This window comes from Eschscholzia californica, unplaced genomic scaffold (genome assembly GCF_041429995.1).
Source record: "Eschscholzia californica isolate CP2 unplaced genomic scaffold, dmEscCali1.0.p SCAF_1, whole genome shotgun sequence".
Lineage (NCBI taxonomy): Eukaryota > Viridiplantae > Streptophyta > Magnoliopsida > Ranunculales > Papaveraceae > Eschscholzia > Eschscholzia californica.
Genome location: NW_028238198.1, coordinates 73144771 through 73215710, shown reverse-complemented (window position 1 = coordinate 73215710; position 70940 = coordinate 73144771). Strand labels below are relative to the sequence as shown.

Below are 70940 nucleotides of genomic sequence, written 5' to 3'. Positions count from 1 at the left end.
TCCAACTGTTGTGTTTGCGGTTTGGTAGAGTGGCGGGCGGCCGTCTCCATCATCTTGTACATCTCCACCATCATCTTCATCATCTACTTGATAATAATAGTTCCATTAACAATGAGAGATGCTACAATTATTTAGAGGATTACTTCGAGGATGACACGGAGCTCACTAAAAGACAAAATATTTTCAAAGTTTGACTACGATGGGGACCGCTTTTGTTTTCAAATGAGGAAACATGTCATCTTCTAATGTAATCAGATGTCTTTTTTGACAAGTGCAAGACCCTCTGTGGAAAAGTATTTAATCATTGTGTTAGCGGTTTGTTAAGGGTGCCGTGGCGGACTGTACTGCCGTCTCCATCATTTTCATCATATCCAACATAAGTCACAATAATAAAGTACCAATGAAAAACTTCATATCGCATTCCGGTTTGATTTTCTGTTATATATTTCGAGTATTATATATATGACTATTCTGACCTACAATAATTTACTGTAATTATTTCCAATTATCTTTCTTCCCATGTTCTATTTGTCTAAGTACAATGGGGTTTTTTGAGGAGAGAGAGTGTCTGGGGTTGACGTCAGCAGTTCTTGCGTTTTTTCCTCTTCCTCTCCTTTCTACCTTTACCAAAACCAAACCCTAATCCCCAAATCGTTTCAGATTCAAACCAAAATCGTGATTAACTCTAAATCTACAAATCCTTTCCATCAAAAGAACTTACCAAAGCATCTCTCTCATTAAATTAATCCCTATCAGTTATTGAAGCAGTAACCCTAGATTCCCTTGGAATAACATACCATCTCAACTCGGAAGCTCGAAAAATCACACCCATTAACAGAAGGAAAAAGTTTCAGAAGCACATGAAAGACCGATGCCTCCTTAGTCATTTCAGGGAAGTAACCTTTCAACACTAATCTTCATTATTGGCCTTTTATTTCTTTCTCTGCTTGTTCTCTCTTGCTAGTATAAATTACTTTTCTCTTCTCTTTTTTCTCCCTTTTGCATGTGGAACAGAGATGACTACAATAGTCTAACTGGGAATCCCTCTTTACTGTTTAATTTACTCTTTAGGTTTTATTTAGATCCTAGTTCGTATATTCTTCTAGATTTCTTTGGCATGAGTATTTTCCTTGGCAACCAGTACCAGCTAGGGGTGGCCTTTTTGTGGTTTTTTGTTTCTGCTATGTGATGTTGATACTATGGTCCCCTGTCTCTGTTAATGTTATGATTATCTTATATTATGTTGTGGTTTATGTAGTATTGTAGTTTCTTCCTCCTTGTTTTTCCTTTTGTTTTGTTTCGTTTCTTGTAGTTTTTTTCTTTGTTTCCTCTTCCCTCTCCTGTTCTTTCGAGTTCGGACCTTTTCTCCCTGTCTCTGCTCCTGTGCTTGGTCTTTGTGGGGGTGCCTCTAGATAGTTTGCTAGTCCTTCCTTGACCAGACCTTGTAGGGGCGCCTTTAGATAGTTTAGATGAACCAACCTAAACCAGACCTTTCCATCTTAGCTTGGAACATTCGTGGTTGTGGGCAATACTTAAATAGAAAACACCTTTACCGGCTTATTAGGAACCACAAACCTGACTTTATCTTTCTCTCCGAGACCAAGGCCACGACCAACCACCTCAATCAAATTCTCAAACTCCACGCTAATTATAATCTGGTGGTAGTTGAACAAAAAAATAAAGCTGGAGGGCTGGCCCTATTTTGGACTAAGGAATACGAGGTTAATACTATTCATGTTAATGACAATATGATTCACACTAGATGTACTCACAATGATCATGGAAATAGTTTTGTCTTGACTGGCTTCTATGGTAGCCCCTATCGGAAAAACCGTATGTCCCCTTGGATCTCCCTTAATAATCAGAAGATTGAATCCTCAACCCCTTGGGTTGTCATAGGTGACCTCAACACCATCTTACACCCTTCGGAAAAAGAAGGTGGTCGTAGTGAAATCACTAGCCAAGTCACTAAAATCAACCAGATGATTAATGACCTTGGTCTTAGGGATGCGGGTTATAAGGGCACCACTTTTACTTGGACCAACAGACAATTTAAAGGCACTCTCATTAAAGAAAGATTAGACAGAGCCCTCACGAATCACTCCTGGCTTATGGACTTTCCTTCTTCCCTTGTTACTCATCTGCCAGGAGTAGGTTCTGATCATATTCCTATCCTTTTGACTACCTCTGCTAATGCTAATCTTGGTAAGCGCCCTTTTAAATTCATTAAAACTTGGATGTCCCATCCGGATTGTGGTGAATTCATCAAAGGTCACTGGTCTCCCACCCTCCAATCTATCCAACCGAAGCTTAACCACTTAGCGATTAATCTTGCTAGGTGGAATAAGCTGGTGTTTGGCCACCTTGATACCAGAATTCGCCACCTTACTGAGACCATTCAGCAGGCGGCTAATGGTCAAGATCTTCACGATTTAAATCAGCAACTGGAGGAAGCCTATAATCAGCTTGAGAGTCTTTGGAAAGAGAAGTCTAGAAACGACAATATCAAGCTTGGTGATCAGAATACCAAGTTTTTCCATGCCAAAGCGATTAATCGGAATCGGAAGAATCGTATCACCGCTATTAAGGACACTAATGGTACTTGGGTTCAGGAGGACCTGGATATTGCTAACATCTTTTCTACTAATGTTCGTAGTATCTCCACCACTTCTGATCCGATTATTTCTGAAGAATTACTTGATCTTTTCTCTAGTCAAATTCAAGACTCTTCTAATCTTGCTCTTATTAGTGTTCCTTCGGAACAGGAGATCTATGCTTCCGTGAAGTCTCTTAAAGCAGATTCGGCTCCTGGGCCGGATGGTTTCCCTTCTCTGTTCTATCAGGCTAACTGGGACACGGTGAAAATGGATATCATCAAACTTGTCTCGGATTTCTTTTCTCATACTATTCTCCCTGAGCAGGTCAACCACACGCATATCTGTCTCATCCCCAAAACCAAAACCCCTCAGACCACATTGGACTATCGTCCCATCAGCCTGATGAATACCACCTACAAAATCATAACCAAAATCATGGCTAATCGTCTCAAACTTGTGCTTCCTGATATCATTTCTCCCTTTCAAGCGGCTTATGTCCCCGGTCGACAGATTACGGATAACATCATCATCAGCCAAGAGATCGTTCATTCCTTTAAAATTACTAAAGGTTCGAAGAGCTACTTTGCGCTCAAGCTTGATATGTCGAAAGCTTTTGATAAGATTGAGTGGAGCTTTTTAGAGAACCTCATGCAACGAATGGGCTTTCACTCCAAGTGGATTAGCCTCATCCATACTTGCATATCTACTTCGACTATGGCTGTTCTGATCAACGGTCGTCCCGGTCCTACCTTTAATGTTAGCAGGGGTATTAGGCAAGGTGACCCTCTTTCTCCTTTCCTGTTTGCTCTTGCGATGGAAGGCCTCAGTCGCCTTCTGGAGACCAATAGGGCTTCCGTGCCTTTTCAAGGCTTCCCCATCCCCAAAACCAACATCAATATCAAACATCTTCTTTTTGCAAATGACTGCATCATTTTTGGTCTGAACTCCCTTGTTAATATTAATTCTCTTCAGCATATCCTGGACACTTTCTGTTCTGCTTCAGGGCAGATGATCAACTTCTCAAAGTCTACTATCTTCTTTTCGAAGAACACTCATCCTAAATTCAAACGTATGATCATTCGTAACTTTAAAGTTCACCAGTCTTCTAATATGGACAAATACCTCGGCACTCACCTTTTTATAGGTGCAAATAAAAGGAAACTGTTCTCTTCCCTCACCACTCAGATCCAGAATAAACTTTCTAAATGGCAGGCTTCTCTCCTCTCTCCAGCTGGCCGCTCTATTGTCATCAATACAATAGCTGCGGCTGTTCCCCGATACCAAATGCAATGCTTTGCCCTCCCTAAGAGTATAAGCAACCGCATTGAAGTTCTTCAGAGAACTTTCTGGTGGGGAAAATCTAAATCTATTCATACCATTAACTAGTCGGCTATCTGTCTTCCCAAGAAATTAGGAGGTCTTGGTTTTCATTTTCCGATTCTCGACAACCACGCGTTTCTGAGCAAGTTAGTTTGGCGTCTTCTCAAAGATCCTGACTCTCCTTGGGCTAATATTCTTAAAGCGAAATACTTCAACAAGGATCACAAACCTAAAAAGGCAAAGAATCATCACTCGTGGTTCTAGAAATCCATCTCCAAGCATGTGGACAAAGTTACCAAATTAACGTTCTGGGATGTGAATAAATGTACTAATATTAACATATGGTATGATTATTGGATCCCTAATCATCCTCCTCCTATAAGTAACACTACTAATAGTACCCTCACTAAGGTTTCTCAACTTATTATCGATAATCATTGGAATACGAATATAATAACCCAATGCTTTAATAATGATATATGTAATTCTATTTTGAGTATAAACTTACAGGAACAACTAGACGATACTGCTAGATGGACGCTTACCAAATCAGGTAAATTTACCATTAAATCTATGTATTATTATTTACGTACCGAACATTATGACTATGAGACTAAGGAATGGAACTTCATTTGGAATCTTCCTATCCAACCAAAAATCAAACTATTCCTTTGGAAATGTTGTAGCCCTAGTCGGCTCACTTCATATTTTAAACAAAATAGTAGTCTTGAACACCATAGCTGAAGTGGTAAGATTGCTTATCTCTATGTCGTATAGAATCACTTAAAATTGAATAAACATTAATTTTGAAAAATGTTCTCGTGATTCTTGACATAATATGAAGTTTTTCTTATTGGTTTTAAATTTCATTCCTTTTCATCCATCTATTTTTGGCATCACCCAACTTCAAGTAAAATGTGATATGCAACTAGTGTGTTGAGGTGGTTGTTATTTCATTTTTCAAGTATTATTTTGATCAATTAGTGGAAAATACAAAATCCCAAATGTTTAATCCAAGATTTATCACCATATGATTGATACAAACTATCTCAACTAGAGTATTAAATAAGTTGGACATGAGATTAAAACTTAAGGTAAGACTTGGATCTGTTCATTTTGATCAGCAAAATCAATCAACAAACAAATCTGTCCATTTTGATCAGTAAACAAATATGGTCAGCAAACAATCAATCAACAAACAAATCGAACAAAAAAAAAAACTGAAAATCGATCAACGAAGAAAATCCAGAAGAAACCTAGTTACAATCCAAGTTAGTGCCCTTCGTTCATGTGTTGTATAATTTGGATAATCACTGAATGTATGAAGATTTTAAACTCTATTTTCAATCAGGGTCGGTCCTGACTTTTCTGAGGCCCGAAGCGGATCAAATAAATGTGGCCTCGTATTTTTCGATATATAGGTATAATTCGCCAAAACTCTTGTAGCTAACTTTTTTCCGAAAAAGAATCTATCAGTTTCTGGGTTCATCTTGGTATGTATGGCATCCAGTGGCTTGCACATTTATCTTTAATTAAGCCGAACAAGAAAGTTTTTTTTTTGTATTAAGAGGAATAAGAAATTTCGTTTATTCATATTATATAGATACATATAAAATATAAGATTGTAAATATAGACAATTTTAATTAAACTTGCGTCAGAATTCTTATAGTATCCCTTCGCAGCGAAAAAGTCTTTCAAATTAAATCACTTACATCTCAATTCTCTTGATATATAAAATCATATTTCTAAGGTTCGTGTTCTTTATAATGAGATTTTTATTTCGATTGTCATACATAGATTGGTGCAAAATAATTATATTATTCTCACCCAAAATATCAATATCATTTTGTATCAAATCTTTTTGAAAACATGATCTTCCGTATTGACTCAAACTTTGAAACCCTTGTCAAGGATTTCTTTTTTAAGATGTGTCCACGAGGGTTTCTACCTGAGTTTCTCATAATGGAGTGTGTGAGTATAAATAGAGGGGGGATGAAGGACAAAGGTGGCACTTAAGATTTTAGAGCATCTCCAATGCAAGACTCAATCTTAAAATCTTAAGTGCCACCTAGGATTTTAGAGTTTTTTTTAAGAAAGAACCTCTCCAATGCAAAATTCAATTGAGATCTTAAGATGATGTGGAAACATTAAGTTTTAAGATGTCTCAACTAGATACTCTATTTTTAAGATCTCTTTTGAGAGTCTTAAGTAGCTTAGTCATCAAATTTAATTTTTGGATCAATAGAAAACTTTTCTTTCTCAATCACTTTTTCCTATTAAATGTATGCGTGACATGTGTATCTATTAGAGTTTTTTAGAGTGTTGCATTGGAGAAGGACTTGAATTAGAGACACTCAAGTTAGCCACATAGGAAAGAGAATCTCAATTGAGACTCAACACATAAGCTAATTAGAGTTTTTTTGAGTTTTGCATTGGAGATGCATTTAAGATTGAGTCTTGCATTGGAGATGCTCTTAGTCTTAGTCCCCTTATGTGGGTTGGATTAGGTTCAGTTACTATAGGCACTATCTAAAAGAAACTTTACAACCAAAACGTGGCCCCCAAAATTGTGAGGCCCAAAGCATTTGCCTGCTTTGGGCCCAAGGCCGGCCTTGTTTTCAATCGTGAAAGGTTATCCATCCATTGGAAACTCAAGGCCCATAAGTCAACAATTGGTAATGCATCAATCATCATCGAGGATGTTCAACAAGGAATTTAGATCCTGCCCTTCTCATCAATATCGCGAATATCTAATTCATAAATTGGGGCAATTTATTGGAGAAAGCCCTAATCGATTGAAGGAAGCACTTGATCCAAAGCAGAGAAGGCAGACAAAAACAGGGACTGAACTTGGAATAAGAGTCAAAAACAGGGACTGAACGTGGAATAACAGACAAAAACAGAGACTAAACTTGAATAAGCTACAAAATCTAATTAATCATCTCAGAAAAATCTAACAAATTAAATCCGATATTAATGAGATACTCCGTATCTATTCATCATCATATTTTACCGGTAATATATTAGCTGCTGAAGGAAACCCTAGCTAGCAGCTACTACTTCCAACATAAACCCTAGCTAGGAGTATTATATCTCTTGTTCCATTAACTCTTTCTCCTTGTTGGATCAGATAGCAGAAGATCAAGATATGAATACCTTCACTTGTGAAATTTGTGTAGAAGAAGACCTCAAAGAAAGCAAGAAATTCATCAACAAGAACAGAGATTGTTCCAAAGATCATAACCCATTTTGCAAAGATTGCATTGCCAAGTACATTGAGGTTCAGTTGAATGAAAATAACACATCTCAAATCAAATGCCCTCACGTCAACTGTGACCTAATTCTTGATCCTCTTTCTTGCCGTTCCATACTCTCACCTAAAGTTTTTGAGACATGGTGTTTTTCTCTTTTCGAAACCCTAGTACTACTTCAACCATCATCTTCTTCTTCTTCTTCAAGAGGTAATAATGGAGGTGATCAAGGTGGGTTTGCTTACAGTAGAGCTTATTGCCCTTTCAGGGACTGTTCAGAGCTGATTTTGAACGAGTGTGAAATTATTAGATCAGGGATAAAAAAATCAACATGCCCTAATTGCAAGAGATTGTTGTGTTTTTCTTGCATGGTTCCATGGGTGGATACTCACAAATGCCACACCTATAGAAGTGGTGGTGGTGGTGGCCATGCTTGTCATGTCGTCGACATCAACGACGTTAGGTTCATGAAGATGGTTAGAAACAAGAAATGGACTAGATGCCCAACCTGCTATCATTATGTTGAACGGTCAAGTGGTTGTCATGTCATTCATTGCAGGTATTACTTTCACTACTTCTAATGATTACAAAATACAAAAAAAAAAAAAAAATTCAAAACCCTAACCCTAAGCTAAGTACTAACTTGATTGTCACCCCTACCATGTTATTATATGAACCTTGAATGAAGCAATTGTAATGTGAATACATTAGGATCCTCAATACATTATTTACAATACTCAAAATGTAATGAGATGTCCTTTGTGACAGGTGCAAGACCGTATTTTGCTTCGATTGTGGAAATGTATTGAATCGTTGTGTTTGCGGTTTGTTTGCGAGGTGGGGGCATACGATAGTCGCCATCATCTTCTTCATCCTCATCATCTTCATCATCTACTTCACAATAATAATTCTATTCGCAACTTATAAAAATGTTATGAGATGTCTTTTTTGACAAGTGCATTGCAAGACCCTATTTTGCTTCTCTTGTGGAAAAGTATTTAATCATTGTGTTAGCCGTTTGTTAAGGGTGCGGTGGCGTTCTGTACTGCCGTCTCCATCATCTTCTTCATATCCACCTTAGTCACAATATAAAGTACCATTGAAGATCTTCATTAGGCATTCTGGTTTGATTTTTTATTATTTCGAGTATGATGTATAAAAGACTATTCTGACCTACAATAATTTACTATAATTATTTCCAAATATCTTTCTTCTCGTGTTCTCTTTGTCTAAGAACATCTCCAATGCAACACTCAATCTTAGAAACTTCGAGTGCCACTTAGGATTTTTAGAGTTTTTTCTTAAAAACCATCTCCAATGCAACACTCTATTTGGATCTCTAAGATGACGTGTCTAGGGTGGAATAGAGATATCTCAAGAGGACACTCTATTTCTAGAGTGTCCTCTTGAGATATCTCTAATTGTCCACCTCATCAATATTTAATTTTCAACCAATAGAAATCGAGTCTTCTATATTTTCTAAAATAACTAATTATTTATTTACAAAAATAACTATGACACATAAGTAAATAAGATAAGTTTCGAGTTTTGCATTGGAGACACAAAAAATTTGAGGATCTCTATTGACGCCACCTAGGAGTGAGAATCTCAATTGGAACTTGACACGTAGGATGAATAGAGATTTTTTTGAGTTTTGCATTGGAGATGCTCTAAGTAAATCTTCCTAATACAACAAATTATTATTTTTCACGGGAAACCCTTCTTCCCCATATAACCAAATCTTTCTTCCCATCTCTCCACCCACCTCTTCTGATCACGAGAGATAGGCAAACCACCTCCGATTGTAGCCCTAGTCGGCTCACTTCATATTAAATAAAAATAGTGGTTTTGAACACCATAGGACGTGTAGCTGAAGAGGTAAGATTGCTTATCTCTATACGGTACAGAATCGCTTAAAATTGAATAAACATTAAATGGAATATTGAAAAAAAATTTCGTGATTCTTGACATAATATGAAGTGATGCTAGAGTGCCCAGCTCGGTGGTCAGCTGACGTGGAATTCTCTAAAAGACAAGGTTTTTTCAAAGTTTGACTACGGTGGGGATCGCTTTTGTAAATAAGGAAATTTCGGCATTTTACCCAGCATTCTAGCTGGGCACTCTATCATTTCCCTTTTTTTATTGGTTTTAAGTTTCATTTCGTCCATCCATCTATTTGGCATCACCCCACTTAAAGTAAAATGTGATATGCAACTAGTGTGTTTGACCGTATAAGTGGTTGTTCTCTCATTTTTCAGGTATTATTTTGATAAATTTTTCTCTTCGTGATCTAAAAATTGAGTCAAAATAGTACTTCAAATCCATTTGTAACCCAACAAAGAACCCAAAGGCAAAAGAAAATTTTAATCCAGATTAGGTTAAAAAAACGACGCAACAAAGAAAATTTCTAGGAAGCCATGAATTTACTTCCATACATATATCCACCAACTCTTTCGTAACCTATATGTTTCTCCAACTAGAGATTAGAGATATTTTCGAAATCAAAAAACCTAAACTCCAACATTAGGATGCCTCATCATCTCCGTCGTTCACTCATCGAATAGATCTTAATAGACAAAGATCTTCTTTCAATCGAAGATATAGTTCCTCAAACAACTCTATAAATGCAAACAAGTTTTCTTACTTGGGTTGTCACCATCATCTTAGATTGACATTTGCCTCATTTGGAGGCCGGTTCACTTGTTCCCTCACTAGCCCTCTTCCTAGGGCTAGATCTTGGAACAACCGCTTCTGTTGCGGCTTTTGACGAAGCAGTTTGCTTGGGTGCTGCTGATTTCACCATTTCTTTTAAATCGTCTGCAGAGAATGAAATGTTTAGATCTGTAATGAAATGCATTCAGCAAACCCCAAAATGTCTTAAACGAAACTGTAAATGTTTAAAAAACCACCTAATGTTTTAAGAGAAACAAACCCTAATGTTTGAAACAGGACCCTAAATGTTTAAATCAAAACCCTAGATTTAGAGACAAACTCCAAAATGTTTAAACCAACAAATCCCTAAATTTTTCCAACAAATCCCCAAATGTTAGAAACAAAACCCAAAATCTTGAAATCAAAAGCTAGATTTATAAACGTTTTTCAACATTTAATAACAAAAGACTAGATTTAGAAACATTTCAGAAAATTTTAACTTACAAAAACCCCCACATAATACTCTTGCTTCTGTAAAAAAATTTCAAGAACCCTAATGATTCTTTTATATCTAATGAATGGATGATTCAGAAAGACACAACCCTAAACTCTTCGGTTGTTTGTTTAGAAAACCACCTAAAGATTCTTAAAAGAAACGATTCACTGCTTCAAACGTCAACCGTTTTCGTTTTAGGAGAGATACAAGCTGTAAATGCTTGGAGCAGACGATCGAATGTAGAGAGAGAAGAAGAAGAAATGGTGGAGCGAGAAAGAGTGTAATGTTTCGTTTTGGCTTTCCCAGGAATGAAGAGAGAGAAAAAATGCAAAAGGTTTTTCAAAACGTCACTTCTCATCAGAGAGGCACGTGCTTTTGGGTCTCGGTTTTCGCGAATGGAAGGCTGAAAAAGGTTTGAGCGGGAAAAAGGTTAAGATGGTATTTTCAACTTTTGGGATTTTTTTGAAATAATATTCCGGATTGGGTTTGGTTTGGTATTTTAGGCCGAATTTTGGGCCTAAGAATTTTGCTCCTTTCCCTTCAATCCATACATAAGGAGTACATTTTCATGATGTATAGCTACATAGTGAATGCAGCTCTAAGTAGGGTCTAGATGACCACGTGAACCTCATTTGCATCACTAATTTCGGGCTCCCAATCCTCTTATTTTCACCCATAACAACCTTGCTTAGTTGCTTAGTATCATATGCATATCATTGAACATATATTGGTCGCTTTATATTAATAACTTTGACATGGGAAGGTGATTTTTATGGATCTTGGAAACTTTACATATTCTTTTCTTTTGTGAAATTGAGCTAAATCTAGAAAAGAAGCTATTTTTTATGGATCTTCAAAACTTTACATATCATTTGCATATCGTTGAAGATAAATTGAGCTATATATATTGTCTTACAAGATATTTAGGCACACAATTGCTAATAGTTCAATTAGTTGTGTATCCTTCATTAAGTTCGTATCTTTTCTGTAATCAAATTATTTTTGATTAATTTCGGTCTTACATTCTCCATTTTGTGGTTGATATCAGATTTTGGTTTAAAAACACTAGTTCCGATGAGGTTCTAATGTTCCTTCAATCTCAATAAATTCTCCTTAACATACTTCAATGATTAAATTCTTCTAGACTAAACTAGTTCCTAATAATTCTGAACTAATTTGACTTGGTGGAACATTAACAAATGCCTAAATAACAAGACCATTAACTCAATCCAACCAGTGAGGCCTTTTAAAACCGTGAGACTCAAAGGTCCAAAGAAACAGTATCACTAGCAGTCTAGAAGGCTGATCCGCACCATCCTATAACATGTCATTCAACACGATTCACTCTACTATGATGTGATATTGGAACGGTGTGTCGTAAACAATCTCACATTGGTGGTGAAAAAGAGTGTGGTGTTCCTGTTTAGAAGTTGATGCAAGTGACAAAATAACATTAAAATTTTATGCTAAGTGGGGGCGTGACAAGTCAGAGATTTGATGATCTAGAGGAAGATTTTCTATTTTTAGTAGTTTCCGAAATCTATATTTTCTTAGTTTTTGTAGTTTTATAATATTAGTTGCTTTAGAGAAGATTTCCTAATATTTAGCAGTTTCTCAATTTTGGTTATTTTCTTAGTTTTTAGCAGTTTCCAGATTCTAGATATTTTAAAGTTTTAGTAATTTCAGACTTCTATTATTTTAAGGTTTCAAGCCTTATAAGCCTTTTATGTTCATTGTTAAAGTTAAGTGTTCTAGAAGGGAGCTTAGTCAATTGAATAAAATTTTGTTTGATTTAATCAAACATAGAGGAGTGATTTCTATACTTTTTATCTCTTGCTTACTGCGCTGTATCAGAAGTTAAGTGTCATTCTCACCGTCTGTATCACAAGCCGTCAGAAGACTGGTCCCCACCATCCAATATTACTTAACAACTCCACCGACCCAATCATCAGTGATCTCTGGTTTTATATCTCATCTGTTTAAAATTGACGGTATAGATTCAAAAGGGCATCCCAAGTAAAACCCCCCAAAATCCAGTTCTCAGAGTAAAGTAAAACACCTCTCCCTCTCTAAGTTCTCTTCCTCCTCCTCGTCAGACAACAATTCCGGTGGGTTGTTTCAGAAAAGGTAATGAATGATTATTTTATCTATTATTAATGGTTTTATTTAATTCCTCCATTAGTTTTAATATTATATTGATTGGTTCAATTAGGTTATGGTGGGGGCGATTTCTAGAAGTAGGAGGATGAAAGCTGGTGCTGGTGGTAGTGGTGGTGTTTCTAATCCTCCCCCACCCACCATCTTCAAAAGAAAGAAATCTAAATATGGGGTGATCCCAAACAAGAAGAAGAAGGTTAGTAGTAATGTCAACACTTCACCCAATCCTTCTAGTACTACTAGTAGTAGTAGATATAATTATGATGAAGATTGGTTAGTATTTGAGATACTTACCAGACTTCCGGTCAAGTCCCTTTTCCGTTTCAAATCCGTTTGCAAGAATTGGTATTCCTTGATTCACAAAGATCAGCACTTGATTGATTTACACCTTACCCATTCTCGAAAACACCTTCCTCCTCGTATATTTATTGTCGTTCCTCTACCACGCACAAAGAAACAACAAGAAGAAAGGCGAACGCGAGGAGGCACATCTTTCGACCCTTGGCCATATAAGGAATATCACATTACAGCTGACCTCTTGTTTGAAGAAGAAGAAGAAGAAGTATACAACAACAACAATGGTGGTGGCCGCCTCACTGGCTGTGGCACAAAACTGAAACTAGTGGTTGACACAGTACCGAAGATAGACTCGTCTTCATACGCTACCATTTCGAAACCTCTCAACGACTTAATCTGTCTCATTAAGTCATATAGAGAACCTGCTGCTTGTATACCCAATATTTGTACTGGAGAAGTATCACCTTGGTTTCAATCATCATTGAGAGTAGAAAAAGAATATGTGTGTGAAGTGACCCGCTACGGATTTGGTTTTGATCCTACCACTAATGAACACAAATTAGTATGTGTCTGGGACATAAACTCACCTACACGTAGTTACATAAACTCACCTACACGTAGTTATGATATTTGTGAAGTATTGACCATTGGGCGCCAAGGTAATAATATTAACAATAATAATAGATGGAGAAGAGTCGAAGATGACCCTCCGGATACATTATGGGTTGATTCTGTTTATGTGAATGGTGTTATTTACTGGACCACTTTTTCCCTTTTCTGTTGGGAGTTTATGCCAAAACGTCGTCCTGTATGCTTAGTGGCATTTGATGTAGGAAGTGAGAAGTTTAGAACAATCACAATCCCTGATTTCATTCTTGACCAGCCTCACGTTTTTAACCGATATGAGAGGCTTGTTAAGTTATTCGAAGTGGATGGGAATTTAGGTATGGTAGTTAGACCGAACAATTCTACATTTAGGATGTATATATACGAAGATGATGATTACAAGGACAAAGAGGAGATCAAAGGAACACCTGTCATTTCTTCTCCGCGTAAGAAGAATGGAAGATGGAGTGAAGTAAGTAAAATCACATTGCCTTTCCAAATGGGAAACGATCATCGTGTTAAATTTCATACTTTCGAAGGATCAGATGACAAGATTTTCATAACATCATCTATTTTGGGTATGAAGAGGAAGAAATGTGTGTCTATTTATTGTTACAATTGGAAGAACGGTAATTGGGCAGAGGTTGATGTAAATGAAATCCCGTCCTCAGTTCCACGACTATGCCATCATAGCTTTTCTACTACTTTCTGCGAAAGTCTTTTGTCCCTTAACAATAACAATGCCCCCTGAACTACCACGGTAGCAGAAGAATCAACTTCACTTTATGTAAAAACTTTATTTGTATTTTTTAATTTATTTTGGCATTCCTTTTCATGTAACTTTATTAGTCTCATTATATGTCTTTTTCTTCTTACAACATCGTATTATAGGCTCTGTGTCTCTTTAGATTTGCTTTAGCAAGTAGCAAGTAAGTTTTCATTGTTAATTGACTGACTAAACAGAGAGGAAGAAGACGATTAGAAACAAGGAAAATAAAGTTTCGGCTGATTTTAGAGGGCAAAAAATTGGTTGTTTTTATAGAGAGAAAAAGGGTTTTTGTTTTAACCTAAACTTTTTGTCTATAGCTCCGATACAATTAGAAGTTGGGTGGAACTTTGATGAGAGTAGTTGTATCTCTAACCCTGCTTATTGTGGTTTGCTTAGGCATTTGTTTAATAACTTATGGTTCATTATTCGTGAGAGAATATATATAAGTTTTAACAAATAGCTGCAAGTTCTGTAACCTTTCGCAGTCTAGAACTTGGTTGTATGTGCCTTATTTATAACAATTGCTTTTCGACGAAAGGGTTCATAATACCCAACGTGTCGAATATCTGAGCATTTAGTGTGCGTAGAACAATGTAGGATAGTCTTGTTGAAAGTATCACCATCAAACTCTCCTTCATCTTCTAGAAGGTTCTTTCTAGAGAATTCTTTCTCTAGAATTATCCTTAACTATAAAAATATCTAGTATCTAGATTATTATTTTATTAATGTATTCTAGAAAACTACTTCTAGAATAATGGTTCTACAACTTTCTAGAGAAGCTTCTAGAAAGTATCTTACATACTCTAGAAATATCCTAGGACTAGTATAAATACCTATGTAACCCTTCTCATTTGATCATCACAAGATCAAGCAACTTGAGAGGTTGTGTATAAGTGAGAGTATATAAAGAGTGAGTGTGGGTGTAGTTAAAAAGAGTGTTTGAGTTGTGAGTCATAAGTCTATAAAGCAAAGTGTTTGTAATTATCTTTGAGAAATAAAAGTATATATTTCAAAGATAAAGTTCTCATCCTAAAGACATTATTTTTCAACAATCTGGTATCAGAGCTAGACAATCAAGGATCGTTCTTTATCCGTTAAGGCTCGCTAAGTGTTATTCAACATTTGGAGAACAGTCTGGGACTGTGAAGAAAATTGGTCTGGGACCAAGTTTGGTAACTTTGCATCATCAAAGCAATGGCGGATCTTGCTAGCTCAACTGGTGGACTCACTAAACTCAACAACAGTAACTACAGATATTGGCAGACACGTATCAAGTCTTACTTGGAAGGACAAGACTTGTGGGTGGTGGTTGGTGGTATCGAAACTACTCCACCAAAAGATAATATTAATGAACTTAGAAAATGGAGAATCAAAGCTGGAAAAGCATTATATGTGCTGAAGACTACAATCGAGGATGAACTACTTGAGCATATTGAAGACGCGGATACACCTAAGGCAGCATGGGACAGGTTTGCATCCCTTTTCTCTAAAACTAACTTAGCTCGTCTCCAACTCTTAGAAAATGAGTTGATGAGTACCACGCAAGGCAAAATGTCGATCAATCAATATTTTCTTAAAATAAAAAATATTTGTCGAGAGATTAATGAGTTAGATCCAAAGGCAAAAATCGACGAAGATCGGATGAAAAGATTGATTGTTCGGGGTTTGAAACCTGAATACAAGCAAACAATCACAGCAGTTCGTGGCTGGGCCACTCAACCATCTCTACTAGAGTTAGAGAACCTATTAGCTGAAGAGGAGACATTGTCCAAACAAGATTTTGGTGTCTCAATAAGGAATGAAGAGGAGGCACTCTTCAACAACAAGAGTAAAGGAAAATATGAAAGGAAAAACTTTACAAAATATGAAAGAAAGACAGAGAAGTCACATGATACGAGTTTAAGATCAAAGGGAACTCAAATTCCCAAGGAAAAATATCAGTCTACTAAGGGAGATCAAAGACGCAATAATGAATGTTTCAATTGCGGAAAAAAGGGTCATTTTGCCAGAGATTGTTGGTACAAAAAGAAACCATTCGAAGGCAATGTAGTAACTTCGAGTGGTCAAAAAGATAGTAGTGAAGATGAATGGGACTTCCATGCTACTGTGGCAGTAACTGGGTCCGCCCAAGAATCGAGTGCTGGAGAGAAGATAAATCCAAGTACAAATGAAGAAGAGCTAGCAGTAGTTGCAGCATCTGACCCTAAAAGAGTAAATTATGATGAAGATTGGATCGTTGATTCTGGGTGCTCCAATCATATGACCGGTGACAAGAAGAAGCTGTCAAATATGTGTGAGTACACTGGAGGCAGAGTGGTACTTACAGCCAGTAACTCAAGATTGCCAATTGCACATGTAGGAAAGTCAATAGTAAGTTCTCGTCTCAGTCCTCAACAAGTGCAGTTACAAAACGTCTTCCATGTTCCAGGAATGAAGAAGAACTTAGTATCAGTGTCACAAATGACATCATCAGGTAACTATGTATTGTTTGGTCCTGAATATGTAAAGGTATATCACGACCTTAAAATTTCAGGGACACCAATAATGAAGGGGCAACGACTAGAATCTATTTACGTATTCTCAGCAGAATCAGCATACGTAGATAAGACACGAAAGAATGAGACTGCAGACTTATGGCATGCACGATTAGGACATGTGAGCTATCAAAAGCTGAAGATAATGATGGAAAGATCAATGTTGAAAGGTCTCCCACAATTAGATATTCGAGGAGATACCATCTGTGCGGGGTGCCAATATGGTAAAGCACATCAACTACCATACAAAGAATCAAAGTTCAGGGCTAAGGAGCCTCTGGAGCTAGTTCATTCAGATGTGTTTGGAAAAGTGAAGCAAGCATCTATTAGTGGGAAACAATACATGGTGACCTTCATCGACGATTACTCAAGGTATGTATGGGTATATTTCTTAAAAAATAAGTCTGATGTCTTCGGCATATTTAAAGAGTTTCGAGAAAAGATTGAAAACGAAGTAGGAAAGAAAATCAAGTGTTTACGCACAGATAATGGGGGAGAGTATACCTCCGAAGAGTTCTCAAACTACCTTAAAGAATGTCACATTCGAAGACAACTAACTTGCTCAAATACCCCACAACAAAATGGTGTGGCTGAGAGAAAAAATAGGCATCTTGCAGAAATATGTCGAAGCATGTTACATGCCAAAAATGTTCCTAGTCGTTTTTGGGCAGAGTGCATGAAAACAACTGCAGATATAATAAATAGACTTCCACAAGCAAAGTTAGGGTTTGTATCACCTTATCAGAAGTTGTGGAAAGCTAAGCCAGTAGTAAGTCACTTTAGAGTTTTTAGATGTGTGTGCTACGTGTTTGTACCTGATCATCTACGTAGCAAGTTCGATAAGAAAGCAATACGATGTATCTTCGTAGGATATGATAATGAAAGAAAAGGATGGAAATGTTGCGATCCTACGACCGGTCGTTGTCATACATCAAGAAATGTAGTATTTGATGAAGCTGCAAGTTGGTGGACGACACAACAGGTGGTGCTTCCAGACTCCGAGAGCTTAGAAGAAAAGCTCCAAGAAAAGTTAGGAGAAGATAAACAAAAAGAAGTACAACTTGAGGAAGAGGAGGAACTAAGTCCTCTAGAAGGAATCAGAGACGCTGAACTTAGTCCAGAAAGATTACATAGTCCACGGAAAACTGGGGTACACTCAGAGACTTCAGAAGAAAGACAAACAAATCAACAAAATAAAGAAGCAGAGACAACACTTAGAAGGTCAACCAGGCAAAGAAAACCTAACCCTAAGTATCATAATGCAAATTTAGCCGAGGACATAGAACCGACGTGTTATGAAGAAGCTTCACAAAGGGTCGAGTGGCAGAAAGCAATGGAAGAAGAAATTTCTGCACTGAAGCAAAATCAAACCTGGGAGCTAGTTCCTAAGCCAAAGGATGTGAACCCAATATCTTGCAAATGGGTTTATAAGGTAAAAACTCGTCCTGATGGATCTATTGATAGATATAAGGCTAGACTGGTAGCTCGGGGATTCTCACAACAATATGGACTAGACTATGATGAGACATTTAGTCCAGTGTCTAAGATGACAACCATAAGAGTCTTAATAGCACTAGCAGCAAGTAAGTCCTGGAAAATGTGGCAGATGGACGTCAAAAATGCGTTCCTTCACGAAGAATTAGACAAAGAGATATACATGGAGCAACCAAGGGGATTTGAGAGCAAAGCCCAACCAGCCTATGTTTGGAAACTGAAGAAGGCATTATATGGATTGAAACAAGCCCCGAGAGCTTGGTATGACAAAATAGCAGAGTTCTTAGTTCAAAGTGGATATTCGGTTACACATGCTGATTCAAGCTTGTTCATAAAAGTACGAGAAGGAAGACTAACAATTATACTAGTCTATGTAGATCATTTAATCATCACAGGAGACGACAAAGAAGAAATCCATCAAACAAGAGAAAACTTATCAGTAAGATTTCAGATGAAGGAGCTTGGAGAATTGAAACACTTTCTTGGGCTTGAGGTAGATCGAACTAACCATGGCATATTTGTCTGTCAACACAAGTACGCCAAAGATTTACTACAAAAGTATGGAATGCAAGATTGCAAGCCCATCTCAACACCGATGGAGCCTAATACTAAGTTGTGTGCAAAAGAAGGCAAGGACCTCACTGACACAACAATGTACCGACAATTGGTAGGAAGTTTAATCTACCTGACACTGACACGACCTGATATAGCATTTTCCGTCGGAGTCGCAAGTCGGTTTATGCAGGACCCAAAGAAGCCTCGCTTGGAAGCAGTGAAAAGAATTTTGAGATACGTGAAGGGTACTATTGACTACGGTATTTTATACAAGAAAGGTGAAGCTTGTAAAGTAGTTGGCTATTGCGATGTAGATTATGCAGGAGATCATGACACACGAAGGTCAACTACAGGATATACATTTAGCCTTGGTTCAGGAGCCATATCTTGGTGCAGCAAAAGGCAACCAACTGTATCTCTGTCAACCACAGAGGCAGAATATAGAGCAGCAACTATGGCAGCTTAAGAAAGCACATGGCTGATGCAGCTAATGAGAGATTTACATCAGATTACAGATTCTGCAGTGACATTATACTGTGATAATCAGTCAGCGGTACGCCTAGCTGAAAATCCAGTATTCCATGCAAGAACTAAACATGTGGGGTACACTATCACTTTATTAGAGAAAAGGTACTTCAAGGTGAGATAGAGATGAGAGCAATCAATACAGAGAACCAGGTAGCAGATATATTCACGAAAGGACTAGGCGTTGCAAAGCTTGGCGATTTTCGAAAGAAGCTTGGTATGACTTCAAGAGCTGAGCAAAGCCAGGAGAGTTGATGTTGAGGGGGAGTGTTGAAAGTATCACCATCAAACTCTCCTTCATCTTCTAGAAGGTTCTTTCTAGAGAATTCTTTCTCTAGAATTATCCTTAACTATAAAAATATCTAGTATCTAGATTATTATTTTATTAATGTATTCTAGAAAACTACTTCTAGAATAATGGTTCTACAACTTTCTAGAGAAGCTTCTAGAAAGTATCTTACATACTCTAGAAATATCCTAGGACTAGTATAAATACCTATGTAACCCTTCTCATTTGATCATCACAAGATCAAGCAACTTGAGAGGTTGTGTATAAGTGAGAGTATATAAAGAGTGAGTGTGGGTGTAGTTAAAAAGAGTGTTTGAGTTGTGAGTCATAAGTCTATAAAGCAAAGTGTTTGTAATTATCTTTGAGAAATAAAAGTATATATTTCAAAGATAAAGTTCTCATCCTAAAGACATTATTTTTCAACAAGTCTGTTTGAATTGCTTTATAGCACTCGTGTCCTTGAGCGAAGACTAAAGCAAAGAAAAATCTAACAAAGAAAACATACTCTGTACAAGAAACAAAAGCAGAATCTTGTTCGTTAGAAATCTTGTTAGATAGTTGATCAGAGGAGAAGGGTTAATGAGTTTTTTATTACAATATTTCTTTTAATAGGAACCTGCGCAGAAAATGTTGTCGGAACTATGTATTGATGACCACATAGCAAGCTATCTGCTCAACAGAGGTTCAAATTTTGTGCGACCAACGTATGTTAGAACGGAGGCTCAAATTAGTTGGCTTTACAAGGAGTCGAACCCGAGCCTATTGCTCGGAAGGCAGTTTCCAAACATTGGACTACGTCTTTCCAGACTTCGGTACATTTATTCATTGATTACTGAGAAACGTCAAGAGAATGGAAAGAGCCTATTCTTACGAATTGCGAAACTTGAGTTCATTTGGTAATGTTTATTGTCTGTCTGGGGCGACAAGGGACCAACCCGTTTAAGGCCGACGCGAAACCTAGATACAAGGCCCAGGATCTGGGACGGTCTCTAATTGGACTGAGTTTTTAGCTCGTTGTGCCATCTAGACCCCCTGTCCCAAGGCTGTAGAACTAGGGTACTAATGCTAGGTTCAGGTCCTAGATATGGTTTTTAGCTAGTCGTGCCATTCTTCATTTTTTGTTCTCAATCTCTAGTTCGTTTCTCGTATTGCTTCTACCTGCAAAATTTATTTTCAATTTCTAATCCGTTTCCTTGATTCTCGCGACTAGTTTCGCGATCAATACTATTCCTTTGTGAAACAAAGCCATTACAACTTTTACTTTTCCCATATGATGTTTCTTATTGATATAAAGCAATGCTTAGATTAGTTCATGCATGGAGAGTAACCTAGGTCCTAGATGGAAGTTTAGAGGAATTAGTCAAGTCCTCTTGAAGAGTTGCATTTTTTTAAAATGATCTGCTTCATTCAACAAAAGATATTATAAATAAACAGTTTAACAGTCCATCAACAAGAAGGACTAATACAAGTTTGCCATTCTTGAGAACTTTTAGATATTTTAGAGTGAGTTTAGGAGTTTCATTACGAGCTTGAACTAAGGGTCTCGACCAAAACCTTCGCCAAGCTCCTCTTGGGCAAGTGATAGACTGATAGTGAAACTATGCACTTTAAAAAAAAAAAAAAAAGTAAGAACTATGCCACTATGGTCGGTGCTAATGTGAATAAATTACATTCTTTTAGGATGGTGTGGTCTAGGGGTGGGAATCGGGCATGTTCCGACGGGCTCGGACATAATATAGCCAATAACGATTTTGTCAAAAATTGGTCAACTACAGTTGACCAATTTATTTTCTAATTTTTTTTTGTTGAAAGCAATTCATTTTCTAATTGTTATAGGAAATCAATTTTAGTCGACTATAATCTTCCTTTATTCTCCTCCATCCATCAGCTTCTACCACCATCACCACCATTATTTATCTCTCTCTTCCTCCCTATTTCTCTCTCCTCTTCCCTCTCTCTCTTCTCCTCCTTTCTCTCTCCTCATTTTCTTTCTGTAACCATCCAATCTTCATCTTTTTGAATAAATCTAATTTCTTCAAATCCATAAAAACAACTTCTCTCTTTGTAATCTGAGATTCATTCATAACATGAAATCACAAAAATAGGTAAACTTCTCATCCCAACTTACGCACACAGAAAACAAACGTACAAAACTCTCTGCTTTAATTCATTATCCTCGTAATACTCATGAAGATGGTGGTGGTAGAAAGAGAGGAAGAAAAAGAAAGAAAAAATGGTGGTGATGGAGGCGGTGGCCAATGTTGGTAATAGGAGACGAGGAATAAGATATTTTGCTTCCCTTTCCAATTTTGCACTCCATGCAGAAAATTCGTCAAAATTCTCAATTTTCCTTTAAATTTTGTACCACAAAATTTTCTTTTATTCCCCAAAATACCGGCCTAAAATTATGAGTAAAATTTTCCGGGATCATATTTGGTATTTTTAGAACAGGAAATTGGGCAGGGGGCCTAATTTCATGTGTTTTTTTGGTCAAAAAGACAAGTTATCTTTTTGTCCTTTTAGGCCCCATATATAGTTTGGAAATAGTCTTGAAGGACAATTCTAAAAGCACTCCCATTTCTAATGCCGAGATTGCCCTTAGGATCTTAGCTTGCGAAGCTTTGCAAACTGCTTTGCACTGCTTTGCAATATGGTTTACAGAGCTTTGCAAACTGGTTTGCACTGCTTTGCAATCTGGTTTGCAGAGCTTTGCAATCTCGTTTGCATTGCTTTGCAATCTCGTTTGCATTGCTTTGCAATATGGTCTGCCTTGCAATGACTTTGCACACACTTTGCAATCTGGTTTGCAGAGCTTTGCAAACTGGTTTGCAATCTCGTTTGAAAACTGGTTTTCACTCTCGTTTGCAAACTGGTTTGCAATCTGGTTTGCAATAAGGTCAGTTTCGTCTTTTTCCTATATTAGATTATTTACAAAAACGCCATAGGGAGCTGAATCACTCTCGTTTGCAAACTGGTTTGCAATAAGGTCAGTTTCGTCTTTTTCCTATATTAGATTATTTACAAAAACGCCATAGGGAGCTGAAACCTATAAAAAGTTGATAAATCCTTTTTAACCAAAGCTCAAATTTTTTAGGGAGTTTTGGCCAATTTCCCCTTGTCAAAATGTCATTTGGTCAGAAGGACAAAAATTTAATTTGTGCAATGTATAAGTAAAAGTTTATTTTGCTAAATTTTTATTAAAAAATATCATTTTAAACATGTATGTAGATAAATATTAGGTTTCAAGTATCCGAATATATTAAAATATTTTTATTTTGATTTTTGATTTTCCACGGAAAGTAATTCCTAGGGGGAGCAAGGATTAAAAGTGGACTAGTTTATGGAAATAGATTCCCAACGGAATTAAAGCCATGGAATTACACTTCGTATCAAACGGTGGAAATACCTATTTCTATGGAAATTCTTCCATTTCCATGGAAATGGGAGATATCAAACACACCCTGAATAAAATTTTGTCCTGTCTGCCATGAGCCCGAATGGGCTGGAAGAAATTTTTTTGTTTGTGCCAAACAAATAGGCCTTCCTCACAAACAATTGGGCTACCCAGTTTGGATTGGTATTAAAAAGGCCTGCCTATAGGAAGTTTTTGTGGCACCAAAAGCTTTTACAAAGCCACCACCTCTCTCTCTCTATCTCTCTCATAAAACGATTAATCTTCATAACAACAACAACCTCACAGTCGATTTGTATCTCAACTTGAAACAATTGGAAGGACGTTAAAGTTGGTAAGTTTCAATTGCACTTTCAATTCCACGATTCATACTATACTAATGGTGTTAAATGCCCACTCCCCATCCCTCACTATTATATATATTTCCAACCTCTTACATTTTCTTCTCATCTTTATCTCAATCTCTATAAGACTATAAGCAATGGCAAACAACAACAACAAGATGCTTGTTGTACTTTGGTTTCTAGTTTCAGCTCTCATGGTAACTACTAGTACAAAAGTAGTAGTGACAAGAGATTTTGTTTCCACTGCTAGTAATAGTAAACGAGGCGAACACCTAGCAACCCGACTCAACGGCAAGAGTGGTGGTGGAGTACTACTAGGCGAATGTTGGAACTCACTTATCGAGTTACGATCTTGTACAAATGAGATAATATTGTTCTTGGTTGATGGAGAAGCATATCTAGGTCTTCCTTGTTGTAGAGCTATACGTATTATAACAAGGGAATGTTGGCCTAATATGCTTACTTCACTTGGTTTCTCTGCTGAAGAAGGTGACATTTTACGCGGTTATTGTGATGATGCTTCATCATCGTCGTCGCCCGCACCATCCCCTGTTTCATTCGGCATAACCCCACTCCCAGTAGGGGTGCAGCCTCCTGCTCATGCACCATTATTTGCTCCAACTCCAATTCCAGCTCCAACCATGGTGGTTGAGTATAAAAATTAACATCTCCAAGACTACATCAAATATATATATATATATATATATATATGACCTTTAATTTTCATCTAATTAGTCTTTCACATTACTAGTTGTTTGTTTGGTATGCAAATCAGCTTACACATCTTACACATTATAGTAGTGAAAGTGTTTGCCTCTTTATTTTATCAAACATGCCTCTACAAACGTTTCTTCAATTTAAACAAATTGGTGATAAATTGCAAATACTAAAACAATGCTCATAAACAACAATGCTCGTAAATTTGAGTCAATTTCGCCACTCAAACTTCAACAAACACGATAATGTAAATTCATACAATTTCAAAGTAGATCAACTCAATGAACATGCATTAAACATTAAAAATCTTATCAAGTAAAAATCTTATTAATTTCAATTTCAAACATTTTTTTGTTCAAGTAGATGACCAATTACGTCCCGTTAAATTCTCAGCGATATGAGCCAAAGATTGATGATTACACCGGAAAATTACTAGGTGGAATATCACCAACCTACGGTTCAACAACAACAGTACACTTTGTAAACCGTTGGATGATTAATGAAGAGTGGTAACATATCTACAATTTGCAAGTCTATGATCTCCCATACTACACTATACTAATAACATGAATTTCAACATAATGTACTCCATGTCGTTCAATATTGGTCTTTAAAGTCCAAGATGTCTTTAGTGATGGTAATTAATTAATATATTATTCGTAATGTATCCACACTATGTGAATGTAACGATTCTTTGAGTCCATGTCAAAAACATAAAAAATATTTTTGTAATAAATTTTATATAATAATACATAATAATATCACATTGGTTATAAATCTATTTATCACAATTTATTATTTTTTTTGTTGACATGAAATCTATTAAAGTTCATACAATGTCAATGAAAATTGTCGATTAGAATCTACAAAGATTATACAACGTCGATAAAAATGATAATGAGAATCCATGAAAGTCCACCTACTCAAGAATAGACATGGACTAGAAGTAAGGTAACCCACGAATGACCGCGAAAGTTCTCCCAGCACAAAAAGTGAAAAAACGCCATGAACGCCATTGTTGTTTCTTCACTGACCAGCTTGGACCAGAACATTTGTCAAAGAACCCTAATTCTACCCAAGAATCCTCTTTTCAAATTACCCACTTATAAATTTTTATGCTTCTCTTCTCTATCATCTCCAAAACCTTACCTTAAACCCTATACTCATCACCATGAAACCCCACCAAAAAGTTCAACAGAACAAAAAACCCTACTTGTTCACAATACATCTCATGAAACTCATAGACTGAGGGAGTTAGTTAATAAGCTCAATGAGGAGGATTCAGAACCTCTTGAGATCCTTAAAGATGAAGGAGATTGGAGCAGAGAACAGTTCTGGACTGTAATTAGGTTTCTCAAAGAAACCTCTCGTTTTAAAGAAGTTCTTCAGGTACTATATTTAACCTAAGTTTTCTGTTTTCTTCATTAGGTTACCCTTAAAAAAAAGCTTGAACAGAATGAAATTGGTATTTGGACATTTGGGTATTTGATTATGTAAAAGTTCAATATTTTAATCTTATGTGATGGTTAATAAACTGTAGGTATAGGGTTATTGCGAATAGGTGATTGTATTTGTGGAAGAACTTAGAGAATTTACAAACTTGTGAAGTTAACTACATGCTATTCGATGAACTACTGTTTAAATATTAAATTGAGCTTTTCTTTTTGTGCATTATTGAATTAAATCTTAGGGTTCGTCTTATTTTAGGTGTTTGATGTGTGGAAGAATATAGATAAGTCACGAATCAATGAAGTTAATTACGAGAAGATTATTGTGATATTAGGTGAAGTAGGTCTTATGGAAGAAGCAATATCAACACTTCAAGATATGAAGACTTATGGTATTACTGCAACTTTGAAAATCTACAATTCTATAATTCATGGGTTTGCTCGAAAAGGGGAGTTTGACGAGGCGTTAATGTACATAAAGGAAATGGGAAAGATCAATTTGAAGCCCGGAATTGAAACATACAATGGACTTATTCAATCTTATGGAAATTACGAAATGTATGATGAGATGGGTAAGTGTGTGAAAAAGATGGAATCGGGGGGATGTTTTCCTAATGATGTTACTTATAACATACTTATTGTGGGGTTTGCCCATGGAGGGTTATTAAAAAGAATGGAACGAGCATATAGAACTCTTATGTCGAAGCGGATGGAACTGCGATCTTCAACTTTGAATACAATGCTTGAGGCTTATACAGATTTGGGGATTTTGGAGGATATGGAAAAGGTATATCGGAAGCTTTTGAACTTGAGGGTTTCGTTAAATGAAAGTTTGATTAGGAAAATAGCCAATGTTTACATAAGAAATTACATGTTTTCACGACTGGATGATTTAGGAATTGATTTTGCTTCAAGATATGGTCGAAAAGATGTTGTTTGGTGTCTCCGGCTTCTTTCTCCGGCTTGTCTTTTGAGTAAGAAAGGAATTGACAAGATTGTACATGAGATGGAGATATCTAGGTTTTCATGGAATGTGACGGTTATGAACATAATGGTATTATCTTCTTTGAAAATGAAAGATTTAAGGCAATTGGACATCTTATTTTCACAATATCAAACTCTGGATATTAAACCTGATATTGTGACTGTGGGGGCTTTATTTGATGCTAATGAAATCGGCTTTGAAGGAATTAGGGTTTTACAAGTATGGAAAAAGAATGGGTTACTAGAAAAAGCTGTAGAAATGAAGACTGATCCCCTAGTTCTAACGGCTTTTGGGAAGGGTCACTTTCTTAGAAATTGTGAAGAGAAGTACACTTCTGTCAAACCGGATGTAAGAGAAAAGAGTGTCTGGACTTATCATCATATGATAGATTTGGTAATCAAACACAACTAAATAAAGTTACAGGTATCTAGCTTGACTTGAAACAATCTATCTCTGTATATATCCTTTCATATCTATATATATATATATATATATATATATATATATATATATATATATGTACTATCTTTTCGCAATCATATGTATATCATTTTTCTGTTTGAGCAGCAACTATGACAAGATATGTCTATGGAGTTTTATGAGATTTACCTCATTATTGTCATTCTCGTTTTGATGATTCTTGAAAAAAGATTTCTAGTTCTTCCAACAATCTATTATTTGTAGTTTGGACTCCATCAGTGAGCTTACTTGGAGATAGCTGCAAAATGAGCAGCTTGAGTACCTTATCTAGATCATGAGGCATAGCGACCACCTTCTCAAAATGATCTTGTCGATTAACCTCCTTAGAACACTCTGTGTAGACATGTTTTCTGCATGCCTGCAAAATGTCACGGAAAAATGAACTTGGGTGACTCTTTTAACTGCTTTTGTAGAGATGAAGATCAAATCTATAATAAAAAAGAACTCCAGAGATTTCTTTTGAACCAAAACTATGTTGTCTAAGGCATTGATTTCGCTCCACCCTGGCTCTATTTTGTATTTTGAATACCAAGTCTTACTAGTTTAGCGCCTTTTTGAAAGACCAAAGTGAAGCTCTTCGTTTCGGCATTCCAAGAACTATATTTTTCTAATATACCATAATTTATTTGTTGGTTTAATTAACTAATCCATGGTGTACAACGTCAGTTTTGTAAAAATATTCTATGATATTGAATCATATAATTATATATTTTATATCAAGGGGATGGCCCAGCCTTAGACCGCCCCCATTGATTTCAGGCTTCACTTTCGTCCTTGGCAACCTCGGACGAAAAAAAATATGGGATGGAAACCATGAATCAGTCTGGGGAAGATAATGTAAAAGAATGGAACAAGCCCAAGATTTCTCACCTGGAACACTCGATTTAGAACAGCAATCTGATCTGATTTCATATAGCCACTGATTATTAATTCTCGAAATAACTGTACCATCTCTGCACTCACATTACTGGCTGAAAGGTTTTTAACTATACCAGATATGCAGGAAGAATCAAAAACAGATCTCATCCACTCAGGTTCCTGATCTAATCTTAGCAAAGCAATTGCAATGTGGGTTGGAGCTTTATGCTGATTCGTAAATGATTTTGATGCTAGACTTGGTGCAGCCAAAGACAAAGCCAGCTCTTCAACAACTAACCTGCACCATTTACTATCTTTGATCACTCTCGGCTTCTCCCAACCCAAGATCTTTGACAAACAGATTGCGCTGTTTATAGCCACCCTCACATCATTATCAAATACCAGACCTTCCAGAACAGCTGTCACGGATTGTAGGTATTTAACAGAACAATTCATCTCTTCACGGTTCTTGCTTGTCTGTTCTGAAATTCTGGTTATTAACTCCAACAAGCAATATGAAGAAATTAGTTTGAGCACAGGAGAACCAAAATGTATTAGCCTGCATAAATCACGACAGTGAATGCAGATCTTAGTAAGTGGCTGCTCTTCACTAGAAGGCTCGACGAAATGCTGCCACTCTAGAGATCCTGGTAGAAGAACATGCAGACTGTGGTAGAGAGGTGTTAGTCTAGAAAACAGTGAATTATGAAGCGTGTTATCAATTTGGTAAACACTAACCTTCGTAAAGAGAAAAAGAGTAAGAGAAGTACAAAAATTAAGGTTTCCCCACTCCTGGTGTTCTCATCGTGATCTATTAGAGCTGGACCCTTGGAGCAGGCTGATTGGACTATATTTCTGTTTGTTGTGGCTAAGGAATTATTTAGAAGTATGGCTTTTGAAGCTTCTTCAAATACTTGGTTGGTGGAATGATTGAGGACCAAAGAAAGAATTCCTAATATAAGTAGCCCTTCTTGATTGCCTGCAACAATTGAAGGAATTGAAACTTCCAGCAACTACAAAAAATATCACTAATGGGTTAGCTTCTTGAAATCACTTTAAAGAAAAGACGGAACAGATTCAATTGAAGTACCTTTGCTATCACTAAAAACCAACCATTGTGATCAGAGATTGTTTCAGGCTGGACTAAGCGTAAAATATTGAAGGCTAGAAGGGAGCAGGAGATGAAGATCTTGGGAGAAGAGGAGTAATTTGAATACAAACTGTGAATCACATTGACAATGCCTTGCAGGCACAACTGGTCGGAAGCATCTGGAAAGATGTTGATGATTGTTATCATGAAATTCACTACCGACGTTATGTTTTCCTCTTGTCCTTCTTCCTCTTGGACATGTTTCAGTAAAAATACCAATAACTTTGCTCCGAATGTATCGCCTGCTGCAACCAACTCTCCAATTACTGTTATGTCTATATTACTAGCACGATTTCCATTTGCAATGATGTCCATGCCATTTGGGCAGTTTGATCTGCAGAAACTCAGTATCTGGTGAGACATGGGTTTGCTGATCTTTTCTTGTTGAAACAGCCATTTTAGTGCCACTGGGTGAATTCGGGTGGAAAGCATATCAAATTCCTTTTCAACTATAAGGTGAAACAAGAGCTTCTCGGCTTCTGGGCTGTAAGGAATCTGGTAGCCTATCTTCGCACTACCCCTATATAAGGCATATAGATTCACCAATTGCATCAATGTCGTTGAACTGACGAGCTCAGATTGGAAATTGCTACTGTTAACTAAAATGTATTGATCCAAAGAAGCCAAAACCTGCTTCTCGTCTGCAAGTCTGTGGGAAGAGTCAATCAGAACTTCAACGACCAAATAACGGTAAACTCATAATTACCAAAAAGAAGTTTAGAGTTCTATAATTAGGTACCTTTCATCGTATAAGGAGCTGGTATGCAGTATCAGAAGAACTGCAGATTGACAGGTAATTAACTTCAAATCATGACAGCTCTTCTGCCCGAGTAGAAATAGCAAATCTAGAGGATCTGATGGGAGGTGCTGAGCTGCATCTCTAATAGGTTGGCCAGAGTCATGCCCCAAAACTCCATCAATGACTGAGCTAAGCAACAGATATACTCTCCATTTCATCTTCTCTGTTGGAAATGATCCTAGGCATCCATAGGACAAGCTGAACCAAGAGGAGGAAGCCACATTTTCTGCGAACTTTCTGGTTTTTGGGTCAGGTCCTTGAAGCAATATCGATTGAAAAGTTTCAAGTACTCCCAAAATGATTTCCTCCTCTGTATCATCTATTTCTCTTCGAAGCCAAGGTAATAGTTGTGCCTCACATAACTCTATAATGCAGTTCCCTAATTCCATATTGTTTGAAGTTTTGTTCACTTCGTAACTGTATGTATGAGCTTCTTTCAAAAGATATAAAGCGTACAAGTATAGATCGTTGGGATGCTTTTGGTGGTTGCTGAATGAACATAAGATCACACTCCTTGTAACTTCTTTTGTGGACGCAGGGAGAGTTAGGATCCCTTGAGCAGATGGAGATTTGAGGACCTCAACAATGATTGAGCATGCCAATATGAAAGTCTCTGGAAGCATGCCCATATCACCATCAGTGTGTCTCTGGAACATCACTGTCAAGAGCTGCGTTAGTTCTTCTAGATGGGAACTTGATACTATTCCTGGACAATTTGAGAGACAGCCCGAAATAAGCTTCAATGTGTGACATTGAGCTGGATGAAAAGGTATTTCAGATAGATAACGCAAAACAGGAACCAGTGCTGAGAACCCAATAACAAGCCTTTGGCTGAAGGCTTGCTCGGCAACTGATAGAAGGCTCAGGACCCTGACAGAGGAATTGATTACTGGATCTCTCTGCCCTGCGAGAAAAAATTAGCTTCTGTCAGACCAACATAGGCAGGTATCTGAAGTTTTGGAGCAAAGGAATGAGCTTTTATCAAACTTTTACAGAACTATCACAAGAAAAACAAGATCCCGAAGATTCAGATTTAGCGTTTGAAACGTCTAACATCTACCAGAAGTTACAGAACTATTGAAATGGATTACAAATAAATCGAGGTTAATCTCATTGTAAAAGCTTTTCAATAATTATCGTGCAAAATTACCTGATAATCTCAGTATTTCAAATACATAATCAGCAATATTTTCTTCAACCAGGACTTCTGCATGTTTCGCACTTCCACCTTCCGTTGACAAGCAATAAAGGATCAAGTCTAGTGTGCCTATCTGAACCGGAATATCTGAAGAAAGAAGAGGACTTTTGATGGCCTCAGCAAATAAGCTTATCATTGGAGTACAATTTGTTGCGTAATCTGCTGATTGCATGAAATTATCTGCTTCTCCAGAGCTCCTGTTCGCATCATCTGTTGCAAATGAGCTTTCGAAGCACCCCTTTTGAGCTAACACCGTCAGTAGTGCTGAGAAGGTAAACACTATCTTTGTTACGTGGGAAGGAGAAAAGGAAAAAAAAAAAACTCAAATTACACTTTCTTGTTTTAATTATTTAATCCTTTTACTTTTACTTCGAGTATTATAGTTTAGAACCAACCTTTTTTTTTTAATACGCAAATAACATTAACCTAGAGTGATGTTTTATAGATCTGGCATCAACTCGTGCAACTACTAAGAAGATTTACATACAAAATCTCAAACTATACCCATTACAGAAAAAATATTAAACATGAGCATCCATTTTCATAGATTATTACTTCTTTCCTTACTGTTATGTAGTTTCTTGGTACTCGAGGAAGAAGACCGAAAAATAGACCAATGTAACAGTTTGGAAACAAGGTTACCACAGTGAGCTAAGCTTAGCAGCTTTCGACTGATAATGAAACTTAACCTGTCTTATTTGATCGTTTTGCAGGAAAGCCTTCGCAGAAGTGTAGACATACCTAAACAGTTCATTCGGACTTCGTCACTCTGGGTCTTCAGAAGAGCTTCCAAGGATAAATGTAAGAGCTTGGGGCAGAAGACAAGTAATTCGTCAAGATCATATCCATTGTTACCAACAGATGTTGCTTGTATGATGAACAATTTGTAAAGCACAAAAAATATCTCCCCACGGATCTCTTCGCTGTGGCATTACAGAAGCAAAAAAAAAAAGAGCAAGTATATGTAATTCACAACGTAAATTAATGCAAATTATAAAACTAAGTAGAGAAATGAGTATACCTAGGAAGCTGAAGACCAGTCACGAGGTTGGTAATGAGAGCTCCAATGTCTTTGACGCATACTGGGAGATCGTCCATCTGACGTTTTAGAAGAACCCCAAAACAATGTAGCTGCATTCAAATGTCGATTATAAGTACAAAACTAAGCAGTCGATCTGTTTAATTGACTCCCCACCATGGAAAACTACCATTCTAACTGGTGTTGTATAAAATTTTGCTTCTAATCCTTTTGAGAGATTTGTCACTCTGGTGTAATATCAGTGTAAGAATAAGTTGAAACTCTTGGCAATATTTACTTCAAAATGAAAGAAGGAAAAACGTTTTTTTCTGAGAATCAAACATTTTTTAGAGGAGAAATAAGAAAACGTTTTTTACTAACCGTATAGATCTGACGCCGACTCCAACCTAATGAACCAGAAGAGATCTGATCAGAAATCCTCACAAAAATCTCATGAAAAACAGATTGATCATCAGAATCACAGAGACAAGAAATTAGATCAATTGTCTGACGAGCAATTGGTTCATCATCAGAATTAGAAAGAAGATGAACAAGAGGAGAGACAAGAAGATGAACATGAAAAGTACGAAGGTTATGGAGAAAATCAGTATCAGAAATTGCTAGAGATAATTGAGAAAGTGCATAGGAAACGTGTACTGAAGGTGAATTAGGGTTTGAAATGAGATTACAAAAACATATTAAGCAAATGCTTCCTCCTTGTGAGGTATTGAGTTTTAATGAGGATCTATGACCTTGTGAGCATGAAGAAGATGAAGGTGAACCTATTATTTCTTCTTCATCTTCTTCTTCTACATACGAATTTGAATGATTATGAGGATACGAGTATGAATAATGATCTTCGTATTCTTCTTCTCGTTGAAATTTGAATCCTGCTTCTCCTCTGAAGAACATTTTTTCCGTTTGGTGATCGAACGGAAGCAGATTAGAAAGTTTGAGACGAAAATCACCACTGGAGCTAGAGAGAGAAAGTAGAGAGAGAAACTGATTAAGTTCAATATTTCCACATGACGGAAGAGCAAAATTCTTAAATTTGGGGCATTACTTCATAATTGGCGCCAAAATTGCATAAAACAAACTTCAGCTAGGGCGCCGTTAAAGACACAAGGTCCACTATTAGCGCCTGGACTGTTTAAAAAAACAAATCTATTAGCACTCGACTTTTTTCACAAGCATTAATGTTTAATCATTAAACACGATGCATTCAAACGTAAAATAATAAATTAGAGAACGGGTAATACATCTTACTAGAGATTTTTCCTGGGTTGACTACAGGTTGGGAAGAATTCTTGTTTCATTATTTCTTATGTTTTGGAAAGAAAGATAAAGGAGAAAGATGCTATGCCCAACAAATCTCCCACCTGAATCCCGACCGACTGGTGTGTCGGACATAGAACTTTCTCTCTCCAAACCTATGTCCGACACATCAGGCGGTTGGGATTCAACCGGGAGATTTGTCGGGCATAGCATCACGACTGAAAGATAAAAGGATACTTAAATTATGTGTTTATAATATATTTGGGTCAACACTTAAAATATGGGTGGGTCAACACTTAAAATATGGGTTTATAAGATACCTGGGTCGTGTGCTCGGAAACATTGGATGACTCGGGAATGAGAAATGTTGTTTGCCACAAAGAAAGGAGGAGATGGTCGTACTTTTTCCAAAAATTCTCTTTTGATGGTTCTACCGAACATCAGATTTTTACTTTGTCCATGGGACAGAGTAAAACGGTTACTTTAAGAATGTCGTTTTTCATCTAACTGGAAGATCTGAGTGGCTGACTCAGTTCCAAAGTAAAAAAAGAAGGAATAGCTGACTCATACCAAATTAGCTTCCTGTCACAAATTCGGTAAGTTTAAATTAAGAGTTCATAGTTTAGGGGCCACTGTGTCCCAAGTTAAAGTGCACGACCAGTGAAACACATTATAAGATAACAAGTTAAAAAACGCCTAAAATGATGCGATCTATGTAACTAAGTATATGATGTCAGAAGCACTCTTTATGTATCTCCACGGTGCGAACTTTTCGTTTGTAATTTAGTTGATTTCAAATTAAATAACATCATAACCTCAAAGCCAAAATGAATGGGCGTATTTTTCATTTGTAATTTAGTAAATTTGAAGTTCAAATAACATCTTAGTCTCACAGCCGAAATGAATGGTAAATCATATAAAACTTTCGGATCACCCTCACCCTCTGTTTATCTTTCAATTATAATTTCTCCTTGATTCTTTACCAAATTTCTGCATTTCATCAAACAAACTTTCAATTGCTTCCTATCTTCGTCGTTCTGAATTGTTGATTTAGCTGTAGATTGCATATCAATTTTATCCTAAATAGAGGACTCGAGGATTATCACGTACCTCAGGCACGGATTATCCCCTAGTCGGCTAAATTTGTAAATGTAATATGATATCTGTTGGATAGCCTGCAGCTTTTTGGACAAAAATAACTAAAAGACCGTCGTTTTTCAGTCTAAGAGCTATATAATCTAAAATTCAAAATACACAAAATGAGAATGAAAAAAAAATACCAACAGGTATATCTTAACTCCTAGAATCCTAAGTCAACTTACAAAACAAAGAAAACAAAAACTAAGCAACAGATACGAGAGCCACAGACAACTTCGCCCCGCCACCGCTAGAAGTGGCAAAACCTTTTTTACTTAAACACAACAGATAGATTTTTTAACCTCAGGTTCTTCTAATTTGGTCTTATTCTTGAAAATCAGAAGCCAACCTCTCTCTCAACATCCTAAACAATCGACATTTTTGTATCTTTTCCTTATTTTCAACTAGTGTTAGTGACTGCCCTCTGATTTAAAGAAAAAGATATTAAGAGATAGAAAGGGCAAAACAAGATATAAAGAAGTAAAGGGGAATCTTGAAAATGGTCACACTTAATGAGTATATCCCGCCGAAAAATAAACAAAACGAACGCTGTATAGTCTCATGACTGCACGGCAAGCCTTTGAAGATGCTCGAAGAACACTTGAAGACTGACGTCATCTGTGAAGATAATATCTGAACCAGCAGCTACATCATGGGATGAGTTGTATGTCGCTGATGGGTTCAACTTCGCCAAAAGGAATCGTGCCTATACACAAGATCGCAAACGATAAGGATGATATTGTTTGTATTTTATCTGATAAGCTCGGGATTCTTTATAATTGAAGAATAATACGTATTACTGGATATGAACTCAATAATCCCAGCATTTTTGTCGTCAGCATAGACAATTACAAGATATTGGCCAAATTGTAAGCATAAGATCAATGGAATAAGCTACCAACCTGGGAGCCGTGCTGATCGCAGACCACCAATCTTGGGACAGGAAATCTCTCACGGATGATGAGTTGAGCATCCTCACGAGGAGCTTGTAATAGTTGAGCAAATGTCTGCAGACGACAAAGAAATATAAGAAAACCAAATGTTGTCTAGTTGAGCTCACGAGTCAACTCAGGGGACTTATAAGTTATATATGGCCCAGTTATCACTCAAGGAGTCAAGGGAGGCCGAACTCAGCTTGGGCTTCTGCCAGGAGAGTCTGGACCGAGTCCGGGACCAACAACCAGATTTTTCGATTCGAACTTGACAGCCTTAGAAAATTGTTTGCCGTTTGACTTAAATTCAGATGAATAATTCGTTTCAATTATAAAACTACAAGCAGCGAAAATCTGAAGAACAAACCTGGTGTTCAGGTTGATCTTGGTAGCCCAAGTTTCGCCACTGAGCTATTGTCATTCCATGGAAGACAACCACACTGAAGTATGCATCCAGCAACAAGATTCGATCAGCAGAAATTGAAGCCACATCTAGTAATGCTGGTCCAGGTAGTGAATTAAAAGAATAGGAAATCAGCGAAGGTTGTATCATGACCACAGAGTTGGTGACATTCTCCCGGTTTAATAGCATTCTGAAATAGGCAGTCTCATCAGGACTGTTGTTAAACACCTGCAGGAAAAGATTCAAAAGTAAACTTTCCAAAACTAAAAACTAGAGTTCAATCATCTAGTAAACTGAACTTGATGAGAATTATTGCTTGAATTACCTGAACAAACTGTGAACGCCGTAAATTAAACATAAACTGTGGAAATATCGAAAAACTAGGATTTAATGTGAAGGAAGTTGGATCGTCCTTCCGGTAATCACCAAATCTAGAACAGAGGCGGATAAGAGATCGATCCAACCATCTTGTTGCATCAAACTCTTCCTGTAAAGAAAAGAGAAAGAAGAATAAGCTTCTTGACATGTAATACTATTGTAGTTGGGCTTGGGTAGCTTCAGTCCGAGCCGAATTAGGGGAACCCCAATCCAACCCACTTCTTGCTTCTTTATTTATTTTTTCCTTCGGTATATTTTGTTATTTATATGGAACTTTGAAACGAGAATTGACGCAAGTATATTTTTTTGTTCTACATAAGAAATATCTAATTTATGTGTATATTTATAAAAATAAGAAACTTTGTTATATAAGTATGTATCCCAGCTACACAACTTACTAAATTTCGTACACTTCTTGTGAATAAGTTCGTAGTACAGAGAAAACCAATTGACGCAAGTAGAAAAAAGCAAGATAGGAAGTTACATTCACATTAAGATTTCGGAGATAATAAATTAAGGCTGGTCAAGATGAAGCGGAGAAAGGTATGTTACTGCCATATGCTGTTGACCTAAAAGTACCTCAAAGTAAATACTAGATATCAACAAGACACGCCAGCTGACAATTTTATATTGATGTTTAAATTTTAAAATTCAACAATTTCTAGCCTAGGCTTTGATGTAAATGTGGAAATGAACAAGAAAATAACTTTGCATTCTGCACCAGGCCTACAAGCTGAAATTGCAGCAATACAGAGGAAGAAAGTGTTAATTTACACGTAGAAACTACATAATAGTACAGCAGCATATACTCACTACTGCCAGAACAAAATTCACTTAAGATGAGCAAATACCTCTGTCTCCATTTTTAGCGAAGTTAATCTTGCCATAACAACTGCAGCAGTTTCTTGGTCAAACCCCTGTACCAGTTCCTGTAAATGCAACACTACTCCCCATAAATTTTGTAACTTTCGTTAATAAAAAAAAAAGTTGTATTTTTTATTAACTGAACTGTCAAAACATGGATAGCTAGATTGACCCCTCATGGCGGATACAATTTTCTAGAAATGCTAGTCAATAAGGAGTAAGGAAATGTACATGAGGTTGTACAGTCAAACAAGGGAAATGGATACCAATAGGTCATAAAAGATTGAGTTATTATCCTAGAGATCCAAGAATCAGTCGTATAACCAAACAAAGCAGTAGAATAACACTTGACATTATTCGGTTTACCTCATTATTAGCAGCACTATCAACCCATTTTCTCGTAACAGTGGTTACTCGAAGCCTCATCTGTCCCTCATGATTCTGATAACTACAGCCAGATATGACCATGAAGATGCAATTAAAAATGAAAAGCAACTCCCATGAAACTAAATAAAGAAATGGACAAAAGGAAGTGCCCTGTTAAAACATAATCATACGTTGTTAAAAATTGTAGATAAAGTTGTGGATGCGCATTTCCTGGAGGGTTTGACCGATCACTGGTTGAAATATCGAAGAAAACCGTCAGACACGTACTCTTGTCTAGGCCACAGATCTTCCACGCTGTTGTGTTTCCTTGTCCAATGACTGTATCGGCACAAGAAGGACCTTTCTGCAAATCTTACTATAATCAGTTGAAGTTTACACGGCAAAGAATGAAAGAAAAGACAATCTTCGCAGAATAACTAGTAGAACTTCAGAAAGTTAAGTGCATGAATTCTAAGATAGAGAAGGAGAAGATCACAACCTTCTCCAAAGACGTACACGGTCCAATTACTCCCTGGATTTTTATATCCTTTGAACAGTTGATCTCAAGGGTGCCACTGCAACAAAAAGAAGGTAGAAATACGAGTTCATAAACATGATCCATAGTTGGAATCTATAACTGACAGATCAATAAAGATAACTGGAAGATTAATTACTAATATTGGAGAATTTAAGTAGGATTCTGCTACTCATGAATTTTATATACCCTGGAGTATCGAGTCAATAAACTCGAATCACATATATTAGTAAATTAAGGCCACTTACACCTGATCTTGGTAATGAAATTAAAGATCTTAACTTTCTTTATGCCTAATTATTTGAGAATAGTTTCATGGTGCCACATAAATGAAGTATATTCTCTTAGTATAGTCTCAGCATTCAGCATTCTGTTATTCGGGAGTCACTGCTTTAAGGGATGATCACTTGGGTTTGAGATACACCTCTCTATTATACAATTTAGTATTATGGGCTTACTCATTACCACATTCATTAGCAAAAGGTAACAACTATAAGCACCTTGAACTTGTTTTCGGACAACGAAATAAATTACTTAGAAAAAAAGGCCAAACACCAAGACTGACTGACTGGTTTTAGTATTTCTTCATAGATTAGATGATATAGACATAAAATACTCACTTGAAGGAAAGACCAAGGGATTGTTCACCCTCCTCAAACATGCGTCTGAAAGAGTCTTTAAATACAGAGTGCCCAAAACTTTCCGCCAAAACAACAAGACCACCCGTCCTTTCAACTGCAATTTTCATCTCAGCAACCCCTACCTAGAATTATTGTTATCACCAAAATAATTAGAGCGAAGGCTTTAACTGCAATCTTTGAACAAGAAAAAACACTTCGGCTTATGAACAGAATAACAAAAAAAGGTGGAAAACTGGATATGATTTGTTTTCTTATGCGAGGAACGAGGACACGATTTTCTGGATACAGTTTAGCAAACAGAACTTCTAAGTCCATGTGAAGTCCACATGTCACGTGAAATGATGCAACCAGTACACGACAAAGCAACCAGATACTGGCATTCCAGCAGCATACGAGTTGCCATATATGAACATAAAGCAAAGTAAACATTCACAAATATTTATAAGGTTAGAATCAATATGGACATGTTTTATAAACAAATTTGCTTATTATCCCAAGATACAGCAAGTAGATAGAACAGGTATTATGTTTCTACTTTCCAGTATATACATAGGTCGGAAGTGTACAAATCACATGCTGCACCTATCAATACCAATAAAGACACTATTTATGACTCCTGCCGAGCGACTTTAATCCTGAAACAAGTTGTCTCAAAGTATTGAATAAAATGTCCCTTAGTTTTCACTAGAAATAGACTGTCGTGGAATCATTATAGGCTGACTGCTACCCAAGTCCCAGCCAAGTAATCGTAGCATTTATAGAGGGTATTTTGGTTAGTTTAGGTATTTATTGTTGTAAGTAGATAACAATACATCATACATGTAGGAGTTGCTATCTTGCTTAATATTTTGAGCTGCGTGTTAGGGTTAGTTGTAAATGACTGTAAACACTGCTATTCTTATGTTAATCACCTTTGAGTAAATGAAAACCAAACTCGCCAAGTTTCCCTTTTCTTATGTACTTTTTACCAACTTTTTTTGTGTTTTGGAACTGTTCGCTATGCTATGTTTCATGGATTCCTACTTCCTAGTTGATAATCTTACCACATAGTTTAATATTATCCTAAATCCCATGCAAGCACAACATTCTAGATCTTACTCATCTTCATAAAAAGAGAAAAAACAGAAGGGAAATACAAAAGGTTGTTTGAATCAAATCTGTGGTTATTCCTAGCTCAAAAAAGATCATAGGAAGTTTTCACACAATTGCTTCAGTTGGCAATGAAGAATGCAGATAACACTAAAATACAAAACTTCTTCATACAACAACCTAGTAGAGAACAATAAACTCAAAAACAATAAAATACATAATCATAATATAAGTTAAGAAAATGCAATCCAAACCTGATCAAGTGCAGAAGCAAACAGGTCTAAGACGTGCCCTTGGCTAACGAGCTGCTTCGCCAGATTTTCATAAAATTTGACTGCTTTGCGAAAATGTGGAGCTGCATCCTTATCAAGATCTTTATGTGACCGTACTGGTTCAGACATATCTTTTGAAACAATCTGTCAATAACGAGCATCATCTCAAACTGATGTTATATAACACGTGAAGCTCAGCAAAGTAAATATGAGAAAATGCTAGTAAAATCACTGTTACAATTGCAGCCCAGAGATATACATAATGAACTCCAGGAAATTAAGTGTTTGGTTGCTATCTAAAGGAGATCTGGTGTAACAGTTAAAATATCTTTACAGTAGGCAGAAATAACCAGAAACAGTCACACTCACACAAATACAAAACAAATTTTGAACTGATAAGATTCATACGCTTTATGGAGCTCAAAACAAATCATTGTTTGTTAATAGAAGATCACTATATGTTATATGTCATAAAGTAGATTGTGAGAGGCTTAAAGCCAAGAAAAAAATCTCATGATGTAAATATTCAAACCTTCCTGCCTTTCATCCATGCCTTCTTTTCGAATATAAGTATCTCTTTAATACACCTTACACACTTTAGCTAGCATTAGATATACTTTTCTTTATTTATTTCTCTCACGCCCGGTCGAAAAACTAAACTCGACCAGAATTGCAGTAGTTGTATATGGCTGTACTCTGTATCACCTCATAGCTGTTACTAATATATAGGATTGTTTTCATTAGAGTACGTCATTAAATGTTATGCATCTCCGTTAAGATACTAGTGTGGATTGCAACCATGTATTTGTTATGTTTCTTCTTCATTTTTGTTCATGAATTGGCAACCTGTTATACAATCTTTCGGAGGTATTTCACAAACAAAAATGCTAGTGCAATACGATCTTTTAATTGTTATCCATTCAAAGATCCTAAATCATCAATGAGATTCACAAAGTTACATGCACTAGAAATTGACAACAATTCCAAAAGGAAGAAACATATAAATAGGATTAGAGAATCTTACTGTGCCAGGGCCCTCCGTGCATGGACCACCCACTAAGGCAATAATTCGTGCACCAGTGCCGGGCAAGCAAGCTCCTAATAGACCTGAAGCAACACTTAGTGCAACACCCGTGCATCGAGATTGTCGATTACCAGCCTCAACTGGCCACTGATCTCTTTGTAATTCATCTAAAACCTGCTATTTGCAAGTTCATCTGAGTTTATTTTTTTTTCTTTTGATGAAAAATTGAACTAAAAGAAGATTGAAATTTTGAAAATTTGAAATTTAAACCGACCGAATCCAGCGTGTATTCGCAATCAGATGCAGGCAACAAAAACCTACTAACAAGAGCGGAATTTGTAAACCCATTTGCAACCACTTTCTGAGGAAAACCCACACCTGCAGCTCCTCTCTGTGCTCCCACACTAAGCCCTAATTGATCCAAAATCTGTTCTTTCGTAATATCCTTGGTACCACGAAAAACGTAAACTTTAGACAGATCAGAGAACCCTAGCTCATGAACCTGAACTTGCGTCCCAAATGAGATAAACCCAACAAGGGCATTATCAGGTAACAATCCAAGAGCTTGTTTAAGAGCCGATTTGACAAATTCAAGTTCCTCTTCGATGACACAAGTATCAAGGACGAATAAAAACACAGGTGGTGGTGCAGAAACAGAATCAGGGATTTGATTAGAAGATAGAGAATAATCAACGGTTGAGTATTGAGGGTAAAGTTCAGCAGGAACATTAGTTTCAGAAATCATGGAGTAATGAACAGGAAATGAATTCCTTTGAAAACAAAAAGGACAGATCCAAATTTTAACAGAGAAATCAACGACAGAAAAAGGATTTAAGATGCAAGAACAAGACTTACATCTTAAAGGAAGGTAAGGAAGATTAGGGATATCAGGATGAGGACGGATCGGAGAGATTGAAGCAGCAATTGGGATCACACATTTACTAGCTTCAACTTTAGATCTTGGCCAATTATTCCATGTCATACGTACTCCGTCGATACCTCCTTCAAGCTCCGGTGCTGCTCCAGCCATCTCCGACATCTCTCGTAAGATTTTAGATAGATATAATTAGGGTTTCGATGAAAGAGAGGGGGAAAGCTAGAGAGAGAAAATTGCAGGTAGAGAGAGAGAGAGAGAGAGAGAGAGAGGCGACCCCTTGACAGAGGAAGAAAGGGGTCACCAGGGTAAGGAGAGACAGCGGTGGAGAATTGGGGAAGAAGAGAGGAGAGGAGAGGAGGATGATTTTGACTTTGTGGGTGTGCCTTGAAAATCGGGTCTGAAATTTTTGAGAATTTATATCGAATATGAAATTGGTGATATTCATTCTTTGTTTAAAGAGATTCGTAACTGTTCTTGTTATTATCTTCTGTCGGGTTAACTATTGTGTTTTTCTTTTAGACCGTTTCTATTGTGTTTGGTGGGCATGTTAACTTTGGGTTTTCTTTTGGTCGCTATTCTGGGACATAAAGTATAATCTCCGGTGAATAAATTATCTAACAAATTCATATTTTTTTTTTTGTGTTCTTGGGGGCATATTTTATTTTTAGCCTAAAAATTAACTTGAACAAATATTGTTCCCTAATTTTCATCTTCTCTAACACTTTCACCACCACAACTTCCCACCACAACTTCCCACCACTACCGAAGGACAACTCGCAATAAAAGTTGACGGTTAAAGGAGAGAGAAAGAGCCGGGTGGAGAAAATCACTTTTATTCTCGGTTAAGGCGGCGCCGCTACTATTAGGCAGTTATCGATCCTAGAATTCTGCCTATCCGGCGGTTATAGGACGGTTACAGTAGTTTTTTTTTTCAAATTTTCAAAGTTTATTAGATTGTTCTGTTGCTCTTAAGGAGCCTTTCATCATGAGATTTAGTCTCCTACCATTTTCTCTTCTTCCCATTTTAATCTTTAACATCAGGAATTTCGTATTGATCATGGATTCTCCCAATTCACAGTTTCTCCATCATTTCGCTGCTCTTACTACAGAAGACTTACCTCCGACAACTGTAGAAGGGACTGATCTTATTAGTTCTTTCTCAGAGAACAATAAAAGGGGAGTTCTTAAGTTTTTTGGATAAAAAAAGATGGAAATCGGTCAAGCTATGATCCGATTATCACGGGTCATCCACGGACCTAATCGTTTCTCTCTGACAGAACTTCTAGACAACAAGTTTCTTATTCGTTTTGCAACAACAAGTGAATTAGACATAGCACTAGAAAGTTCTCCGTGGACCATTGCAGACGAATTAGTTGTTTTAAAGGAATGTAATGTTTCCCTTGCTCCAGAAGAACACACATTTGAGTCTGCAAGTTTTTGGGTTCAAATGCATGGAATTCCGATGGGTTTACTCACTAGCACGACGGTCAACAGATTAGCAAGTTCTCTTGGAAATTACATACCGACTACACCGGAAGATGCTACTCGATGGAGTGTCTATGGGAGAGCAAAAATTGAATTCAATCTTAGTCAAAAGCTTCCTAAAGTTGTTAATCTTACTCTTTCGAAGTCCAAACTTATTGCGATTGAACTCAGATTCGAACGTCTCCCTCGTTTTTGTTTTAATTGTGGTCGAATTGGTCACACCATTAAATTCTGTCCAGTTGTCCTTAACTTTACGGATTTACTGAAATGGGATTTAAATCCTGAACAACAAGCCTTGGTTCACAAGGCTATTAAACCTAATTATACTGATTCCTTTAAAGTTCCTTTTTTTGCTAGAGGCCCAGGGAGGGAGTTGGTATCGTACTTGGCATTCACACAAATCCAGGCTATTAGTGATCAAGATTTCGGTAATATCATTCAGGATGAGGAGTCTCACCCAACTGTAACACCCCTAAAAGATTCTTTTGGAGACATGCTTACACATTTATCTCAGGCAAAGAGATCTAAGATGATGCTACCCGACGGTCAAATAACAGGAGTGACTACAAATTCATTTTCTTTGGACTTCATGCAGGCGGACAAGGCAGAATCGTCCAATTCTAGAGGACGTGGAGAGGATAGACAAAGAAAAACTTATAAACGATCATCTCGCTTAAGCAATCTGGATTCACAAATGGATAGGGATTCGGCACCCTCAATGCCGACCGAACCATGAGTTGCCTGGCCTGGAATTATCGGGGTTTGGGGAATACTCCGACAAAGGATACATTATTTCAATTCCTCGGGTCTACCAAACCCAATTTGGTGTTCTTATCAGAAACTCGTTTATCTTCCTCTTGTTTGTTACCTAATTTTAGTCAGTTTGGTCTTACTAATTGTTTTCCTGTCCCTTCTATTAGTAGAAGCGGTGGATTATTACTCCTTTGGTCTAATACTATTACTGTTAATTTACATTTTTCCTCTTCTAATTTAATCCATGTCACTATATCCGATATGGATAATAAACCAGATTGGGATTTACTTTGTATCTATGGACCTCCGAGGGTCCAAGACCGAGCCCTATTTTGGTCGGATCTTCTTGTCCGTATTAATAATAATTCAAAACCCCTATGTTGCATTGGGGATTTGAATAACATTGTATCTTCTCAGGAAAAATGGGGTGGGTCTGTCCACACCCCATTTGTTAACCAATTCAGGTCTTTTATAGACCAATCGGGTCTAATCGACTTAGGTTTTAATGGCCCGGCTTTTACCTGGACAAATAATCGGTCCATTCATCATCTTACTAGGGAACGCTTGGATAGAGCACTCACTAATTATAATTGGTTAATGGAATTCCCGGATGCGGGTCTTTTTCACCTTCCTAGATACAATAGTGACCACGCGCCTATTCTCCTTAAGTTTAAAGTGGCCGGTCAAGTGTTACAGACCATATCTAGATATGAGGTATTTTGGTCCAAACATACCAATTATAATGAGACTATTCGTAAAAGTTGGGAAGAAAGTGTTGGTCCCTTCCATGATAGAGTCTGTCAAGTTAAAAATAATCTAGTTATTTGGAGTAAATCAGCCTTTGGAGTCCTTAAAGACAGACTGCGAATTCTTCGTAAGAGACTCCGAGATGTTCAGACCCAACCCCCTACTTCTAATTCTCTCATGATTGAAAGTGATATACAAGAACAACTTCTTTATTTAGAAGAAGTATATAGAACCAAAATGGAGCAGCGTTCCAAATTAAAATGGACTCACAATGGAGATCGGAATTCTAAGGCCTTTCATGTGGCCATGACTCAACGAAAACAGAAGAATAAAATACAACAACTAACTAGTAATTCTGGTTGTTCTATCACTGAAGAAAAAGAAATTGCTAACGAATTGGTTTTGTTTTTTCAGAATTTATTCCAGGCAGAGCCTATCGGCCAAGCCCCAATTGAGATCATGGAAGCATATAAACTGATATCGGACACAGAAATGGGCTACATCTCAAGAGTTCCTACTTCGGAAGAGATAAAAGAGGTGGTTATGGAAATGGGTTCTATCAAAAGCCCTGGACCGGATGGTCTTCCATGCCATTTTTATCAACACAATTGGGACGTAATAGGTTCGGATCTAATCTCTTATATTCAAAATGTTTTTGAAACAGGCAAGATAGACCCCATTATCAATAACACCACTTTAGCCCTTATACCGAAAGTGAGAAACCCGAGTATGGCCTCTGATTTCAGGCCAATATCACTATGCACCTCAATTTATAAATTCATCACTAAAATAGTGGCGAATCGTATTCGACCTTTTTTGGATCAATGTATCATGTGGACTCAGAGTGCCTTTGTCCCTTCGCGTCAAATCATGGACAATATTATAATAACACAAGAAATCATTCACTCCATGACTAAGTCTAAATCCAGAAAGGGAAGATTTTTTCTTAAAATTGATATGGCCAAGGCCTACGATAGGGTCAATTGGGAATTTTTAACTAAGGTCTTGAGAGCCACTGGGTTTTCAGGTCTTATTTTAGACCTTATTTTATCTTGTATTACTACTTCTACTTTCAGTATACAGATCAATGGACAGCTCTATGGGAATATTGTGGCTTCTCGGGGTCTTAGGCAGGGGTGTCCTCTATCCCCCTACCTATTCCTACTAATCTCTCAATCTCTCTCGCTCCTCATTAATCATTATGAATCAAAAGGTTTGTACAGTGGTTATAAAATAAATCCATCTAGTCCTAGTATTTCCCACCTTCTCTTCGCGGATGATCTCATCCTATTCGGGTCGGCTTCCATTACAAATCTTACAGCCATCATTAATATCATTGAAGCTTACTCTAACTTTTCCGGTCAACTTGTTAACTTCGATAAATCCTCCATATTTTTTGGTAAGAGAGTGCCTTTAGACATCCAAGCCCGATTTTCAGATACCCTTCAAGCTCCAAGAATGAATAATCAAGCAAAATATTTAGGCTCCTTTCTCCTTAAATCAGGGAACAGAATTGACAGTTTTTCCTGGTTAACAGATAAATTTCATAAAACTTTAGCAGGATGGAAAAACAAATTAACTTCTCAAGCTGGAAGGACTGTTCTTATTCAATCTGTTCTTGGTGCCTATTGCACTTACTCATTCAGTTATCAACAAATACCCAAGCAAGTGATTAAGCAATTGGAAAAAACAGAGAGATGTTTCTGGTGGGGCCATTCTACTTCAGAGAAAAAAATACATTTCATCAACTGGGATATCATCTGTTCATCTAAAAAACATGGTGGACTAGGCATAAGGGCATTATCAGAAGTCAACAGCTCTCTCATTGGTAAGATGACTTGGAGGTATTTAACTCAACCTAACTCAGTTTGGGTCAAACTCTTAAACTCAAAATATATTAAGTCTGGTAATTTTTGGAGTATTAACTCCCCTTCCTCTGCTACTCCATTTTGGAGAGCTATTCTCAAAAGTAGAAATACATTTGAATCTAATATTATTTGGAAGGTGGGTGATTGCAATAATATTCAGATCATGACAGACCCTTGGTTAGAAGACCAACAAAATTGTAGACCTACTATTATTGAACCTATTCCTTCTAATATTAAGTTTGTAGCAGATCTCATGAAGCAAGATAACAAAAGTTGGGATCAAGAGATAATAAGAAAGTATTTTGATCAAGGAACTATAGAAGCCATTAATTCGATTATTATCAATCCTTCATCTGAGTCTGATAAACTCATTTGGAAACCTACTGAAACAGGTAATTTTTCCTCCAAATCTTATTACCAGGAGATCAGGGTTAGACCTATCTTAAACCAGAGGGTCCATGATTTTCCTTGGAAAAAGATGTGGAAGCATACTTCTATTAACCCTAAGGTTCAACTATTTATATGGAAAATTCTTCATGATGGACTAGCAACTTTCGGTAATTTAGCTAAATTTATACCCACAGTCCAACCAATTTGTAAGTTATGTGATACAGGTGATATCGAGACTATCGATCACCTTTTTGGGTCTTGCCCTAAATTCAGAGAATTAATTCATATAACTAATAATAATAGTCTAATAAGTTTAAGCGAGGATCCCATTCACAGACATACTAATGAAAGGTAAGAACGGTGAAGCAGAATGGAGAATCTTTACTTATCTTTTATGGTGTTGGTGGAAGGAAAGAAACGCATGGATATTCCGATCTACAAAACCAGATCCGATTCGCTGCTGGTGGTTAGCCAAGAAAGAGGTACTAATACTTACCCCTTTGACTAATATTTCTTCTGATCTGGTTGATGAACAGGAAACACAATGGTTGCCTCCTCCTTCTTCCAAAATCAAAATAAATGTTGATGGTGCTATTAATCCACCACAAGCAGCTGCTGGAGCTATAGCTAGAAATCACTTGGGAGAGATTTTAGGGACAAAGAAGATCATGTTTCCATCGGTATCGCCGCTTCATAGCGAAATGAAGGCGTTCGAGCTAGGGTTTTGGCTAGGTCAAGAGTTGGGGATCCAGGCTTATATAATAGAAGGGGATAGTAAGTCGATGGTGGAGATGCTTTCACACCCTATTTGCCAACCTCCGTGGCGTCTATCCAGTGATATAGAGAAGATTCGTGGACACATTTCTACGGTGGACATTGATTTACAATACTGTCCCCGAATCTCTAATATGGAGGCTCATAACTTGGCGAAATCATGCATTACCCCCTGACTAGAGCTTATTTAGTTTTCTGGTCCTTTCAGTTCATTTTATCATCCTAGATTAGTTATCTTATTCTTATCAACTCGAATTTGTAACTTACATTGGGATGTTATATCTATTTGAAAGCTTTATTCAAAAAAAAAAACTTCCCACCACTACCATTCCGACCACCATTGTCACATCTTCTCTCTCATATCTTCTCCTCTCTCACTAACTGTTACTCTCTATCTCTCCCTTTCTCTCTCACTGTTTCTCTCTCTTTTTCCCTCTTCATCTCCCTCTATATCTCATTGTTTCTCTCTCTCACTTGGCTTCTCTCTATTTCGTGATTTCTCCCTCTCCCACACAACTCGGGCCAAGGGAAGTGTCCCCTTCGCCGGAACCCGAACGAAGAGGACCTGTAGGATCTATATATCATGGAGATGAAGGATATGTTTTTTCGATCTGAAGGAGATGTCCTTCTTGAAGGAATGTCTTTCGACCAAGATAACAATGCGCTCAATTTGTCAAATAGGATAACGATGACCTTATCTGGACAATCATCTAGTCTGGTCGAATTAAGGTCGTAATGCTTAGCTACAAACCAACTACGATCGTCAGATCACTTCGGTGATCAACGGCTAACATAGACCGGATCCTACAACAGGTTACACCAAAAGTGGTGACTTAATCAAAGAGAATTGACTAGAGGGAACTAGGCAAATAGATGAATTAGTTCCAGTTTGACAAGTCCAAAAAGGTTCGGTAGTGCCCGGACAAAGATAGAAAGAACCGGGCCCGAAAGAAGGCCCGGATGAAAAGGGAATGGGTCGGCCATGTTATGGGCGACCGCATTAAGTTGGGCAGCCAGGCTCATCCCATTAAAGGGCTGCTCTGGCCAGCCAGAATAAAGTAGTCCATATGGGACTTAACTCCCATCTGGAATCCTACTCAGAAAGAGTTTTTTGAGTCTTATCTTTTCTGTTGTTTGAATTGAATGCTAGTTTGGATATGATTCTAACTTAGGATTTTCTATATAAGGACCATTATAGAACAGAAAATGTGTGGAATTTTCTCTAGAGAAAATCAATTTCTACAACATCAAGTAGAAAGAGATTTTAGAGAAAAAACTCACATTCCTATCTATCTAGTCAAAGAAGAAAAGTTCTTCTTCTCAACCTTCAATGAGGTCCTAGCTGACAAAAGAAGGGAGATCAAGTCAACTTGCTCGGGTGTCTCAATTAGAGGGGCTACAATTGAAGCTCTCATCTTCGGAATAAAGGCATCGAATTTACTTCGATAGGAAAGCGATTAACGTAATCTACTAACCTATTCTAGTTCATCTTTAGTTCTTGCATGTGATCCTGGTAGCTAGTGTTAAACATGTTAGATGTTTGAGATTCCGCTTAGAACACTAGGTGACACCAAAACCCTACAGAAGAACCCATTAATGGAGTCATTGAAGATCTTGTAACTATAGTTGAAAATCCCATTTTTGAAAATCCAAAATCACCGAGTTTGCGATTAAGTTTATCATCTAAAAGTATGTTTGATGATTTAATATCACCATGAATGATTTGAGGTTTGCATTCTTAGTGTAGGTATTCAATTGCTTTTGTTAATTGAAATGTTGTTAACATTCGATTCTTCCATGTTAGAATAACCTCTAGCATATTTTCTCTCTCATGGAGTTTTTGGTGTAAATTTTAATTTGAAACGTATTCAAATAAAAAAGCTCATTCTTCTGCAATAGTAAAAAAATAAAATCAATACAAAATAATCAAAACACAGAATTTATTTTATGATTTAAACCAACTCCAGATTTTAATTTCAAATTTTGAGATCTAGGTAGGTGTAAAATTAGTGAAAAATTAAGTACCTCTTTCGTCACAGTAGTTATCATGTTTAAGATGAAGCAAAATTTCCAGTTTATGTCTAAACATTCGTTAAGACGTTCACTACTTCCAGTATGAATCTCGAGAGCACCAAGAGACGAATCAGAGAAATGAGAGAGATAAACATTACTGAAACTTCCTTCACCAATCAAACTCGGTTTTCTTGACTGAAGAAGACCACCACCATGACCACCTAAGGACTAAGAAGAAAAGAAAGCCACTGAAGTGAAAGATGAGAGTGAATAAGTGGGAATTGATCTCACATGGCGGAATGTGTGTGGGAAGTTCGAGTTGGTAATGAGACAAGTGAGAGGACTTTAGTCTACACAAGGGTAGATGGATTCGAGAGATATAGAGAGAGACATAAGAGAGTGGGAGAGAAAGAATATGAAGATCGGGGGCAATGTTTGATCAAGTCAATTTCTGGGCTAAAAAAGAATGTGCCCCCTAAATCAATCTTTATTGACTAAATTTTTGTTCTCTGGGAATCTTTCTTTTTTCCAGAAGCTGCGACCTTTCTTTTTGACAAATAATAATGCGTTCAAGACATATAACAGTTTTGGAAATGTGTCATATAACACTAAAATGCATTGAAGATTGAAAATTAAAAGCTATCGCTAATTTCTAGCAAAAATATGTAAATTTGCTTTACACATTGAACATGTTTCAACACCAAAGTACTATTTGTTGTGACCCAACATCAGCATGTCTCTTGACTTCTTTCTATCATAATTTTTCTGTCTGAACTTTGATTCGACCTTCGTCTTCGCCGTTGGACTCACCATAGACTCCACTTATCATTTGACCTCTGATTTTCACATAAATGACCAAAATACTCCTGATTCTCTTTCCGATCTCTTTCACATGAGAAAATGTAATGAATTGCTTCGTTTTATTCCAAATCTAACGTCAAACTCCAAATAAGCTCCCTAACAAAAGAACACATTAATCATTAAAAATAAAATCTGAAACGAACTAACTCATTGAAGTTAAGTGATCCAAATGTGACCTTTTAACGTCACATCAGTACATCATGAATAAAACGATGATTTTAAATAAGTCTTATAACTACCATCATAAAAGACATATTGCCTCTAAAGTCCATGTAAAGATCTTTAAGGTTATCCTAAAGGCATGAAAACACATTTTTTTACTTTATTTATACTCTTTAACACAAGTCAATAAATGACATATTTTACCTCTACCCTGAATCGAACATGTAATCTCTAGATTTTCGAAGCAGATTCACACCCAACTGTCAAGTAGTTGTTAGTTGTTTAGTGTTATTTTGTGGTAGTTATGCATCGATCAAATCTTTATGATGTAACCATACTTTCATAACATATTGTTTATTAATTGAGTGGTTTTAAGGTGGGTTAGGCTAGCTGAGCCCGGTCTGGTCCATAAGAACATCTCCAATGCAACACTCAATCTTATAAATTTTGAGTGTCACATAAATTTTTTTAAAATTTTAATTAAATTCAATTTGAATCTCTAAGGTAATGCGGATATAGTTAAATAGAGATATCTCAATAAGACATTTTATTTCTAGAGTACCATCTTGAGAGATATCTCTAGTTGGTTCTTTATAAAAATAACTATATCACATAAGTAAGTTTAGAATTTTGTATTGAAGACACAAGAAAACTGAAGATCTCTATTTTCGCCTCATAAGAATCAGAATCTCAATTGGAACTTAACACATAAGACTAATTGAGATTATTTTGAATTTTGGATTGAAGAATGCTCTAACATGCCCAAATTTGTAACCTTACAGTCTCACCTAAATAGTCTAAAAGTTCTTCACTTCATTTGTAAGGCTTCAAAAATTAAGAAAAATTAGTCAGTCAACGTCCAATATAGACTGCATCCATCTAAGAAGCTAAATAAGATGGAATACAATAGATAACAGATTAAAAACACTTATCGCGACATATGGCCCGACTAATAGGCTTGGATGTTTAGAGCCATTAGATAAAGTTGGACATGTTACCCATAGATACAAAGTCGAATTTTAAGTGTGAGTTAGAGGGGAAATTGTGTTGATAGAAAGTAAAAGGATTATTTGGCGCCTGACAAAGTGTTATGCCTCCCCCACCGACCCCCCCACCCCCACACCCCAAGGGGAATTTAAGGAAAGGAGGCGCCATTAACTACCCAAATTTCCAAAAAAATGGCGGTGGCCCAAGTAATCTGGCTAGGGCAACCTCACCTATTTCCTTTGGACGAAGTTCAGTCTACCTAAGAAAGTTCTATAGGCACCTTTGGGTTGCTATACGCTATTCCCTGCCAAAGCAGCCCATACATTTCAGAATGTTTTCTCTTTGAAAGAAAAGTATAAAGTATGGACAAAAAAAATGTATTTATATGCTCCTAATATGAAAATTGAACTTCAGATATGAAGTCTAATTTTAACAAACATATCGCTCTTCATATATATATATGAAGAGATAGATGAAGCTGAGAAAACTAACTAAAGGTCGACGAGTTTATGAACCATGAAGAGATAGATGAGATGTTGTTGCCAATCTCCACCTTGAAACTACCTAAAGGTCGACGAGTTTATGAACCATGAAGAGATAGATGAAGCTGAGAAAACTAACCCCAAGAACTCAAGAAGAGTAATTAAAATTCAAAACTTCACGAATAGAAATATAGAACCCCAATGATCACACAAGATCTATGTCACAAGAAAAAATGTCGAAGCTAGTGTAAATGTCATACGCCACGGGTAATAAGAATAGTGTCACATCTGTTAACTAAAAAAGAAGAAGAAAAGTCACATAGATTAAAAAAACGAAAACCTTTTCCCCTCATTACCAACTAATTTTGAAATGAATTTCACAAATTTAACATCATATGCCAAAGTTTGAATTGAACCCCAATGATCTCACAGTCTCACAAATTTTCAGAAAAATGCTTCTTATCGTACGTTGGTCTAAAAGTCGTTGTGTGCATGAACTACCAATCTTAGAAAATTATAAGACAAAAGAAAGAGGAAGATAAGGAGAGAAACCAAACTCTTTTGTTTCTTTTTGTTGATTTTATTACATGAAAGGGGGGTACAATTAGTTAGGAAGAATCAAGCAGGTACACAGATATTTCAATATTTTCGACAAAAAAATAAAGATTGTCTTCTTTATTGACAAAAACTTATTAAAAGATGGTAAAACTGCAACAAGTTGGTGACTTGGTGTAATACAATTGTTTCAAAGGACTCCATTAATCACTATGTATGTAAAAGCATAAATTTTTATTGAGAATGTGATAAATTCGCATTAATCATCCAATTGAGAACTAGAAATTAAGTAAGTATATCAAATTAAATATATATATAAGTTTTCGGGTTTAGGATTTTGGGTATAAATATATATATTATATGTTATTGCTATAGTTATTGACTTATTGATTTATTTAATACCATCTAAATATTAAACTACGGTTATAGCATTTAAGAACAAGTGCTAGTTTCAGATTTGTCACTAATAAACTGATATCGACGTTAGTTTGTAGTTTAGAAATTTCAAAATAATTCCAGATTTGTTGGAAGATGGCGACTATCCACTACAAAACAATATTTTCTTGACTCTAAAAGGCAACTGGATGCTAGGGTGGTCCTATTATGCTTGAATTGTATTGAGGTCCCGATAGTGATTTGCTAATTTAAGATTTTTTTCTACTTGATAGATCAATATTAGGGTTTGTTTGTTCCTTTTGTACTAATACTTGTAAAATGACCAACAACTTCTTAGCTAGTTGGTTACTTGCTAGTGCAAATCAGTTTCGCGGAATAAAGAAATCATTATCATACTTAAATAATTTTTTCTTTTTCTTTTTCGTTCGTATTGTTGTTATAGTTTCTAGATTTAGTTAGGATAAACTTACTCAAAGATGTGGTTGATCAGTTATCATCTGGTTTCAAATAAACTAGAGGGAGTAGGTAGTGGTTCATAATATCCGATCAATTTTAGCATGTTAATCCGGAAGCCTAGACTAGGTCCGAATTTCTTTTAGAACTAGTAAGATTATTCCCGATCAAAAAAGGAAATAAATGAACAAGTCTAGCCATGAAGACAAATTGGACTAGCATACTTCATACATTTAGTTATTCATTTTTCAAGCCAAATTTCATCACAAATTTTAAATTGGCAATAGAAATGCCTCCAATTTTGTCCTGAAATTTCAATTTGACTTGAAGTTATAAAATTTCTAATTTATCTACTACAAAAATTATTATTATTAATGGCCGCGGCTTTGGGGAATAAAGAAAAATCTCTGGGGAATTCATGTTTCTTTGTGAAATCTCTAGGGAATATTTTTTTATGGGGAACACAATTTTTTTTTATAACTTACACCTCTTTCTTCTTCCCCTCTTCTTTCTTCTTCTCCGGAAAAAAAAACTTATTCATCTCATCTTTTTTCCTTCTCTTCACTTCTCTTATCTTCCCCAAATCTCAAATACATACTAATCTTATTTCTCTAAAATCAACAACAAAGTTAGAGAGATAAAGATGAAAAAAATATTCTAAACCCTAAAAATCATCAAACAAAATATTTTGAAGTTCTTAATACATCTTCCATGGGATGTCCAAAGCAAGTTTCTTTCTCCATTAATCCTCCCCAAGATAAATACGTTATAAACCCTAAAAATCAATTAATTTTGAAACCTTAAAACATATTCACTTCTAAACATATTAGGTTGTTCTCCTATGTTTTTAGGGTTTAGTGATTAGAAGAAAACAAAGCTTTGAAAAATAAGATGAAGAAAAGAAGAAACTTGTAAAGAGTTTAGGGTTTAAAACCCTAGAAAGATTTTGCTTAAATTTATAAAAGTTATTTCTAAATTCGTTTATAGGATCTTCTAAAAATTTAGTTTTGTTTAACTCTAAAATTGGGAGCCCTATAACAACAAATAGATATAAAAAAGTCAATCTTGGTTGACCAATTTTGTAGAGAAATTTTATTCCCCCGAGATTTTTTTTTATTCCCCAAAGCCGCGGCCTTATTATTTTCCTTGGGCTTCAAATATTAATTGATTCTCTTACGTATCATATATTTTTGTTTTTCTGAAACCGTTTTAAAGATAAAATAAAATAAATTCCCACATCTTTTGGTGGACGTCATCAATGATACTTAAGTGTGGACTAATTTTTTTTTTTTTTGTTGAAACAAGTGTGGACTAATTAGTAAGCATGGGATTTACAATTTTCTTTTTGGTATTTGATATAAGCATTAATTTCAATTTCGCCTCAATTTCTGATCAATTAGAAAACCTAACCCATATTGTCCAAGTTCTAAATGGTCTAGGCGAAATTTATGTTAGTAACTTTACCAGTTGAGTTCTCTCTCTCTTCTCTGTAAAAAATAACCGCCTCTCTCTCTTAAAGCGATCTACGTCTCTTTCCTCTGACAAAGGGTCCTCCCTTCGCCGGAACCTTTTTATGTTTCCATTTGTAGTTTCTTCTCCATCAGTAAATAGTTTCTAGGGTTGTTTTCCTTCTGAGATTGAGTTTCTAGGGATTGTTTTCTGGACTCACCACAAATCGATTCTTTCAATTTGTTAAAGGATTCGAAAGATTTAGTAACAAATTGATGGAGTGAGAGAGGAAGAAATAAGAGAGATTTGGGATTTCTAGGGTTCAACAGGAATTGGAACAACAACATTGGCTGATCGAAGCTTCCTGAATCTTTGGATCCGTCAAGTAACAAGCCTAAACAGAAGGACTCAAAGACTTGTTCGGCAGTGATGGTGGTGGTTGGCCTTGCGATTTACATTTATTGGCGACGGTGGTTCTCTCGGTTGGAGTAATTTTAGTTTTAATTCTATATACTTTGTCGACCTTTAGGGTCTTTTCATTCTCGATCTCCAGGATCTTTTGTCGACCTTTAGGATTTTTTGTTTGAGTTTGTGTCTGGTCAATTTCTTTCCCTTCATGAGGCACTTTACATTCCAAAGTTCTATGAACTTATCGTATGTAACTCTCATGTAGTTCTCAAAGAAATAAAAATTATCATCCATGTAACTTGTGATTGAATCACTTATGAATGAAATATGGTTTCGCTTGGTTTCAAAAAAAAAAAACTTTACCAGTTGATTTTTTTTCTTATTTTTCTTTTAAATCTATCTATATTTTCTCTATTTTTTTTTTTGTCAAAATGAAAATCGCCAGCAGACGGTTGGCCGACCAACACCGACTATCTTCTTAAAAAAAGGTAATTGTTCATCTCTCTTCTTCCTTTCTCCTTTTGCTATCTCGGCCATCACAACTACCACGATCTTTACCATTTTCTCTCTGTATCTCTCGTTCACATTTTCAGTTGTTTACAGTATCAACCATAATTTCGATCGTGGAAAGTGCTAAACCACCTAAAAATTTATTTCCGGGCTGAAAATTGTATCTTCCAACTAAAACTCACAACTGTAAATCTATTACGACAATAAAAATGGTTTACCAGTACTTCTCTAACAAGTTTTGTCAAATACGAAAAATTGTTGCCTTCCTTCAATTTTTTTTTTGAATTGGCTTTTCTTCAAATTTTACATAACGTTTTTGGTGTATGGTGTATCATGATAGAATTTTACCGAATAATTATCGTTTTGTATACCTCACTTTGGTTGAGTGGTCACGTGTATGTATTTCCACCAGATAAACTACGGTTTCAATCTTAAATTTGTCAAAAAAATTCTCATTTTCTAGGAAAGGATACTAATATTCCCCATACTAGCTAAAGTGTGGTGAGGGGGGTTTGCCTCTAGCCCTCTACATAAATCCCCTACTTGCAACTTACCATAACTATCCAAAACAAAGATAAAAAATCAACAGCCTAACAGTCCACAGTGACACACTCATGAGATCTTGTCCATAAGCATATTCATAAGCTAACATTATTGGACTTGGAAAACTTTGTAATTTTGCACGTGGGTTTTAATAGTAGTACTGAGCCAAATCAAGGTGACCTAGTTGGCTCACTAAACAAACCCAAAGAAAAAATGTAATTGAAGCGAGTTAGAGATGGAAGTTCTATAAAAGGGAAGCCTTCTTCATTACTTTTCTCATCATCTTATTCTCATTTGAAGTCATGGAAGAAATGAGAGATGATAGAGTTGTAGTTGATGTAGTAGAAATGGTAGAGAAAGAAAGTAATGTAAAAGAAGTTCATGAGGAAGTGAAGAATAAGGAAAGGGAGGATGAGTTTCATGAAGAAGATGAGTTACCTAAACAAGTGATATTGAAGAAATTTGTGAGATTTGATTCTCTTGATAAAGAAGCTTGTAAGGTGTCAGGAATGCCTACCACACTTAAGGTTGCTATATATATTTTAATCACCAAAACTTGAGGAAATTTATCTTGCGGTCTTAGTTTATTTTGTATCTCCATAAAAAAACCATGGAGAAATGTTATTTGGCCTGAAATTTGGGCCGATCACGTGACCGGATTCCATTGGTTAGGACAATCCTCTCTCCACATGGTCGGACTAATTGGAGTTGGCCACGTCAGCCCTCAGCTTGTGGTCGACCCCGAGTTTCGAATCAAATAGCAACTGTGAAAACTATTTATCTTGAAAAATTAAGATTTGTGAATCTCTCGACTAAACAGACTAGGGTTCAAATCTCACTGTTTTAAAACATCGTCAATTTAAGTGGATTTTTCTTCTTTTTATTTATTTATTTATTTTACTTGTCATTGGTTTAAGGTTATGAAGTTTGATTTCTTTTTGTTTTTGTCTTTAAAGTTGGTCTATTTTTGTCTTATGTTGTATTTTAAGAATGTTTCTCTAAGAATTTGAATTAGTGGATGTTACATCTGTATTTTTTTATGGTTATAGGCAACAACACTAGCTATGGTAATGAAGCTAGCATTTCAAAGCATAGGAGTTGTCTATGGAGATTTAGGGACTTCACCACTTTATGTATTTCCAAGTACTTTTAGTGATAGAGTCCCCACTCACAACAACATTCTTGGAGCTCTCTCTCTCATCATCTACTCTCTAACTCTTTTCCCTCTCATCAAATATATCTTTATTGTTCTTGGTGCCAATGACAATGGTGATGGTAAGTAATTAATTAATTACTTATTTACTCTATCAATAATCTTAATTTTACTTATCATGCATGCATTTTTGTTTTTTAATTTTGTGAGGGTAATTTATTGTAGGTGGAACTTTTGCAATGTATTCATTGATTTGTAGACATGCAAAAGTGTGTGCAATTCCAAGTACACAAACACAAGGAGTTGATGAGATGAAACTTTCATCTTATAATTTGAAGATCCCAAATAAGAATTTAAGGAGAGCTGAAAAGATTAAACAAGCTATGGAGAAAAGCCCTTTTGCTCAAATTTGTCTTCTCATTGTTGCTCTTCTTGGTACTTGTATGGTTATTGGTGATGGCATCTTGACTCCTTGCATTTCAGGTATACTTAGTCCCAAACTCTCTTCTTTCTCTCTTTAGTTTCTAATCATTTCATTCAGGCTCGGTTTTTTAGCAACGTAAATATAAGAATACAAAAATTCAGACAAAGAGAGATGAGAAAGTACTTAAGTACGTAGGTAAATAGGTGATCGTTTAAAACGAACTGCCTATATTCGAATTTGTCTAACTAGTGGACAAAATTGCTGAACTATATTACGAATACAATTCAAATGTGATAACAATACTTCGTGAGTGAATTTCTTGACTTGGTGAGTAAGACAAAGTGCATCTTGGTCTTTCTCTTTGATGAAAAGACTAAAATACCCCTTGTTTTGTTAGGACTTAGGAGGGAGTTTGTGGTGTGTGGATGACAATTACTTTATTTACTTATTGAGTCCAATGAAAATTGTAATCTGATCAAGGACTCACATGTGGTATTTTTCTAATTCTATCCAAGTTTTTTTAGGTGAACTCTTTCTTCCCAATCAAAGTGCATTAGAATCTCGTAGGCCCATCAAGCAGTTGCAGGAAACTTATAATTGAGTACATTGATCTTTAATATTTACATATATCCCCATATTAAAACCCTTATTAGTTAAAACCCCTTCACTTTATATTGACCCAAATTCTCAGGAACACAAAAGGAAACCCTAAAGAACTCAAGGCCTTAGCTTCATCAATAAACTTAAGAAGTTAAGTCCACTAATATTTGATTAATTTCGAGAATTGTCTCAGTTTTATCAGCCGTAGATGGAGTAAAAAGAATTGATACAAACTTGAGTCAAGGTATATACAAAAACAACTCTTTCATTTATGAAATTATTATAAAATATATTCAAAAACGTAATTATCCTAATCTCTATGGGTGTTTCTTCTAGATGTGGTGGTGGCAATTTCTGTAGTGATTTTAGTTGTTTTATTTTCGATCCAAAGATTCGGAACAGATAAAGTTGGGTACACGTTCGCTCCGGCTATTCTTATTTGGTATATATTGATAGGAGTCATTGGATTATTCAATTTGATCAAACATGAACCAATGGTGGTTAAAGCATTCAATCCAACTTACATATTTACATATTTCAAAGAAGATACAAAAGAAGCTTGGATTTCTCTGGGAGGAATTATCCTTTGTATGACAGGTAAAGAGAAAATTTATCATCCTCCATCTAAATTATAGTTTTAAACTAAAACAAAAATTCTACAATGTACATCTTTTTACCGACTTGTCTGGTCAAGGGTTTGTTAGATAATTTTAGGATTTAACACAGTACTGTCACATCAAGTTATTATGATACGCAGCATATGTCAAAGAAAAGTAAAATAGAGATATGACTTAACAGGTTACATCGGACCAAAACATAAAAGAACTAGAACGAAAATAAGGACAAATGTAAAATTATCAAAACGGCAAATTGGTCACCGAGGGGGATAAAGGACCATCTCCTTCGCCGTAACAAATATAGAGAGAGGGTGGGAGGAGGAAGAGAGAAATGATTGTGGTGGCAAGAGGTAGTGGTGGTCAGACCTTGTTGTGCTCAGAATTACTAATCAGAGATGGGAGAGTATGAGGAAGAAGATGAAGTCTTGTCGTCTCGAAAAATTTGCCAAAATCTACTATTTTCAAATTTTGTCAGAAATTTTTGTTGTTTCTCCTTCAAAATGAGGTCCTAGCTAAACTTGAAAATTAGGTAGTAAGAACCCCAATTTTGATGATTCTTCACATGCAATGAAACAGGAACTGAAGCAATGTTTGCTGATTTAGGACATTTCTCTGTAAGATCGATTCAGGTTTGACCACTTAACACTGTTACATTTTAGATTTTTGAATTTCATCTTATATAGAATACGAGGGTGTAACAATAGTATTATTTAACAATAGCATTACATTTTAATGAAAAATTAAATATACCATAACGACGTAAGAAACCCTACTCGTTTGTAGTTTGCCCAATTGACTTTTTTTTTACTTCAACTTCTTGATTAACTTTTCTTGCTTTCAGATTGCATTCACTGGATTAGTATATCCATGTTTACTCTGTGCATATATTGGACAAGCTGCATATTTAACCAAGTTCCCTAAAAATGCCTCAGATGCTTTCTACAAATCTACTCCAGGTAAATTATGTTTAATCTCAATTAGGGTTTCTACCCAAACAACTAAAAGTCTTAGTTAGTGTCATCAAAATTTTACTTTTACTCATTTCCTTCGATTATCTAAGTAATTACTTCTTTTTTTTTTCCTTTTGCTTCAACGAACAGAAGCGGTGTATTGGCCTATGTTCGCGGTAGCCGTGCTGGCATCAATCATCGCCAGTCAAGCTATGATTTCTGCGACATTTTCAATCGTGAAACAGTCGATGGCACTAGGTTGTTTTCCTCGAGTTCGCGTTATTCATACTTCTCCCAAACATGAAGGCCAAGTCTATATTCCTGAAATCAACTACTTGCTTATGGTAGCTTGTGTGTTGGTTACTCTTAGCTTCAAAGAAACTACTAAGATTGGAAATGCTTATGGTAAGTGAGTCGATCACGATACATAAAATTATCATTGTTCAATATAATAGGTACATACAAGTGCCAACTAGCTTAGTTGATAAATTCTTTTGTTGTTGATAGATACCTGTATTCTGATTCAGCCCGTTCTGGTCTCATGACTCTCATTAACTCGTTTATTGTTCTTCGACAAACCTGCAGGAATCGCAGTAATGGCAGTTATGTTAGTTACAAGTTCGTTGCTCGTTCTAATAATGTTAATGATATGGCAAACAAATCTTATCCTAATTTGTCTCTTCGTTTTGGTTTTTGGTTCGTTCGAGCTACTCTACTTCTCTTCAGTACTTTACAAGTTCAATAAAGGCGGGTACTTACCTTTAACTTTCGCCGGAGTTTTGTTCTTTGTCATGTATGTGTGGCATTATGTACAAAAGAAACGTCATAACTTCGAATTAGAGAAGAAAGTATCGACTCAATATTTAGCTAGCCTTGGCTCTGACCTAGGTATCACTAGAGTTCCCGGAATCGGACTACTCTACACTGAATTAACTCAAGGAATTCCTGCAATATTTTCTCATTTCCTAACAAATCTTCCAGCTATACATTCTGTGTTGGTTTTAGTCTCAGTAAAGTATTTGCCAATGAACAAAGTTCCAGTGGAAGAACGATTTTTGTTCAGACGAGTAGGCCCTAAAGAGTATAAAATGTATCGATGTGTAGCGAGATATGGGTATCGAGATATGAGAGTCGGAAATGAAGAATTCGAGAATTTATTAATGGAGCATCTGAAAATGTTTATCAGAACAGAGTTCGGGGAAAAATCGTGGCACGAAAATACAGAAGAGATGAGCAGAGGACAAGTGGTAGAAGAAGAGATTAGGTTTTTGGAAAGCTCAAGAAATTCTGGAGTTATTTACATGCTGGGTCATAGTGAAGTGAAGGCTAGTGAAGGTGCTTCTTTCATGAAAAAGTTTATTGTGAATTATGCTTATGATTTCTTAAGAAGGAATTTTCGACAAGGATTTGCAGACCTGCAAATTCCAAACAAAAACTTGTTGCAAGTAGGGATGAACTATTATATATGATTGAAATGACCAATTAGAAATCAAAAGGTTCAAGGGTCTTAAATCCTGTATAGGCTAGTAGGACGGTCTTGACAAATAATGCATTATATAAACATTTTCATATAAATTCAAGTTTCAAGTGATGAGAAGTTCTGTTCATCTCATATCAAACGGTTTCTTTATTTTGTTTATGAATTCATATCTAAGCATTTCAAAATTGGGATACTTAAATCTAGAAAGTTGAGATACATTACCTTATAAGTCAACGAACGGAGAGAAAAACCATAACAAGATGGTGCATGCCATTAATAGTATCCCAAGCAAACTAGAAAGCTATTTCTTCAAGAATATGGAGTGTTTTCTGATGAACCTGGAAGCATTTGAAATAGTTTAGGTCCGGTCTATGGATCACACAAACGCAAATATCGAAAACTATATAAACACGCAAAATAGTTGAACTAATTGAGGGTATTTTCCCGAACTCCGAAGGGAGTTGTAGAGTAGAAATGAGATATTACCCATTCAAGATGTTGGGCTGTGATGCCAGATTCTTTCCCGGAATAGATACCACCCAGTACCTAAAATTTTGGAAAAAAATAAGCATCATGAGCCTCTGAAAACCCCATAGATAAGAATTTAGATCAAATATTGACTACGAAGATTTAAGTAAAGTAAACGAAAACACGTACCTTGGAAACAGACTCGAGAAACATACCAGGGCGAACAGGAAGTGGTTTGCGTCCTGACACGCTACCCTGGGAAAGTTCCAGAGTTTAAATTTCAAAGTTATGCATACATACTTTCTTTACCCTGATCACAACTATATCATTCATATTTTTACATTATGATTCATGAGCTAATTTTGCTATTGTCATACTGATTGTTTTTATATATTATTTTGGCACTAGTATATGTGGTTAACTCGTTTGAATTCATCGTGACTCGGTTTGTAACTAACGAGGCCAAACTGCATAGCTCGTAAACAACGAAATAACAGCTACCATACAAAATCTAGCTATACATTGATATAATCGAACTTACTCTTCCGGAGATTCCACTAGATTTCTTTTCTGTACTTGCTTTATCTTCCTCCTCAGTGTCTGCACCTTCATCTTTTCCTTGCATCACATTTTTTATCATCTCTTCAACAGCTTTCCCAGGTCTCAACGCAACTAACTTCGTCAAAAAGTTTACCTGCATTTAACAAAGGGTTTTCGTGAACACGTGAATCATATTGGTTCTAACTAGGAGAATAATGTCTTAACCAAATGTGTAATACTTAGAAAGACAAAATATAGTAACAGCCCAACCTCTGCTTCAGGGAGAGTACTTAGACCACGGTCGTTTCTTTCGTCCAATAATCCACCTCCCATCATATTCCGTGCTTCTTCTCTTATCAAAACAAGCCTAGCAAGTAGTTTTCGATCAGGAATGGCAGGTCTAGATTCCATTGTCTGCAAAATAGTTATATAACTTTATAGGACTGCGAGGATCACTTGATAGAAACAATAAATTTAAAAGCACAGCTTAGTTAATTTTTCAGCTTCATTTTGCAGATAGCATGATAGAGCAAATAGAATGTCATCTTTTACTACAAATTTTTTAGAATTAATATGTGCCTTATCCACTTGTGAAACTAAGAAGCTAGGTCACCAATGAAATTTTAAGAAACTAGGTAAAAGAAATCAGTACTGACTATACCCATTTCATCAACTCCTGTTCATGCAATAGAAACAGAACTGGTACCCAAGATCTATCTAGTTTATGTATATCGTTCTCTTAACTCTTTCTCCATTATAAAAATTACACACATAACTATAAACTATAGCAACAAACTACCAACTTGAGCTGCAAAAGCTGTGGTTGAATCAGATTAGCAAGAAAAATAGAAATAGAGGAATAGTAACGAAAAGTGAGACCATGAATCTCCATGATTACTCTACTAAATCACCAAGAGCAAGATGCTATATAGAAAGCAAGATTATCCAGTATTACCTCTAGTAAGTCATCAGCTTGGTTTGCTATGTCATTTAGATTTGCCCCTGGGAGTTGAACTTTTGTACCATTCTTACTCTGAAATACACCACCTCCTGCAGCCACACGGCGTAGCAATTCATGTCTGCTTTCTTTTTGGGGAGTTCGACAGAGTAGCCCAATCACTTGAACCTAAACATTGAAAAGAAAAAGTAGCATCAGTTGATGAATGAATTTGTGTTGCTACAAGTTGCTTGAATGTTTCAAGTTTAGCGCCAAAGAACACAGCCTTACATGTGGGGGACATTGTTTGGTGAGATGGGATAAAACTGTCTGCTTGATAACCTCCAATAATGACTTGCGCTGGAAACAAGAACAAATTAGCAACTAATTATCAAAGTTCAGGGAAATAGACGTATCTACTAGGAGTAGGAAGTAACGTATCGGGAGTACATTTTTATTTACTATGTTCAAATAAAAATCATGGAACTGGGTACTGAACTTCGAAGAATTCACAGGGTAAATATTTTCTCGATCTTGTTATTTTCAAGAAAATTTATCTTATCTATTTACCCTTCTCTGTACAGTTGCATCTTTACTAACCTCAAACCCGGTGTCCAGAACCAATACATATGCCCGTCTTCATGTTACACACCCTAGAAGTCAGTTCTAGTTGTGTGACCATTCTGTTGTTTATTTCTAACCACAACTTATGTCAATGCTAAAAACCCTTCATACTTACAAGCCTATAGTAGCATTACCAATACATAAATGACGGTGAAGGTTCACGTAGGTAAAGTGGTAAACCCTCATTGAGAATTTAGAATTGTGCACTCCAAAAGATTTCATACCTTATCATCATAATCCTTCTCAGCAAGTTGGATCATGTAATCAAGCGCCATCATAAACCCGGACTCCATTTGATCAACTCTCTTACCGATGACTCCTTGTGCAGCTAGCTCAACAGCCACCTCTTCAGATGCTTCATCCATGTTCATGTCTTCCAACTTCAACAAAATATACGAGAGTTCACATGGTAAATGTTACTTGCCAATAAAAAACATAGTATCATGATATACATTACCTGGTATAAGATTCCCAATGAATGCTTTGCTAGGCATTTTCATTTATTGAGGACATATTGCTACCAATTTATACTTAGCTCGTGACTAGGAAGTAGAAAACACCTCCTAGAACACAGATAATGATCACTCATCATATGCAACACTCATCAATTCTCCTATTTTTTCAGACAAAGCAAATGCATCCGAGTATTTTTGTTTCTAAAGTTTCTTCAGCGGTAGACATTTAGAATAGACGTATATAGCAAGTACCTACTGAACAATGGAAACGACTAAAGTAATCCTTGTGGAAAAATGTCGAAACTTTTCCAAAATTTGCTACTAAGTTTTCTTTTTGAACTAAGATTTGCTACTAAGTTACTCAATTTTAAGCTCAAGGATGACCCACGTAGGAACAAGGTTAAACATAAAAGTAAGGGGAACCATGAAAACGTAAAGTCCAGTTTGATCGAACCCAAAAATATTCATACTTTCTGCTGGAGAAGACAGTGGGAACTACCAAAACCTACCAGAATTAGATGATTCGAAATCACTAAGTTTAGGCATATCAGATGATTCATCACTATATAGTTATCAAGTCATTCATTTACTTCAATAAGACAATAACAAACACTAAAAGAATCTCTACAGAAACCAAAACTAGCTAAATTGCAAAGAATTAAGACAAATTTTAAGAAATTGCAAGAGATTAGTTAATGGGTAAGCATAAAATGAAGTGAAAACTTACTAGCTTAATCATTTCTTCCAACACAGAAGTAACTTGTTCACCTCCATTAAGTAGAGCTTCATAATAAGAAGGGTCCCATTTCTCATCTTCTCCTTTCTCTTTAGTTTTTACTCCAAAATCTTCTTCAGGAAATCCTCCACCAACTTCATAAGCTGCTAAAAGTTTCAACCTAGAATTTCTTTTCTTGGGTTGGAAAGAGTGAAATTTTGCAGTGGGTAGAGAAGAAACAGATAATATTTGAATAGAAGAAAGTGAAATTGTTTTTGGGTTCAGATTAGAAGCTAAACAAGGACAAGCTGATGAGATAAATAATCTCTCTAACATCGTTTTTTAACCTAAAATTTTGAAACTCAAAGAGGGTTAGTGAACAGGGGTAGTGGGTGATTTCTAGAGCGAGAAATTTGTAGAGAGAATGAGAGAGGGAGGAAAAAATTTTAGATGACAAAAGCAAAAAAGGTAACGCCGTCTGTGGGAATCGAACCCACGACCACACGGTTAAAAGCCGTGCGCTCTACCAGCTGAGCTAAGACGGCTACGTTAGAAACTGTAGTGATTACATTTCATAACCTAAACTAATCACACTTGTTTGCAAAATTGGTTTTTCTTAAACAAGAAACTTTATTATGAATTATCATTATGGGTACAAGTTACAATATAAATCGAAACATTAACCCTATTTCAAACACCATAGACAATTAGACAATGTTGTGTGTTGCTAATGCTACTAATTCGTTATTATAGTCTGTTGTAGAGAGAGGGGAAAATGCATAATTTGCAAAATATAGAAGTTGTTGACACCAAAGCCCAAACTCATTAGAGTTCTACACTATATCGTATTATTCGAATCTACTGATATTATTATTATTTCATTATTGAAATCATATGACAACGACTTAGAAAAATAAACTTCCCATTTTAAGATGTAAGTGGTCTGCTTTTGACATCACACCATTTTCCTTTTAAGTTGATACTTTGGACAAATTACAATCATCCGCATCTCACTTGTAATATAGATATGTTTGTATGTACACTACGTACACATTTTGAGTAGAAATACTAACTTCGTGTTTAAAATGAAGTTGCATTCCACGTGGGGTGTGGTTGAAAAATTGGAGATTCCATATGAAATTTTAGTTTTTTTTGGTTGAAATGATACCAAATTTCAGTTGGATTTTTTTTCTCCAATAAGTAAACTTGTAAAAAACAAAACTCTTCTTTTAACACTTAAGGTCCGCCCGACACATGGAAAAGTATTTGGATGTGAAAATCAACTTTTTCTGATGGAAAATAAAGTTAAGTTTTTCTAAGTGAAATTAAACTTCAAGTGTTTGATAGGAATGTAGGAAAATAAGTGTACCTTTAGAAAATGATCTGCTACTTGGGCTTTGAGGTGGTGCCTTCATGACTCTTGCCATCATCTCATCTTATCTTCCTATAAGGCCAAATCGTTCGAGAGAAAGAGAGAGTTGATCGACAGGGAGAGATTACAAGTTGAAGAAAGATTGCAACCTTAGAGGAGGGACTCAAGAAGATTGAGGAAGGAATCGCCCCACGGTTTGCTCGATTTGCAAAGAATTATCATGAGGTTTTCAAGCTAAATATCAAATATTACCAGCTCTATAACACCCAACCAATTAAGAAAATGGTTATTTTGCACGTACCGGGTTTTGCAAAAGGGACATGACATTTTATTTTTTTGCAAAGGGGTCGTGGACTAGTGTTGACCAATTAAATTCTAACACAGTTAGATGTTAATACCGTTAATCTAACTCCATTACTTAAAAATATATTGTTACATTTAGGAAATTTATACGATTTCGCAAAGGTGGAAAATTAAGGCACCACGTGGAAAAATATTATTTCTCCAGACTTTCTAGAGTTAACATCTAAATAATGAATTTCATAACGTAACACATAATGAATAAATGATAGGAAGAAGATATATTATGTGGAACATAAAAAAAAAGGCAAAAATTTAACTTAACCATGAGAGAGAAAGTCTAAAAGTACATGAAGATCAACCTAAACTATACTCTGTCTACTCAAGTGAAATAGTTAGAAAATGAAGAAATTTAAGAAGTGTTACGAGGATTCGTAAAAAAGAAATTTAATAGAAAGACCGGAAAGCTAACAGAAAAAATCTAAGTTCTTCTCTCGTCGGCACAATCTATTTGTAAAATTCAATCAACAACATCCCTTTCAATTTTCGATGAAAATCGAAGGTGAAAGAACGAAAAAAAGAAGAAGAAGAAGGAGAAGATGAACTGAAGAGGTTCTCTTCTTGCAAAGAAAAAAGTGATAGCATAAGTTTGATCAATAGATTTTAATCATCCAAGTAGAGGAATAGTGTCCCTCAGATTGACTTGGGGTGGCCGTTACATCTACATAACGATGTTAAATATTCATGTAATGTGATGTTAAATTTAATACTCCTTATTTAACGGTCAATGCAGTTATTTAACGGTCAATGCTGGTCCACGACCCCTTCGCAAAATAATAAATAGTCATGCCTTTTCGCAAAACTCGGTATTTATATGTCTCTTTCGCAAAATAACCCTTTAGGAAATTAGAAAAAATGATCTACTATCAAATTCTTACAAACTTCCTGGATTTCTCTCTCTCTGACACTCAAATTGCTCAATTTCTTCTTATGATTCAGAAACCCTAATCCTTTTTTTAAGATGGAACCTCAATTTGTCAAATCTTGATTATTCATTCAAGATCTTGAACACAAAATCAATTACTACCTCCGTCTCAAAATGAATGACCTAATTTCTTTTCTGAGTTGTCCCATTTCTAAAAATAAAAAATAGAACTATTCGCTCTTTTCAAAAATACCCATTACTATCAATTTACTGATTACTTTATTTTAGAAGCAAGTTAAACCTTTTCATTTTATGGTTAAAAAGTTTATGAGGGTATAATTGAAAAAATCATGTTATTTTTTAAAGTCAAACTCTAATTAATGATTTTCCATTAAAAAGTTGGATTTTGAAAATTGAGAGTGCTACATGTACAAAATCTTTGACAAAATTCTCGACTTAATGACTCATTTTCATTAAAATACAAAATAATCAAAGTTTTTTAAAGTTTAACTTTGATCGGGACCTTTCTTTTAGAATTTAATTTGTCTAGAATCTTGTCAAAGATTCTTTGTACACTTAGCATTTTGAAAATAAGTCCTTCATTATGGGAGGGATGGAGTATATAAATTTAGGTTGAACTGAATCAGGTTTAGTTAAGTCAGAATCTAATTTTAGATGTCGTCTGGTAACACTAAAATAAGTTATTTTTTTCGTTTGTTCAAGTTGAACAGTATTAAAAATTAGTTTGGTAACATGATAATTTCCGACTTCCCTTAAGTTAAAATTTGACTTTCTTTTAAAGTTCAGAATTTTAGCTTTTGACTTTCAAGTTAAGTAACTTTACCAAAAAAAATTCTTAGTTTATCTCTGCTCCACCACCATAACTTTCACCACACCGTTATACCACCACCATACACCACCACCATACACCACCACCATACACCGCCACCGCCACCATACCTCTACCATCACCTTACATCCACCACCAATGTAGCTCAATCACCACCACTGTACCTTCACCACCGTCGTAAATCTGTCACCACCACCGTACCTACACCACCACCATTATACATCCACCACCACCGCCATTATATATCCGCTACTGTACTCCACCACCACCAGACCTCAATCACATCACAATCAACACCACGCTTCCATCACATACCTCCAAGACTCCACCACCCCCATTACCACCAATACACCACCACCTCTTTTAAGGAGTAATCATGAAAATTAATTTTAATTAGAATCCAAGTATCAAAGAAAGAAAAAAAAGTAAATTACATTATCAGACGAACTTTTTCACTTATAAGCAACATTTTTGATAGTTTATGGTGTTCTTTCTGCAAGTTAAGTTGTTTTCGATTTTGGAAAGTAGGAGAAGAGAAATAGGTAGTAAGGTTGGGGAAGGGGAGTTTTCAAAAGCAAGTAACAAAGCAGGCAAGTCAAGCAAGCCCCGCCAAGCAAGTTCTCGCTAGCCAGTTGAACATAACGGTACAGAACAAATCAAATAGGGATCAGTAGCCGAAGTTGCTAGATGAAGAAATAGAAATGGGAGGGATCGACCCGGAGGTAGATTCTTATAGTCTAGAATTAGAAGACGATTCTTGGGAAGGCAAATGGGGAAACGGAATGAGGGGAATGAAGGAGTTAGTAACTTAGCACTTGAGGGAATGATTGACTCCCCCTTCACAATTCAAAGGTCCTATCTCGGGACTAGAGGAACAAAAACGGATGTCCCTCGCTATTACTTTGGTCCCCGGACGGGCTGCTTTTCTTCAAGTAGGGTATGTCTCCATACATTTCCTACTCTTGTCCACTATCTAAAATGGCGTATGTCTTTGTCTTCTCGTATTTGTGTTCTGCTCCTGTGGGAAAGACAGAAGAAATGCCTTAGATAATAGGACTTACGTAATAGGGCCACTTGGAAGTAAGGAATTAATGCCTTACATAATAGGGCCACTTTGACTTGACTAAATAAATTATTTCTTGTTTTACTAGCAACTCAGACCTGATACTAAACGATCGCTTTTCTTTATGGTCTCCTCAAAAGCCCAACATAACGCATTTGGAGGGTATAAAAAAAGAACCACCAGAATTAGACCCGTAAACTTCTTACTTTGTAAAGTAAATGAACTTCTACTACAAGCAAAAGTACTTATACTTTTGGTTGTCAAACAACACCTTAATATCTTTAGTCCTAAACTCATGTTGTTAAGCTAACATGAAGAATCCAAGATCATGGAAGAGAGATGGAGATGTGGGGTTGCCAGAGTTTCATCCATGAGAACGCTTCGATTATGTTCAGGACGATTCAATAAGTAAGTTATTAGATTTAGATTCGTCGTCCTTTCTTCCTTAAACACGAATCAACATTGCGTCCATGGAATGGAACAAAGATTTAGAAAGAAGCTGATTAAAGGGGGATCCCGTGGTTACCCAAAAGATGACCGAGGAAGAGAGGGAGATTAGCACAGGAAGAGAGAGTGTGTGATTTTTGTGAGGGCGAGAAATTAGTTTTCCCATCTTTTTAGTGAGAAAATTTTCTGACGTTTTTTCCAACCTTTTTTTTCCAATGGAAACTCAACTTTCTCACTCTTCTACCCTTATCAAACAATGAAAATTTGACTTTTCTACGAAAATCGATTTTCTCAGCTGACTTTCCCACGTATCAGACAGACCCTTAGAGCAAATAGAAGAAGGGTAAAATGATCTACATTAAATAATACTTTTTCTAAATGAACCTAAATGGTTATCTATTGAGTGGATTGTTTGCTCTAAGTATTTATAAATAATAAA

The 70940-nt window shown here is 36.2% G+C and overlaps 6 protein-coding genes and 1 non-coding gene across 12 annotated transcripts; 3 read left to right on the top strand and 4 right to left on the bottom strand.

Annotated features, from left to right (window-relative positions):
• Positions 1-12310: 12310 nt before the first annotated feature.
• Positions 12311-14255, top strand: LOC147568982 (F-box protein At1g30790-like). 2 transcript variants are annotated; one of them, XM_086671526.1, is made up of 2 exons: positions 12311-12425; positions 12530-14255. In XM_086671526.1, exon 2 carries the CDS (start codon positions 12533-12535, stop codon positions 14126-14128), a length of 1596 nt encoding a protein of 531 aa, XP_086527652.1. In that variant the 5' UTR covers positions 12311-12425; positions 12530-12532; the 3' UTR covers positions 14129-14255. The 2 variants fall into 2 exon arrangements, with proteins under 2 accessions (XP_086527652.1, XP_086527657.1); XM_086671531.1 differs by having other exon boundaries at positions 12315-12444.
• Positions 14256-24867: 10612 nt separating this feature from the next.
• Positions 24868-31940, top strand: LOC147568981 (Pentatricopeptide repeat (PPR) superfamily protein). Of its 5 annotated transcripts, none has more exons than XM_086655426.1 (6): positions 24868-25405; positions 25724-26872; positions 27933-30076; positions 30275-30839; positions 30939-31206; positions 31648-31940. In XM_086655426.1, the coding sequence occupies exons 1-2, from the start codon at positions 25022-25024 to the stop codon at positions 26858-26860; spliced, it is 1521 nt and encodes a 506-aa protein (XP_086511552.1). In that variant the 5' UTR covers positions 24868-25021; the 3' UTR covers positions 26861-26872; positions 27933-30076; positions 30275-30839; positions 30939-31206; positions 31648-31940. The 5 variants fall into 5 exon arrangements, with proteins under 5 accessions (XP_086511552.1, XP_086511551.1, XP_086511554.1 ...); XM_086655425.1 differs by having other exon boundaries at positions 27925-30076; XM_086655428.1 differs by having other exon boundaries at positions 27663-30076.
• On the bottom strand, positions 26812-33007 carry PRD1 (putative recombination initiation defect 1). The gene is made up of 9 exons (XM_086655423.1): positions 32334-33007; positions 31956-32065; positions 31676-31857; positions 30887-31198; positions 29677-30640; positions 28878-29586; positions 28526-28800; positions 27800-28454; positions 26812-27287 (listed from the first exon to the last, which is right to left on the bottom strand). Exons 1-9 carry the CDS (start codon positions 32862-32864, stop codon positions 27069-27071), a joined length of 3957 nt encoding a protein of 1318 aa, XP_086511549.1. The 5' UTR covers positions 32865-33007; the 3' UTR covers positions 26812-27068.
• Positions 33008-34493: 1486 nt separating this feature from the next.
• On the bottom strand, positions 34494-42300 carry LOC147568979 (protein transport protein SEC23 E-like). The gene is made up of 12 exons (XM_086655429.1): positions 41143-42300; positions 40869-41042; positions 39827-39988; positions 38463-38605; positions 37807-37882; positions 37499-37671; positions 37308-37389; positions 36929-37006; positions 36025-36186; positions 35664-35927; positions 35267-35371; positions 34494-35070 (listed from the first exon to the last, which is right to left on the bottom strand). The coding sequence occupies exons 1-12, from the start codon at positions 41905-41907 to the stop codon at positions 34924-34926; spliced, it is 2331 nt and encodes a 776-aa protein (XP_086511555.1). The 5' UTR covers positions 41908-42300; the 3' UTR covers positions 34494-34923.
• Positions 42301-56710: 14410 nt separating this feature from the next.
• LOC147568978 (potassium transporter 5-like) lies at positions 56711-61944 on the top strand. The gene is made up of 9 exons (XM_086655421.1): positions 56711-57108; positions 57631-57856; positions 57960-58217; positions 58952-59002; positions 59095-59355; positions 59952-60004; positions 60217-60331; positions 60476-60730; positions 60911-61944. Exons 1-9 carry the CDS (start codon positions 56884-56886, stop codon positions 61792-61794), a joined length of 2328 nt encoding a protein of 775 aa, XP_086511547.1. The 5' UTR covers positions 56711-56883; the 3' UTR covers positions 61795-61944.
• LOC147568977 (protein PEP-RELATED DEVELOPMENT ARRESTED 1, chloroplastic) lies at positions 60697-66049 on the bottom strand. The gene is made up of 10 exons (XM_086655422.1): positions 65557-66049; positions 64599-64754; positions 64042-64110; positions 63769-63939; positions 63084-63227; positions 62815-62967; positions 62463-62528; positions 62292-62351; positions 62028-62143; positions 60697-60904 (listed from the first exon to the last, which is right to left on the bottom strand). Exons 1-9 carry the CDS (start codon positions 65878-65880, stop codon positions 62099-62101), a joined length of 1188 nt encoding a protein of 395 aa, XP_086511548.1. The 5' UTR covers positions 65881-66049; the 3' UTR covers positions 60697-60904; positions 62028-62098.
• TRNAK-UUU (transfer RNA lysine (anticodon UUU)) lies at positions 66017-66089 on the bottom strand. Its single transcript has one exon. It is a non-coding gene; the product is annotated as a tRNA-Lys (tRNA).
• Between the last annotated feature and the right edge of the window lie 4851 nt (positions 66090-70940).

Coding starts and splice junctions, on each gene's coding strand:
- LOC147568982 (XM_086671526.1), top strand. CDS start 12,533: ATGGTGGGGGCGATTTCTAGAAGTAGGAGGATGAAAGCTGGTGCTGGT.
- LOC147568981 (XM_086655426.1), top strand. CDS start 25,022: ATGAACGCCATTGTTGTTTCTTCACTGACCAGCTTGGACCAGAACATT. Junction 25,406..25,723: donor GTTTTAAAGAAGTTCTTCAG/GTACTATATTTA, acceptor GTCTTATTTTAG/GTGTTTGATGTGTGGAAGAA.
- PRD1 (XM_086655423.1), bottom strand. CDS start 32,864: ATGTTCTTCAGAGGAGAAGCAGGATTCAAATTTCAACGAGAAGAAGAA. Junction 31,858..31,955: donor ACTGGTCTTCAGCTTCCTAG/GTATACTCATTT, acceptor GTAATGCCACAG/CGAAGAGATCCGTGGGGAGA. Junction 30,641..30,886: donor TGAAATACTGAGATTATCAG/GTAATTTTGCAC, acceptor TTTTTCTCGCAG/GGCAGAGAGATCCAGTAATC.
- LOC147568979 (XM_086655429.1), bottom strand. CDS start 41,907: ATGTCGGAGATGGCTGGAGCAGCACCGGAGCTTGAAGGAGGTATCGAC. Junction 37,883..38,462: donor TCCCTTGGTCTTTCCTTCAA/GTGAGTATTTTA, acceptor TTTTTGTTGCAG/TGGCACCCTTGAGATCAACT. Junction 37,672..37,806: donor CGTGTACGTCTTTGGAGAAG/GTTGTGATCTTC, acceptor TAAGATTTGCAG/AAAGGTCCTTCTTGTGCCGA.
- LOC147568978 (XM_086655421.1), top strand. CDS start 56,884: ATGGAAGAAATGAGAGATGATAGAGTTGTAGTTGATGTAGTAGAAATG. Junction 59,003..59,094: donor TGATACAAACTTGAGTCAAG/GTATATACAAAA, acceptor TGTTTCTTCTAG/ATGTGGTGGTGGCAATTTCT. Junction 60,332..60,475: donor TTTCTACAAATCTACTCCAG/GTAAATTATGTT, acceptor TTCAACGAACAG/AAGCGGTGTATTGGCCTATG.
- LOC147568977 (XM_086655422.1), bottom strand. CDS start 65,880: ATGTTAGAGAGATTATTTATCTCATCAGCTTGTCCTTGTTTAGCTTCT. Junction 62,968..63,083: donor GTACTCTCCCTGAAGCAGAG/GTTGGGCTGTTA, acceptor TGTTAAATGCAG/GTAAACTTTTTGACGAAGTT. Junction 62,144..62,291: donor CAGCCCAACATCTTGAATGG/GTAATATCTCAT, acceptor AAATGCTTCCAG/GTTCATCAGAAAACACTCCA.